This window comes from Cebidichthys violaceus, unplaced genomic scaffold, assembly GCF_023349555.1.
Source record: "Cebidichthys violaceus isolate CVI_PGR_0920_01 unplaced genomic scaffold, fCebVio1.0.p SCAF_29, whole genome shotgun sequence".
NCBI classification, from domain to species: domain Eukaryota; kingdom Metazoa; phylum Chordata; class Actinopteri; order Perciformes; family Stichaeidae; genus Cebidichthys; species Cebidichthys violaceus.
In genome coordinates this window covers 4,868,217-4,938,615 of record NW_027176472.1, presented here as the reverse complement: position 1 = coordinate 4,938,615, position 70,399 = coordinate 4,868,217, and the positions used below count along the sequence as shown (strand labels likewise).

The 70,399-nt window shown below is 42.6% G+C and overlaps 3 protein-coding genes across 17 annotated transcripts in view; all 3 read right to left on the bottom strand.

The window, feature by feature from the left end:
- Positions 1-1,892: 1,892 nt before the first annotated feature.
- LOC137880587 (nuclear factor 7, ovary-like) lies at positions 1,893-3,257 on the bottom strand. Its single transcript, XM_068722004.1, has one exon. The coding sequence runs from the start codon at positions 3,255-3,257 to the stop codon at positions 1,893-1,895; it is 1,365 nt and encodes a 454-aa protein (XP_068578105.1).
- A 6,435-nt stretch (positions 3,258-9,692) lies between these two features.
- Positions 9,693-52,720, bottom strand: LOC137880627 (NLR family CARD domain-containing protein 3-like). 13 transcript variants are annotated; one of them, XM_068722076.1, is made up of 15 exons: positions 52,441-52,719; positions 45,567-45,660; positions 44,672-44,759; positions 44,403-44,551; positions 44,142-44,171; positions 42,259-42,378; positions 41,112-41,225; positions 39,557-39,670; positions 38,814-38,889; positions 36,194-36,422; positions 34,233-36,030; positions 33,648-33,821; positions 33,107-33,280; positions 24,912-24,958; positions 23,835-24,779 (listed from the first exon to the last, which is right to left on the bottom strand). In XM_068722076.1, the coding sequence occupies exons 5-15, from the start codon at positions 44,147-44,149 to the stop codon at positions 24,211-24,213; spliced, it is 3,423 nt and encodes a 1,140-aa protein (XP_068578177.1). In that variant the 5' UTR covers positions 44,150-44,171; positions 44,403-44,551; positions 44,672-44,759; positions 45,567-45,660; positions 52,441-52,719; the 3' UTR covers positions 23,835-24,210. The 13 variants fall into 13 exon arrangements, with proteins under 13 accessions (XP_068578188.1, XP_068578177.1, XP_068578182.1 ...); XM_068722081.1 differs by having other exon boundaries at positions 44,403-44,441; XM_068722086.1 differs by lacking the exon at positions 42,259-42,378.
- A 5,456-nt stretch (positions 52,721-58,176) lies between these two features.
- LOC137880630 (NLR family CARD domain-containing protein 3-like) overlaps positions 58,177-70,399 on the bottom strand; it is a 20,247-nt gene continuing 8,024 nt past the window's right edge. For 2 of the 3 annotated variants that reach the window (XM_068722101.1, XM_068722100.1), the window contains 5 exons: positions 68,726-70,399; positions 68,139-68,312; positions 67,598-67,771; positions 59,559-59,805; positions 58,180-58,803 (listed from right to left, as the gene is read on the bottom strand). The exon at positions 68,726-70,399 is cut by the window's right edge and continues 124 nt beyond it. In XM_068722101.1, the coding sequence (XP_068578202.1) occupies positions 59,715-59,805; positions 67,598-67,771; positions 68,139-68,312; positions 68,726-70,399 (2,113 nt within the window). In that variant the 3' untranslated portion in view covers positions 58,180-58,803; positions 59,559-59,714. Of the gene's footprint in view, positions 58,804-59,558; positions 59,806-67,597; positions 67,772-68,138; positions 68,313-68,725 lie in introns of all 3 variants that reach the window. The other variant, XM_068722102.1, reaches the window with a different exon arrangement.

Sequence of the window (70,399 nt, the reverse complement as noted above, 5' to 3'; positions counted from 1 at the left end):
GTTGTTGTAGTTGTTGCTGTTGTTGTAGTTGTTGTTGTAGTTGTTGTAGTTGTTGTTGTAGTTGTTGTAGTTGTTGCTGTTGTTGTTGTAGTTGTTGTTGTAGTTGTTGTAGTTGTAGTTGTTGTAGTTGTTGCTGTTGTTGTAGTTGTTGTAGTAGTTGTTGTTGTTGTTGTAGTTGTTCAATGTCTACAAATGATTTCTGACACAAAGCGAACACAGTGACAATGTTCTTGGGAGTTCTTCCAAAGGGCTGGTTTCTCGTGATATCCAGACATGCAAAATAACTTTTTAAAAATAGTCCTCTAAGCAGTTTTCATACAGACGGCAAAGAAATAGCACCAATAGAAATATATCTGGACATGTTACAGATGAGTATCTGATACCTTTTAGGGTATCAACTGAAATAACCCAGGAACAAGTAATGTTTCTCCAGGCAAAAGAAAACCTGCATTCGATCCTTTTCGTACCCAGATCTAGAAAAAAATAACTATTTGTACGGTTTTGTTATTAGCCAATCACAGCAAGCGTTATTCTCTTTAATGTGACGTGTGATTGGACCACGACCGCAGCAGCTACAACCCATACAGCCGGGACGACCTGCTGCACACGGCTCTGAGCACGGATGTGCAGCTAACAATGCTAACAATGCTAACAGCGCAAACAGTGCTAACATCAGCATCTGCATCACTTTGTGGGTACTGGTTTTGGTACTGGTTTAGGTACTGGTTTTGGTTCTGGTTTTGGTACTTGTTTTGTTCTGGTTTTGGAACTGGTTTTGGTACTTGTTTTGGAACTGGTTTTGGTACTGGTTTTGGTACTGGTTTTGGTACTGGCATCGTAATCTTACCCAGCCCTACAGATGGGTAAATAAATATGTTTTTGGTATTTCAAATGAACTGAGCCTTTAAGCATGGACTTCATGCGGATGCAGTCTTGCTTCTGGGATTAAACATCACCTTGCAGAGGTAACGTTAACATATCTTTTTCAATAAAAAGATTATTGTTTATTTATAGATATTCTGCCAGTGATCCATACGTCCATGAACAACTTTCATGCTTTAAAAGTCAAATGTTTTTGAAACCCAGAGCCTCCCATGCTCCGGTCCAGGATTTGAAACTTTCCGGGATCAAGCAGGTCTGCATTCTAAAATGATCTCAGCATTGAATCATCACAACCTGCTGCAGATGTCCTGCGTACTGTCTGTGAGGCAGATCAGCTGAAGCTCATCTGTGAAATAACATACACACACACACACACACACACACACACACACACACACACACACACACACACTCAGTCCCTTAAAGTGATTCATCATTCTAAGTGGACATAAATAGCACAGTGACTCTTCCTACCTGTGTTTCTATAAAACCAGCCAGCAGCTACCAATCGGATGACGACCTTTCGGTGACATCACATATGATGTCGTAGATATAACACACACACACACACACATTTTTTAAATCTTGAGAGGAAAGTTCAATGATTTTATTTATATATAACTTATACACAACAACAACAAAAAGGTAAACGTTTCATGTTTCTGATCACTCAAATGCAAAAAAGACAAATGTTGAACTTCTGAGTATCTCTGCTGCTTATGTGTGACACAGTGGAACACCTCATTAAAATAATTAAAACAATACTCAACAACTTACAATGAGAGTAAAAGCAGAAACAACATCAGTTCCTTAATCACCAGAAAAAAACTAAAATATCAACACAACCCCCTCATCAAAACACAAAAGAAATTTTAACAAAATCTATTTCAGTTCTCCTATTTGATTAATCATTTAAAGTCTAAATCAACACAAGTACATTAGATTACATTTCATATCTTTAGATATTGAGTGCTGCTCGTGCCTACCACCAGTCATAACTGTAATCATCTTCAAACTGGTAAAATCTTAATCGGGGATTTATGGCTATTGCCTAAGTATGGAAACAGCTTCTCAGTGAACTTGTGTGTGAAGGTGTATATGTGTGTGTTGGTGTTGGCATCAGAGAACGACAGATGTCCTCTGTTCCAGTCCAAAAAAACTCTGATCCTCTTGAACTTCTTCTTCACTGTCAGAACGACCGGTTGGGCTGATGGGAAGAAGACTTTATAACTCCCATTTGAGAATCCAATTCTCCACATTCCAGACCACGTAATCCCTTTCCTCTTGACGGACTCTTTTGCCACACCCAGAAACCAGCATGTACTGTCTCCAACCTCAACGACCCAGCTGTGAATCCCAGAGTTAAACCCCTCAGAGCCCAGAACAGGGTTGAGGGAATCAAACCTCTCTGGATTATCAGGAAGCTTCTGTCTCTGTCCTCGTCTCACACTGGTCAGGTTTTCAGACAGGCTGAGTTCTGGATGAGCAGTGTTTGGATCCAGAATCACAGGAGTGTAGGAGACCATGTCCTTCATCTTGTTCCAGATGTTGAAGGCCAGGTTGCCCAGGTGTTTGGCCTCGTCTATCAGAGCTCCTGAGAGCAGCTGTGGATCCTTCAGCAGGGGGCGCTGCTGGACTCTTTCCACTGCAGCCTTGTAGTTGTTCAGGAATGAGACGTCTTCAGCTCTCAGCTTGTCCTCTGTAGCTCTGACTATGTCTGAAAGAGCTGCTATCTCTCTGCTCAGAAACTCCATCTTCTCCTTCATCATCTGACTCTTCTGCTCCTCTTCCTCCCTCAGTGCAGCCATCCTGGCCTCCTCTTCCTCCTCTAGAAACTGGTGAAGCTTCTTAAAGTGCTCCTTAATCTGTCCCTCTATGCGTCGGGCCTGGACCTTCATGTGTTCTGCTGTTTGATCACAGTTTCCTTTAACTTGTTCAAAGAGCTTCAGTTTCTCCTTTAAGGGCTTCAGGGATTTCTGGATCTCCTCTTTGAGATCCTCTGCAGCTTCATCAATGGGTCTGAATCTGTGGTCGTTGTGTGTTTTTGAATCTCTGCAGATGAGACACAACGGCTGCTGATGGTCCAGACAGAAGAGTCTGAGTTTCTCAGAGTGCAGACTGCAGAGAGTCTCTGAAGCTCTCTGGTCTCTCTCCAGTATGAAGGACTCACACAGGTTCTTTATCACCAAACTAACAGGTGGGTCAGTCCTTGATGATCTTCTGTTACAAACTGGACATTCAAGTGTTTGTTTCTTTGCCCACCAGTTCTTCAGACAGTCTCTGCAGAAGCTGTGGCTACACGACAGGACAACAGGATCCTTGAAGATGTCCTGGCAGACAGAACAGGAGAGATCCTCCTCTGATCTGGAGGCCATTGTGTTTGTAAAACGCTGAAAACAAAGCAGGCAGACAGCAGAGTGTAAATTAGGCAACATCAACACAACTATGTTTCCATTTTAAAACACATATCTTTTGCTACTGAGCATCCTCACTACTCAGGAGTTTTAAACCCCCCAAAAAAGGGCATTTGAAAACCCTACCAAGACCGTGTTAGTTTGAAAGATTGTGGGTTACCTCGTAGTGTGGACGGGTGGAAAGTTAGACCTTTGAAAACGATGACGTAGACACACTTGATTGGGTCTTAGCAGTAACGACGTGTCCTTCTCTGATTCGTCACGTCAAGAAAACAAACAACATCAGCCTTGATTACTGACCGACTACCAGGTTAATTCAACGTGGATAACACATTACAGACGTTGCTGACCTTGTTGTTTATAATAGCAGCTGTTGTGCAGTTAAATTCTGCATTTTAGAATTCTAGTACTGCCGACATGAGCAGGAAGCGGCTGTTATTCGAGTGATTAGTGAGCAGCGTGTCCTGCTGCGTTAACAGGCCTACAGAGCGGACGTTTGAAGTCCCGGTTTGCGGTTTTGACGCGGACGATGGACACAAAACGGAGGACTTTCCTTTTCTCATTAATGCTTATTTTGTTCTGCACAACTATTGTGAAGTTCACAAAGAAACTGTAAACGAACAAAAGCTTCAATCTTCTGCAGTGTGACAGGGACCTCAGCTATCAGTCATCAGACAACAACGAAACCTATACAAGTGAGAGACGTGTGATGGCCTAATTTATTGATCCATAATCTAGTAAAACTTTTATTTGTAAGTGTTCATTTTAAAGTACATTTAATGTGTGTGTGTGTGTGTGTGTGTGTGTGAGATTGTAACTAAGTACAATAAAACTTGTTTTTAATTGTTTAATTGTGTTGAACTTTGGATGCTGCTGAAGTGAAGTCATGCAGTTGAACCGGTTCTGTTGGAGTGACGTTGTTCCGTCACTAATAGACCCACACCCTTATATATAAATGTGCCTGTAACTGATAAAAGTTAAGTTTCAATTTCTGTGAAGTAGAAGATGAAACACAACCTAGATCTAGCCCGAATCAACTCACGTCTAATTGGCTGGTTGAGGACTTCCTGTCTGTCACTCAAGGACAACATCCGGTGATGGCCGCACCGCTTCAGAAGGAAAGTACATCTCGTCGGTTTTTTCCAACTCACAAGGAAGATTAATGTTTTTGTAGCCAAGGGTTGTGTTGCGCTTATACTTTATAATAGTAATAAAATAATAAACAAGGGGCTCCGTCGTCTGCACCAAGATGGCAGCAACTTTTTTGTCTTTTCAAAATAAAAGCCCCAGACACATACACTGGAACACTGCTTCCTAGAGAGCTGTTAATGTAACTCAACATAATAGCTTACATTTTTATGTATATAAACAGTAATATATAATATTAATTTAAAGTCAATGTGCAGTTCTTCTTGCTAGCTAGCTAGCTTGCTAATTCCACGATAATTTAATGCTACATTGGTTCAGAAATGAAGCAAACAAAGATGTCACTTCAGAAGTTAGACAACTTGATTAACTAAGGAAGTTAAACTGGCGACTTTCAGGAAAAACAATTCACATAGTCGTCTTTAGAGCCTGTTTTGGGGTAAACCTGTGTGATGTAGAAGAAGCACCATAAAAAGTTAAAATATATTTATTTAACGGGATTCAAACTCTTGTGTGGAAAAGTACGATAAGAAGCCATTTGGTGGCATTCACAAGGACAACTACGTGTTTTAGTGATTTATGATCTGAGTTGTTGGAATAAATCCCTCTTTTCCCCTCTGGTCTCTGGTCTCCGGTCTCCGGTCTCCGGTCTCCAGTGTCCGGTCTCTGGTCTCCGGTCTCTGGTCCTCCTGCTCCTGCAGGTCCTCCTCTCTCATCCCAGGACATTCCTTCAGCAACTGTCTTTGTAAGCGTGTTTTAAAAAAAAAATCAATCCATCATTTAGATGGTAACTAATATATATTGTAGTTACACATATTGTAATAAGTGAAACTACTCTGTTAAGAGTTAAGCAGACAGAAAAAAACAAAAACAACTGGACTGATGCCTCTGTGATGTTCTTTCATGCTTCCACACAATGTAGAACTATAAAACTATATTACACTTGAATTTCTTGTCAGCAATTTTATTCTGAAGGCATAAAATAATTCAAACAAATATAGATTTAAAATCTTTCATTTCATGTAGCATTTAAAAAGGAATTGGTTGTCTCTTAAAATCTTTGAAAATAAAAAATTATCCAGAAATACTGTTTTAGGTAAACTCCTCCCTTTTATAAGACACAGTTGTCTTGTTTTAGTTATAATTTTATGGTAATTTGTTTTATTTTTTTAATACCATCTGTAAAAACACAATCACTGCTCACAACCGGTCAAGTTTGATCAAAATATATTTTTGTAACAACACGTATTTTAATATATAAATAGAAACGTTGTTTGGAGCGTTATTTTAAAAACATTTGAGGAAGAAGAAACTTCAACGTCTTCACTGAAAGATTCATCTCCACTGTCGGGAAAATCTGTTAAATCAAAGGAAACGTGAGATTCTTCTTCTGACGCCTTCTGATGTGTTTTTAACTTGTTGTTGTGCAGCTTGTTGGTGATGTCATGATGTCATTGTATGAAAATGAATCTTTGTTAAGCTGTGGCGTCACAGTCAGCAGCAACAGAACAGCTGTTGTTCATCCTACTTGAGTCCAAATCTGAGGTTCTTGAACTTTCTACTTGTACTTCATTAACGTGTATGTTTTACAAACTGTCAAATATATATATATATATATATATATATATATATATATATATATATATATAATATACATATAATTCAGTCAAGGAGACATTTTTCTGCTTCAGAAACAGATTCAAAAACATTTTTATTACATTATTATTATTATGATTAAGTCATTTGGTGATTGGTGCGTGACAATTAAACATTCATACAAGTTAAGAGCACTTTTAAAACAAGTGTGTTCTCAAGTGTAGTAGAGTTGTGTAAAGGTGTGTATCTGTAAGTAATCGTCCTGGAGACGTAAGAGTCAGAGTCACTGGGGTCCTGTATCGATGAACCCAACTGCAGATGGGAAGAGGTCTTGGTCCTGATGGACCTCCTGCCTCCTGGGAAGAGACTCAAACAGTTTGTGTCCAAACTAGGACTAGGACAAACTAGGTCCAAACTAGGTTTGTGTCCAACTAGTCCAAACTAGGACAAAACCAGAGTCCACTTGCTGAGAGCTGGTGTTGCAGCTTCTCAGAGTGGGTTAGCGTCTCTCACCGTCTTACTAGACCTCTTTAAACCTGGTCCCCAGCCTGTCTGAGTTCATCTGTGAACCAGGGTCTAATGATGTCATGATATCACAGCCTCTGTGTGCTCATCCAGACTGTTAGTAGCGGTCCTGAAGACATCCCAGTCTGGACAGTCTACGCACGCCCAAAGGTCCTCCAGAGCTCCTCTGGTCCACTGCACTGATTTCTTCTCAACAGGTTGACAGAGCTTTCATGTCTGCCTGTAAGCAGGACTCAGGTGGAAACGTGTTTGTGTATCATAACTTTGTTTCTTATATATTGGTACACAAGCAAAGAATCTGCAGAGTGAGACATGAAACACAACACTTTCTCTCTCCAGTCCACGTTCAGAGACAACCCCCAAAGAATGTGCTTAGAGTGGTCTGCTGCACCCTCTGGTGGTGCAGAGTGGAAGAGCAGCTGGTGCAACACGAGTGCAACACACCTGACACACACACACACACACACACACACACACACACACACACACACACACACACACACAGATTTGTGCAGAGTCACTGTGATGTGGCCTTTGAATCATTGAACAGCTGCCACACTGAGAGCTTATCTCCTTCAGTATCTGGGTCAATCTGACTCACCACTCTGTGTGTGTGTGTGTGTGTGTGTGTGTGTGTGTGTGTGTGTGTGTGTGTGTGTGTGTGTGTGACGATGACTAAGTGCCTTAGATGTGGACCGACTCTACCGGCCTGTAAACAGTCTGATCTCAACACAATAACATCGGATTTACTCGAGAGAGAGAGAGAGAGAGAGAGAGAGAGAGAGAGAGAGAGAGAGAGAGAGAGAGAGAGAGAGAGAGAGAGAGAGAGAGACAGACAGACAGACAGATGTGTATATATCTCATATGATATATATATCATATGATGGGGGTATGTATGGTCAGTCCTGGGCCCCCTTCTCTTCTCGCTCTACACAACATCTCTGGGTTCTGTTATTCTTTTGCATGACTTCTCCTACCATTGTTATGCCGATGACACCCAGCTGGTCTTGTCATTTCCCGCCGGTGACACCCAAGTGGAGACGACACACCACCTCAAGCTCAACCTAGACAAAACTGAGCTACTGTTCCTCCCGGGGAAGGGTTGCCCGCACCGGGACCTGTCCATCACCATTGATGATACCGTGGTGACGCCGACTCGGACCGCGAGGAACCTGGGTGTGACCCTGGATGACCAACTGTCGTTCTCGGCAAACATTTCATCCGTCACACGCTCCTGCAGATTCCTGCTCTACAACATCAGGAGGATTCGTCCCTTCCTGACTGACGAGACGGCGCAGGTTTTCATCCAGGCTCTTGTCGTCTCCCGCCTGGACTACTGCAACTCTCTACTCGCCGGAGCCCCGGCGTCGGCCATCAGACCTCTGGAGCTTGTCCAGAAAGCCGCAGCTCGCCTGGTGTTCAATCGCCCCAAGTTCTCCCACACAACTTCCTTTCTCCGTTCTCTACACTGGCTCCCTGTAAGAGCTCATCCAGTTTAAGACTCTGGTGCTAGAATACAGGGCAGTGAAAGGAACAGCTCCTTCCTATCTCCAGGCCATGGTCAAGCCTCACACCCCCGCCCGACCACTTCTCTCTGCTGCCCCGTCGCTCAGAGGTCCTGGCGGCCGATCGACCCGATCACGTCTGTTTTCTGTCCTGGCCCCACAGTGGTGGAATGAACTTCCCACTGACGTCAGGACAGCGGAGTCGCTGCCCATCTTTCGGCGCAGGCTGAAAACCCACCTCTTCAGGAAGTGCTACCCTGAGCCTTCCACTTAGCACTTATTGTATTCATACTAGCTTGTTGCACTTATTGTATTTGTATTACTTATAGCACTAACTGTTTCTCTTGTTTCTGTACTTTGGCTCTGAGTTATGCTCTGCTTCAGGCTCTTAGATGCTTGTTTGGAAAAGGAAATGTACTTATGACTTCTGGTGACTAGTAGTTCTTTTGATTACCAATGTTGATGCACTTATTGTAAGTCGCTTTGGATAAAAGCGTCTGCTAAATGACTGTAATGTAATGTAAATGTATAGAATACAATACTTCATCACTTCACCTTCTATCTGTGCTGCTCATCAATTATGACAAAGAGTTGATGACACTATGAGGTATTTGTCCAAAGTCTATGGATTTGGAATTGTCACAAAATGAAGATGTTCAGTTATTGTAGCCGATATCTTCTGTTTTTACATTTAGAACCTTAATGAACGTCGTTAACTGTGTGATACATTCTCTTTAGAGGAAGAGGTGACCAAGGAGGGGAACATGTCTCACAGCACCATGCATGTTCACTATCAGAGGCTGTGAAGGGGACGCTTCCTGTCAGCAAAGAGTGAGCACAATCAAAGGTCTATCTCTCTCTGATGATATCCAGTAGAGTGAATCATGTCAGCTGTTGCAGTATACTGTACATACTTGAGGGTAAGTTGATGTGTTTTCACCAGAATAGAGCGTCTGTGGCGAGATGTTTGGATGGTTGCTTCAAACGTGCACCAAGAGATTCTTCACAGCCTTGAGGATGAAGGTGTTCTAGATCCTTCTGATAGCATCCACCTGTTCTGTGCCCAGCATGCATTTCTTCCACGTCTGCAGAGGGATCTTGATGTCTTCAGGGTGGGTTGGGACAATCATCCTATAAGGACAGAGCAACATCTGTCCCCACAACAACTGTGGACCATCGGACTCCTCCAGAGTCCTGTTACTGCTCCAGACCTGGCAGAGGTTATCTTGAAGCAAACATAGTATTATATATTCATACTTTTGACCCGTGTTTCTACTTCATAGAACAGCAAAGCTCACACCATTTCCTTGATTTGTTTCAGACACAAGCATTGAGCATGAAACAGCTTTTCAACACTGTAAAGGAAGCCCTCACAACTTCTACCATGAAAAACATCGAGGTACAACTGCATGGTCTTCACTTTAGATTACACTACCAATTGTAATGTGGGGTCAGAAAATGTAATGTTTAGTTTGTATTTAATGTCTTAATAACAGATGTGTCAAAGTGTTTTTAATCACCAGCATCAAATGAATGAAAGAGAGAACAGAACACATGTTATTGTAAAGTGTTCAAACGCTGATCAGGGCTTGTGTTTCTGTATTCACATGAACAACATGAAATACCTCCACTGTGTACTTGTTAACACCAACAAGTATACAAAGAAGGTGTTTGAAATGTGTATTTGTTGTGACTGACAACAGTGAAGCCACATGTCAAATGAATGGATGAATAAATCCTATAAAGTCTCGTTGAAAGATTTCATTCCAAAGCGTAACTTTTGATTGTCTTTCATGAACGTTCAACACTGTTTTAGTGTTTATGGAACTCATGTATTCATGTTGAAGTATTACAATGAGATGTGCTTCTTTTTGTCAGAACACAGAGTATTAGAACAGCAGCAGTTTGTGCTCAACGTTGATCAAGTGTACATTGAAGCTTTAAGAACAGAGGCAGTTAACAGCACGGTCTACACATTGTTCAACTCTGGGCCCAGATGAAAAGCCTCCATCAGAACCTTTCTGAAGTGGACCTAGGACCTCGTGTGTCCTACAGGTAGGACAATAGTCTTTGCACATGCTGACGCAACAGGGTGACGCACACCGTGACGATCAAAGTCTGCACTGCAGTCGTGTTGAAGTTGAGCATCACAGCAGAATCCTTCTTCTCCGGTGGAAGAAGTGGGACGTGACCTCGGCCCGCGATCCACTGCACAAACCTTGCGGGTGTGATGGATTGTGGGCCGTCTTGGTCCTCTTCATGCCCCTGATCTTCAGCTATGAAGCAAAGAGAAGAAAACAACTACAGTCATGTGACAGTTTGAAGTGAAGCTCTAGCGTAAGTTCAGACAGGAAGACTCTACTCATGCATGCCTGAGCCCATAGCTGATTTACCACACATCTGCGTCACTCCTCATGCATGCACACATTGTTTCCTTGTTGTTATTGTTTGGGGCTGTCAATCATGATATCAGCTGTCTAAGATCAGCTGGTCTCTAGCCAATAGCACAAGGACACGAGGACATCATTAGCCTATCATCTTGCCGCTGTCTGTCTTTAAATATGACCGTCTCTCTACCTTCAGTAGTTCATGCTGCTGTAGCGCAACCCTCCGTGACGGTCAGGTCGCCGTTACTCGTGCACTCCATCAGCCCAGTGTCCGTGCGTTTTCATCACGATCCGACGGGATCGGAAAACGTCCGCGATTACTTTTCCGGTCTCGCGTTTAGGAGAAAGCCGACGTCCAGTTTGTCAGCAGAGAAAGCATCTTCTCCTCTCGTTTCCCTGCCGGGAACCTCACTGGTTCCTCCGGGTCACTCTGTGCAGGTAGCAACCTGTTCGGCACCACGCATTCTCAGGCTGAATCCAGCAAACGATCGATGCCCGCCACGGGGCCGAAAATCCCTCCGCTCATACCGGCGTCCCTCAGCGCCGGCTCCTCGTGGCTGCAGCTTCATGCGCTCCGCATTCGTTCACTTCAAGTCGCTCAACAATCAAGGTGAAGACATGAATCCACGTGTTGGAACCAGACCGTCTTCTCAATCTGATAAATGCGGTCCGGCTGGTCGTCAGTAGTTTTAGGTCGTGTCAAACCCGTAACGATGCGTGTTTTCTTGGCGTTCCCTGTTCAGTGGAAGTACTATTACCGTATATTCGGTAATAGAGGCGGGCCTCAATTAACCTACCTTTTAATACGGTATCTATATGGCTCATTTTAAGCTGGGATATTGGAGACACTCGCAGTTAGGACGTATTTCACCCTCTGTTCTAAGAGTATTAGATATGCAGCGTCTGCAGTGTTGCAGGCTCACTTAGATGGAACTTGCAAGGTTCTCATCAGTACCTTAGTGTAGCCGTCCCCATTCTGAGGCTCTCATGTTGCGTAACTACAAGTACAGTTGTCGGGGAGATTATTATGGTTGTTTCATGGTTTAATTTTCAATCAAGCAAATGAAATACTTCATGCAAAAGGCACGATCATTCAGGTCATGCTCAGTTTTCCTTAGCAGCGCAATCATGAAGTCCTTAAGAAAGATCAAGCCGGCCTCATTTAAACAAATGCCTGGTTATCGCTGACCTCATCACTATAAGCATGGTCAGCTGGCATAACGGCAACTCTCTTCATGCGTACTGGTGTATTCTCACAACTCGTGTCCATCGGCGGGCTATTTAAGGATTTCTCCGTGAGTAGTTCTCAGATATCTGCATCATGTAAGATGTTTTCACCAGAAAGTCCTGTCAGGACCACGCACCAGGAACACTAATGTCTCACTCATGAGTAAATCAGTCCCTAGACTTTCTTAAGGTGTGCATTCCTCTTCACCATTCTAGCGATAGCATCCCACAGTTAGCGGTCTTCATCAACCTTTCAAATGCTACTGAAAGTGCTCGCTCCGTCAATCTGCTTTGCTTAGATTCTCTTTACTTCACTGGTGGTGGAGTTTATTGCTTCACAGCTTCACCGCTGGTCATTGCCCTCTAGAATAATATGTTCTCCTGGTCATAGCTGACCTTGACGTTACATTCAGGTAGCAGAACGACCACATGTCGTGGAAAAAAAATCTTTTTAACCTCCCTGTGAGAAATAAATCAGGTGACGAACTTCTTAAAGTATTAAATCATATTTAAAGTAGAAAGCTATAACAAACCTGAGGTCTACAGATACATGATGCTACTTAGTTATTCTCTGAATTAAATACCCTGAAGTATAGTATGTCAAAGTTCAACTAGGTCCAATCAAAGGGTTACAATACAACACACAATAATGACTCACGCTATGACAGTTGTACTAACGTCTGTACGTAGCAACTGACTGTCAAATCAAATAAAGAAAGTCAAATTGAATAATATCTCAACAATATTTATTGTCCACTTTTGAATTGAACTGGATGAATTATAAATAATACATACTCTAATAATAAATAAATGTTCTCTCATTTCAAGTAAAATAAGAGTTGGATCAAAAACATTACATGACAGAAAGCTTTAGAAAAATGTGGCCCTTAAAATAAATGACTTCATTTTAGAAAAATGTATTGAACTGAATCGTCCTGCAGCTTTAATTCAGTTCAGATGTGAGATGGTACGTTCATGAAAAAGAGTTGTGCTTTGTCTCGTAGTGGCGCTTCACATTACCGCTTTAATTATAGTCATGGTCTCTGAACATATGAAACCTACTGGTTTTAAACTGTCCGGAGGAAGAATGAACCTATAAGAGTCTGTTCATCGTTGGTTAAAGACTCTGGTCTCTCTGGACTCTGGTCTCTCTGGACTCTGGTCTCTCTGGTCTCTCTGGACTCTCTGGACTCTCTGGTCTCTCTGGACTCTGGTCTCTCTGGACTCTGGACTCTCTGGACTCTGGTCTCTCTGGACTTTCTGGTCTCTCTGGTCTCTCTGGACTCTCTGGTCTCTCTGGACTCTCTGGACTCTGGACTCTCTGGTCTCTCTGGTCTCTCTGGACTCTCTGGACTCTGGTCTCTCTGGACTCTGGTCTCTCTGGTCTCTCTGATCACTTCTCTCTTTTTGAAGAACGTCATGTGAAATAACTTCTGACTCACGTTGTTCTTCTACTCTTCGTTCTCTTTCCTCGTCTCTTGAGTCGTGAACCTTGTCAGAATATTTATGATAGGCTGCATCACATGGTGTGACTTACAACGCATGCAATTGGTCGCTGTGTTTACCGCGCCACTGAACGAGTGCCGTAAAGGCTGGAAAAGCTGTGCCGGTTGAAATAAAAGCGCTCCATCAAAATTGTAATAATTCTCAGTTATCTATCAGTTCCAGGTCCAGGGTCCACCTATTGGTGACCCCTGCTGTACCGTATTAGGCCAACTGTTTCAGAGAAAACACATCGTATTGTAATTTCTAAATAAATAACAGATGAACATTTATTGTTGCAGTTCTTTTACATTCCCTAATGTCAGTTACCAACTCATTTGAACACAGTGATATTGATATTATTTAATATAGAGGGCCAGCTCATCACGTCATCATGTGTTTTCATGAGAAGATATAGTAGAAAAGAGGTCAAATGTTCTTCAACATTTATACTAGCTGGACCTAAGTGGTGTTCTTCTTCACTTTGATGAGACAGTTGAAGAAAAGGATTACACTCTGCATGGGACAGTTTCCAATGTAAAAGTATGTAGATTTAATCTAAATAAATATTAGTAATAAAATATGAATAATAAAATGACATATTCCCCCTTTTTCCAAGTTATCTCTGCTGTGAGCTAAAAGAGATCACTTGGCAATTGTCTGGGTCCATCCATACATCATTGTGTAAACTGGATCAGATGAGGCCCAATACTGTTGCTCTTTAGGGATAGCCAATGTCTGCAATTCTTGAATATCATACATCAAAATGACCTGAAAAATCAGAAGCGTTAGTGTGAGCATCACATTTCATCACATAACACAGACAGTTTTAGGGAGCGGTTTGGCTTCTAGCAGGTCGGCCACCAGACGGCGGTGAGAACTGGGTTTGCCGGATGATGTCAGAAAGCCTCTGTGTTTCCACAGGGCAGTAAAGTCGTGCTCTACACCAAAGGCGTAGCCAGAGTCAGTGTCAATGGTAACTGTTGTGTTGCAGCGAGCTTCCAGACTTCTGTAAGAGCCACAGGTTCTGCAGCTTGAGCAGAGAAGTGTGATGCCAACTTACCGCTGCACAGAGTGTCATGTGATGAGACTACAGCAAACCCAACAACCCGTCTCACGTGTCCGGCTATCAAACCGTCCGCTAACGGTTCTAAATCAGCATTGGGTGGGCGTGTCTGTGAGGTCTCTGTGTGCAGATCTGTTCAGGAGAAATCAACACAGTTATTTGGTTCTCCATCTGCTGCAGTAGGAACAAGAGCAGCAGGATTAAGGATAGTACATTGTTTCACAGTAATGTTAGGCTCATCTAATGTATTCATCTAATCTAGTGTGTGATACAGCATCAGGAACCTTGAGTGTGAGCTCACTATAACCAACAATGTCACGTGTCACAGCAGCAGACACTTTGACAGAGGAAGGTCAGCTGCTGCAGGGTCTAGTCTAGTAGAGACATATGCAGCAGGTCTCTGTCCCCCCATGGTCCTGAGTCTAAAGTGATGTCATGTAACCGTCTCTTTGGTCCACGTACTGTGTGAACGGTGTGTAGTTTAAGTAGTCCAAGTGTCAGAGCTGACAGTAAAGCTCTTCATGTCATTAAAGCAGCAGTCGAGGAGTCAGTCCAGGTCACTTTGTTCTGAGCAGAAAGATGTTCACCATGAATCATGGAAGAGAGGAATGCCTCTCTTTGTGAGGAGTTTAGGATCCACTGATCTAATATGACGTCATTCATATAAAGCTCATCATCTGTTTCTTAGTTGTGTTTTAGGCACATTTTGAATTGCCTGTATTCTCTTGGGAGAGAGGGTTTTGTCCTCTGCTGTGATCACATGTCCCAGATATGAAACTTTATCCAGAGTGAATTTCATTTTGACAGATATCCTTGTGACCATTTGCAGACAAAATCTAAGTAGGATAACTGTAATTGTAAATTACTCAAATTGTCATGCTTCTTCTGTGGGGCTGCAAATCATGATGTCATCAACATGTTGTAACAAGGCAGAACCATTTGGTCACTATGAATGAGCCAGATTGTCTCTCAAGACACTGTGAAATACACCAGGACTTTCTGAATGTCCCTGAGGACACCGGGTCCAGGTAGAGCTTCTTCCTTTAAATGAGAATCAGAATTTACTGTCTTTGTGCACAAGTACAGGAAAAAATAATGCATTGAACAAATCGACGACGGAAAAATGTGTGGTGTCTGGAGGGATGAGTGACACAATGGTGTGTGGACGAGAAGCTTGAGGCGCTCGCGGTGCACCGAAGCTTTAACTGATTGTAAATCTTAAACAAATCGTCACATTGTGAATCATCACACTGGACTATTACACCAGCCTTCAATAAAGACTCAAGAACGGGTGTAATACCATCAATGGCCTCTTGTTTGAGGGGATATTGCTTCATGCATGAACAGAGATCAGATTCTGGGTGAACCACCAGAGGAGTCGCCCCCCCTCACCGGTCCTACGTCAGACCACAGAGAGGAGGACACCTCGGACAGATGGGACATTTGAAACCATGGTGTGTTTTCTTATCAAACATCAGATGAGTGACTCTTTTACTGTTGGTAATGACGTACATCTTGTTTTGTATACGTCGCCCTTTATACTGTACAGTGTATCAGGATCCTCTGTGGGCCTTGAGTCAGTGAGTTCAGTCTGTCCAGCCAGTCAGACATGTCCTCCTCCTCCATTCCTGGACCCCATCAATGATACATGTGGACACACCCTGTAACAACTCAGATTGTGTGGGAGACAGAGAAGCAGAGGCCGCAGTATTTTCTGTCCAATAAATGTCCATCATACATAACTTCTCCATCTCACTCTCTCCTCCAAATGTAACATTTTTACCTTTAACAGTTAACATAGTTGGTGGTAACTTTCTAAAACCTTCATTTTCATTTGAGTACACATGGTATGTGGGTGTGAGTGGTGTTTGTCTGGTTTCTAATGTGTGTATTGATGTACAAGGTTGTCATAGTCAGAATCTAAAGTTGACTCACCCTCTGTGTTGTAGTGTTTGTGCATCGAATGGTCCATCACTGAGGTCCGCCCCTCCGCCTGCTCCTCCCCTCTTGACTGCTGATGTTGAGCCCTCCCACCAGTCCTGTCTCGATGGAGATTGTGGGCCGTCCCTTAGACAATGTCCAAGTGTCCACTTTTATGGCACACAAAGTCTTCAGCCGGTGTTTGTTTTCCAAAGTCAGCTTTGCTCCTCTCCTGTCATGATCTGATTCCATCGTCAGCTGGGCCTCCTCCAGTTTGAGCTGATGAAAGTCTTTGCTTGTTCTCTGTCGTTGATCTGCTCCTCAGCGTGTTCAGCATCTTGTAATATGGTTGCAGTCTTCCATATCACACAACTCTCTTTAGTGTGATGTTTTTCAGATTCATAGATGGCAGGAAAGCCTTCTTACAAAGTTCTGTGGTATATCACATATTCCAGGTTGATTACGGCTGGTGTGAATGCCGCACATCTTTTATGATAACGCACAAAGGAGGTCATAGTTCTCTTGAATTCTGTGAAGTTGCTCTTTGAACTCTCCACATGAGTCATGGCTTCTTCTTCTTCTTCACGTCTTCTGTCTCTGTAGTAATGTCCTCTTTGTCTCGCGTTCAGATGATCAGGTTCATATTGTCACCAGTGTTCATTGACGGGCTTGTAGCTGTGAGCGTTGACATGGTGCCTGTAGGTTTTGATGAGTCTCCTTCTTCTTCTTCATCCTTGGAGTGTTGAGTGGTGGGTTTGACTGTAATGTTGTTTATGTCTGGAGAGCAAACAGCAGCGGCGTTGGAGACCAGATCAGGATCCACTCGACCATGTAAAACAAATACAAAAACAGTATATTTTCCTTTTCTATCAGTTGTATGTGTCTCATTCAAACACATCTGTTTCTTTCTTTACCTCTTGGACATCACTTCATCTGTTTCTGCTTCTCCTTTTCCTCTCTGCTCCAGACACGGGTTGAGTTGATCACATTTTTGTCGTAGGCTAAAGTTGCCTTTTCCAGGGATCCCCAATTTGATCTATTCTTCCAATTGTTCGGCCGTCTGATTATCTTTGTCCCACATGTATTTTATTATTGGAGGTAAGACTTTGGCACCAGGCTGCTCAGGCTCAGACTTACTGTGACTCTTACCCTTTTTCTCTAGTTACTGTTGATTCTCGTATCTTAAACGAAGACCCTTTCTCACTCGTAAGGATACACCAGATCTTCTTTAAATACTACAAGTTCACTAGGACACGTCTGTCCGACACCCTTATGTGTGAGAATACCGGCTTTTAACGGCGCCAACTTCTCTCTAGTCAACTGTCAACAGAATTCCATAAACCCATCTGGTCCAATCAATCAACTTGAAAGGATACACCAAATACTCTATAAAACCTGCAAGTTATACGAGGACATCCAATGTAGTGACGTGTCGGTCGCGAACGAAACGGCTCTGAGAGCTCTTTGACGTGAACGACGGGAGCCGACTCCTGATTGGGAGCCGCTTTGTTTGTTGTTTCTCTCTCTCTCTCTCTCTCTCTCTCTCTCTCTCTCTCTCTCTCTCTCTCTCTCTCTCTCTCTCTGCATTTGATTGGTCAATATGTGTGGCGTCGTCTCTGCGCCTGCGCTGAGCAGAGGGGGGAGGGGCGGGAGTTACACACACAGCACAGCACACAGCAAGCACACGAACAGGAGGGAGGGAGACGAGTCACGAGAGAGAAAGAGAGCAACGGACTGGAAAGGTAAAAAAAAAAAAATTGAAAAAATGAGTGTCAACAGGAAACGCAGCAAAATCTGGACAATCATTGACCAAACTAAGGCAGAATGTAGAGTCTGCAAGACTAACATCTCATATGGAGCTGGCTCCACAAACAACCTGCACAGACACACGACAACTGTTCATCCATCAGTGCGATTGGAAGAAAAAAGACAAGCAAGTGAACCTGATATTAATGAAGGTGCCAGTATGTCTACTGCAACTGTTGCTGCAACTGCAGTGTCGACAGCAGGGGTCATCAACTATATTTGTCAGAGGGCCAGAATTTTACCAGACAGTCTCCTTGGGGGCCGGACCCTTAAATAAAAATGAAATAAAAATCAAATTTTGGTATAACATTATGATTGATGTTTATTGTTTATACTTTTTCCATTTCATTACAAAACTGAAGGCCTTTATGAGTCAGGCTCCTATCACCTATACCACAGACAACCACCAGGGGTGATAGATATTTTGCCTCAACTCAATTAAGTCAACTTTACTTATAGAGCACTTGAAAAACTGAGCAGTCAGAGGCGCGTCAGAGAAAAATCGCCACATTGAATCTGCCTACTCCCGTGCAAGTGGCATTATTACTCGAACTTTAACTGATCAAGAGAGTAACGTGTGCATCCCTGCAGGCTGCTTGGGTGCTTTGCAGACATAACCGGCCTTTCACGGAAAGTGAGGTTTTAAAGGAGAGCATGATCACCGTTCTGGAGGAACTTGCCCCCGACAAATCAATGGACAGAGTTATTGCATCTGTCAAACAAGTACCTCTATCTGCCTCGACTAATGCACGTCGCGTACACGTTTTGGCGGAGCAAGTCCAGCGAGCTGTCATTGACGGGGTCAAGGAAGCCAAATATATTTCGCTGGCTATTGACGAGTCCACTGACAACACGGATATCTCACAGTTGTGCGTTTTCGTCAGATGCTTTGATGGCAAAGATTTCCGAGAAGAGCTGCCGGCATTGCTTCCGCTCGAGGACGACACCGCTGCTGACATCATCTTTGGAAAACTGGAGGATTTTTTTAAAAGCCATGGATTGTCCCTGGATAAAATCAACCTGACAGTGACAGATGGTGCACCTGCCATGATTGGAAAAAATAAGGGTCTGGTGAGCAGAATAAAGACTGTCGCTCCTAAAACTAACGCACTCCATTGTATCATCCATCAAAGCGTGCTGTGCGCAAAGCTAAGTGGGGAGCTCAAAGAGGTGATGGAGAAAACAATGAAAATGATGAACCACATCAGAGGAACTTCAAGCACGCAGCACCGCCTGTTCTGCAAATTGGTGCTGGAATCCCAGGCTTCTCGTGATGACCTGTTACTCCACAATGACGTGCGCTGGCTTAGTAAGGGCAAAGCACTGGAGCGCTTCGTTGAACTCCGTGCCCAAGTAGTGGATTTTTTAAAACAAAGTAAGTCCAAAGCGGCAGCTGACCATCTCCGCATCATGCAAGACATGGGATACGTGTGCAACGTTGCGTTTTGAACAGACATGTTCTCCCATTTGAATACACTTAATCTCCAGCTGCAAGGAAAAGAAAAATCAGTGGTGGATTTGGTGGAAAAACTTGATGCCTTTGGGAACAAACTTGATCTGTTCCACGCAGATTTGTTGTCAGGGAGGCTGCTGCACTTCAACACACTGAAGACGGTGGGAGAAGGCAACGTAACAGACAAGATGAAGACATTTATCACACAATTAAAAGACAACTTCTCTGCTAGATTCCATGACTTTTTTATTTCCAGGGATGTCATTGGATTTGTGCGTGACCCATTCACCATCACCCCAAGCGGAGAATTCTCCACAAACGCGGTGAAAATGCTGCAGTTGGACGAGGCGGCCATTCAGAGCGAGCTGGCTGAAATTCAGGCCGCGGGCGACATGAAGGTTGCTCTCCGTGGTGCTGAAAGCCTGAGCGCATTTTGGGTATCTTGTCCCGAGGTCTACGGCGCATCGAAGACGCCGGCTATGTATGTGCTCACCGTGTTCGGTTCAACCTACGCCTGTGAGGCTGCGTTCTCCAAGATGAACTCGATTAAAACGCACGAGAGGAACCGACTGTCAACCCAGTCTTTGGAGGACTGTTTGCGCATAAGTCTGACGGTGGCCAAGCCTGATGTGAAAAAGTTGGTGTCAGAGGGGAAATGTAACTTCAGCCATTGATTAAGTAGTGTGAGTAGTATTCCATTTCAGCCTTGTGATTTGATTTCGCTATAGCCCACTTAACGTTTTATTTGATGTGTGAACATTATTTGTGACCTGTTTTGTTCTGGTCCCAGCTATTTATTTATCGTGCTATTTTAAGTTGTGCCAGATCGTTTTTCCTCCTTTTTTAGTCCTGAGGAGTCTGCTAGTTCCAAGCATGTTGTTGAGACTTTGAAATAAAAACCAAATGTTAAGTAAGGGCATGAGGAAAAGTTATGTTTTAAAAAAAACTGTGTGAAACAATAAATACTAAACGGTGTAACGAGTCTGTCCTCATTTCGGAGTGTAGCCTAAATAGAGTCATAAATGGTGGTGATTACTGATAAGAGACTCAGTTGTTGCTGTTTTTAGTTGCTTTAATAGTGTGGAATAGGCCGACATATTTTCTCTTTGATCCTCACAATTTTGGAATCCAGTCGCGGGCCGGATCGAACGGCTTGGCGGGCCGCCAGTTGATGATCACTGGTCTACAGCATCGTCCGGTACACCACCACAACCACCTAAAAGTACAACCCAGAGCTCTATGAGCCAATTTTTGCAAAAGTCTACGACCGCAGCAAGACAGAAGACCATTGATGAAGAACTGGCCAAAATGATGGCGTGTGATTTCCAACCATTTTCAGTTGTGGATGACAAAGGATTCAGAAGGTTTATTCATGCACTCAATCCAATGGATGCAACTCCAAGTAGGAAAACACTCTCCCTAGGAATCATCCCAGGCCTGTATGACAGAGAACGTGCTTCACTGCAAGAGAGGGTTAAAAAAGACACAGCAGTTTGTCCAACAACTGACACCTGGACATCCCGTACCACCACATCCTACTCGTCAGTCACATGTCACTTTGTTGAACGTTACAAAATGGTGTCCTGTCTTCTGGATTGTTTTGAGTTCAGTGACAGACACACTTCTGACAACTTAGCAGAGGAGCTGCTCAAAGTGGCTAAAGAGTGGGGCGTGGACAACAAAGTGGTTTTCTGTGTTAGTGACAATGCAGCTAACATCACCAAAGCAATTACAACCCTGAAATGGACCCACCACCCATGTCTTGCACACACAATCAACCTGTTTGTAAGAGATGCTCTGAAGGCGATGAAGCCCACTGTGAACAAAGTGAAGGCGATAGTGGAGTTTTTCCACAGGAGCACAACATCCACACACGAGCTCAAATCTACCCAACTACAGATGGGCACGCCTGAGCTGAAGCTCAAACGAGACTGTGTCACGAGGTGGAGCTCCACCTTTCATATGATAAAACGGATTCTGGAGTCCAAGGATGCAGTCATCTCTACCCTGGCTGTTATGAATGCATCAGTTGATCCTCTGAGCCGAGAGGAATGGGAGGTACTGCAGGAGGCATGCACTGTTCTGGAGCCATTCCAGCAGGTCACTGTGGAGACCAGTGCAGACAGGTGTAGTGTACAAATGTCATCACATTATTATGATTATTATTGTTATTATTAGTCTGCAGAGAGTGACAGCTGAGCACCAGACCAGAGTGACCACAGGGAAAGTGACAGAGTTAGTGGCTGCTCTCTGTGCATCCATGGACAGAAAGTTCCACAGAATTGAATACAACACCGTTCTCTCAGAATCCACCATTCTTGACCCAAGATTCAAGAAGCCGGCCTTTAATGACAACAGAGCGGTTGATGAAGCTCTTCGGAGAGTAACCGCAGCAGCAGCAGCGAGATCCAGCCAGACAACTTCACTGCCAGAGGGCCGAGAGGGAGAAGAGGCAGCAGAGCACCAACAAGAGGAGCCACAAGCATCTGCTGTTTGGAGGTTCTTTGAAGAACGAGCAAGTGGAGACACCACAAGAAGGAATCCTTCAGCAGATTCGATTGTGGAAGTGAGATCCTACCTTGAGGAGCCCCTTTTCCAGAGAAGTGCAGACCCACTGAGCTGGTGGGAGACCAAGGCTTCAGCGTACCCACGCCTTACTCATGTGACGGCACGGAGACTGTGCATTGTAGCAACTTCAGTCCCCTCAGAGACAATCTTCTCCAAAACAGGGCAGATCATTACGGAGAGAAGAAACAGGATCAGCCCCTCAAAGCTGAGGCACTTGGTCTTTCTCAATGTAAATCTTCACTGAAGGACAAAACTCTGGATGCTGATTTTTTTCTTTTTGTTTTACACATTTTAATTTATATTTTGTTGTGTGATTCTGTAAGCTTCTGTATGTTGTTTCACTTTAAATTTGTTAAGTATTAAAAAGCTAAAAGTTTAAAATAGTTCAAAGTTAAAGTTCATTTGTAAATAGTTAAACGTTTGTTTTTGCACTTTAATTTATTTTTTGTATCACTCTGTAGAGTGTATAAATAAAAGTGTATTTATATAATAAACATTTCATATAGTGCATGTTTTTTTACATTAGTAATTCATATTGCGCATAATTTTACATTATTGTTGGTAATAAATTAATTTAAGCACCAAAAAATCTGAAGAGCCATTTGGGAGCCGAAAGAGCCGGTTCTCTAAAAAGAGCCGGAATTCCCATCACTGATCCAATGTCCAGCACCCTGTGGTGTGAGAATCAAGTTTCCCCTCAAAGTGTCTGTTCCATCACAGAATAATCTCTCACTGGTGAGATTCTTTTTCCGGTTCCAGGATCGGAGCGGCAATCTGGAACCCTGCCTGACGACAGCCTCTCACCTTCAGGGAGGAATCAACTATTATTGGCTCTTCTGTCGTCTAACAGAGTCCCGATTACTCGTCCGATCTCATCCTCGTCTCCATTTGTGGTGGAAAAAAATCTTTTTAACCTCAATGTGAGAAATAAATCAGGTGACGAACTTCTTAAAGTATGAAATCATATTTAATGAACAGACAGTTTGTAATAATTCAGCTGAATGGATAGAGCTCTTTCCCCACAGATGGTTCGGAGTTCTAACAACAAGGAACAGTTTAACAAAGTATAATATGCACATTATCTCCCCCCCCCTTCACAGACGTCCTCCTCCTCTGTCTGACGATGCATCCACCAAGACCGAGTTCCCAGCCTTGGTGTTGTTATTGAGGGAAGAGGGTTAGACATGAAAATACATTCGATATGATAACATTTATTATTTGGGTTCAAATGAATATATGCAGGTTTAAGCCATACAAGTTATAACTAAGAGAACGGGATGATACATTTCTAACAACAAAACATGTGAATGAAGTCTGTTATTGATGACTTCCATCACTTCAGATGTTTGAAGTCCATCATCTATTTGTCTGTAATGTGAACACTGATCTTTGATCTTCCTTCTTCTTCTTGTCAACTACTTTTTCTTCTTCTTCTCTTCTTTTAAAAGCGTCACATTTAAAACACGTCACATGTGAAAAGTCACTCATCTCTTCACATGTGAAGTGTAAGACAACACATGTACAACAACATCTACTGAAATACTTTGAATGTAAACTACTTCAAACCACTTTCAAACAAACTCTCTCCAGTGAAGAAGCTCATGAGATGCGGTTGAAAGCTCTGGTAAAGGTCATTTAAAGGACTTTGATTCAAGACGTATTTAGATGTGATGAAGTCAAATATCACATGTATCTATTTGAACATTCTATCTCCTCTCAACACTTAAAGTTCTCTTGAATAAATGTGTTTGGATGAAAATGAAAAAGCTCTTTGAACAACATGAAGACATTAAAGGTGTCATGAAGTTTGTGTTCTTCTTGTTGGTAGAAGAAGAACAGACTCACGGACACTTTGAGTTGAACATGAGGAGACGTGTTTATTCCACTTCAGAGATAGTCTTGATAAGAACACATCTATGTTCATGTTGAGAGAAGAGAGGCTTGTAATGTAGTGAGAGCTGCTCTCTCCGGGGACAAGGAAGACATGATGTTCTGTTTGGACACATAAGATGTAGGACCTTCAAGAATGAGAGGAAGCTTGTTGAAGTCCATCACTCTGTTCAGAGGATTGTTTCATCAACCTCTAGCCAGACTGGACAGAGAACACTACAAACAGAACCCTGAGGAGAAACTCCTCCCACATTCTGCTGACTGACATCAGCTGTGTGTGATCCTGAACACACGGAACTATGTGGTCAGAGAGAACGTTCCTCTAGAGGAGGACACTCTGCTCCTACAGAGAACACAGAGACACTGAGGAACCAGAACCAGACCAGAACCTGAACCCAAACCCAGGATAAAGAGGTTCAGTGAATGTGGTGTTGAAGGTGTGAAGGTGGATCAGTGTGTCAGAGGAGACTCTGTAGAAGGACAGAGAGCCAGCAGGACAGTCCACATACACTGCTACTCTATCAGAGGAGGAGGAGGAGGAGGAGGAGGAGGAGGAGGAGGAGGAGGAGGTGATGAGTGTTCTTGTCTTATTGTGATAGACATAGTAATGACCATCATAGCACTCCAGACTCCAGGACTGATCATTCATTCCAAACAAACAGTCATCACTCTCTCCTTTCCTTCTGATTCCTCTGTAACTCACTGATATATTAACCTCTCCTCTCCACTCGACCTCATAGTAACAGCGACCAGTCAGACCAGTTCTACACAGCAGCTGAGGCCAGAAGTCAAACCTGTCTGGATGATCAGGATATAAATGAACCTTCTCCACACATGTCACCTTCCTGTTGTTGTCAGACAGTTTGAGGTTTCTGTTCACTGTGTTTGTGTCGAGTGTGAGTTCACAGGAGTCTGATGGAGAGAACAAGACACAATACAGCTGCAGTTATTCATCTGTTTGATGATGACATCAGAGATGTGAATGAGTGATGTCACAGTTTGAAGACGCTTTGTTCTCATGAATCAAATTCAAAGCACACTCACACTTCCTCAGACCCGGTCTGAACCATCGGACTCCAGCAGGCTCCGCCCTGAAAGGAGGAGGGGGGTCAGAGCAGCACGGACACATGGACATTACATCCTGTCATCACAGAGCTTTGTTCTTCATGTTCACATGGAGCACTTATGATTCATCAGGATCTCATGTTCTTTGACTTCAGAGGAGCTTCTTGTGATGGGCCCATGACGACGGCTCATCCCGTTCACTTATTCATGATATATTTAGGGCTGCGACAACCAATCGATCAAATCGATTAAAATCCATTATTAAAAGCGTTTGAGACGAATTTCATTATCGATTCGTTGTGTCGCGCGATTATTACGTCACTCAATAAGTCTGAGATGTTTGAGTATAAAACAAAAGTATAGTTGAGCGCGGAGCAGAGCGGAGGTAGAAGAAAGAACATCGGAGACACGTAACGTTGTTCTGAAACACACGGCGGAGGAAGAGAAGTCAGTAGGACCTAAGTCATCAAGGTGTGGAGCATTTCACACTGAAGACATCTAAAAGTGTGTTAACTGCAAGATATGCAAAAGAGACATGACACGGGATCACCACGGTGATGATTCATCACCTAAAACGTGAACATGTTGGAGTCCTTGATGAGGAGGAAGGAGTTCAACAGCAGGTCAGTCACTACAGAATCCTACTGTTGTTCTGTTTGAAGTGAGGAACGTAACGTCCCTCCAGTAGCTCTCCTGCTGTTTACTCCTCATCAGCTCCACGAGTTAGCGTTAGCTCCTTCATAACGGTAGTAAAGCAGGGGTCAGTGACGTGCGGTGAGGTTGGTGTCTGGTGAGGCTCTGACTCTACATCAATCAGATGTACAAACATATGAAGCAATAGAGAAGCTTCAATCACCATTCAACTGGCAGCTTGACCATCGACTACTGGTTGTTCTTCATATCAGCATTATTCACACACACACACACACACACACACACACACACACACACACACACACACACACACACACACACACAATGTTTGATTCCACCGCGAGCGTTTCAGAAGCGGAGCGCTCGCGAGCGGCACCCGCGAAAATCGTGAGATTCCGCGATAATCTGCGTAACAACCCGGATGTATAAAGAGAACAACGAACACATAAGAGTTACTTTACCTGTCCGACGATGAACTGATGCTGATTTGTTCATATTTCACTGTTTGTTGAGACATTTTTAAGATTAGATATAGAATCTTACATTTGAAACGGCTCTGAGAGCTCTTTGACGTGAACGACGAGAGCCGACTCCTGATTGGGAGCCACTTTGCTCGCTCGCTCTCTCTCTCTCTCTCTCTCTCTCTCTCTCTCTCTCTCTCTCTCTCTCTCTCTCTCTCTCTCTCCCCGCATTTGATTGGTCAATATGTGTGGTGTCGTCTCTGCGCCTGCGCTGAGCAGAGGGGGGAGGGGCGGGAGTTACACACACAGCACAGCACACAGCAAGCACACGAACAGGAGGGAGGGAGACGAGTCACGAGAGAGAAAGAGAGCAACGGACTGGAAAGGTAAAAAAAAAAAAAGTTGAAAAAATGAGTGTCAACAGGAAACGCAGCAAAATCTGGACAATCATTGACCAAACTAAGGCAGAATGTAGAGTCTGCAAGACTAACATCTCATATGGAGCTGGCTCCACAAACAACCTGCACAGACACACGACAACTGTTCATCCATCAGTGCGACTGGAAGAAAAAAGACAAGCAAGTGAACCTGATATTAATAGTTCAAAGTTAGTTCAGTTCATTTGTAAATAGTTAAACGTTTGTTTTTACACTTTCTAATTTATTCTTTTATCACTCTGTAGAGTGTATAAATAAAAGTGTATTTATATAATAAACATTTGATATAGTGCATGTTTTTTTTACATTAGTAATTCATATTGCGCATAATTTTACATTATTACATTATTTTTGGTAATAAATTAATTTAAGCACCAAAAAATCTGAAGAGCCATTTGGGAGCCAAAAGAGCCGGTTCTCTAAAAAGAGCCGTAATTCCCATCACTAATAAGAAGATTTTGATTTTTAAAATTATTTTATTTTACTGTTTACCTCTCTGTGCTTCTTCACTGAGGTTTAATGTCAGATCAGAAACACTAAACATGTTCTACACAGACGTGAAATACATTATTCTATGTAAAGAAAGATATATAATAAAAGAGTCTACAGATATTACAGTGGGGACAAACAATGAGACAGAAAAAGACTCAACAGTTAGTGAGGATTCACAGTGAGGTGAGGAACAGCTGGTCTCTGTCTCACCTCACTGTCTCCTCTGTTTGAACAGGACATGACATCATTCAGAGGTTCTGATTATAACAATGATTGAAATGATTGGAATCATACAGTAATCACATTTATAGCACAGATCAGTAGAGAAATATTAATATTTATGTTATCATTATTAGTTTTTTACTTGTCATGATGACAGGTGAGGCTGTCTCCCCTGACCACACCTCCCTGGCAGGGCTGGTATAGTTTGCAAGACTAAAGACACGTTTTTATTCACTCGCCTTTTCCCCGCCGATTCATCGATTAATCGAAGAAATAATCGACAGATTAATCCATTATTAAAATAATCGTTAGTTGCAGCCCTAGATATATTATTATCAGGATTATATTGAGCATCGTCATCATTTCAAACTCAGTCTCCTCCACCAGTCAGTCACTGAATCACATGTTTAAACCTGCATCAGCTGATTTCTTTGTCCACTTGTGGTTCAGTGACAACAAGCTGTGAACACAACATGTGACATCTCATCATCTTAGAAAGGAGTCTAGTGAGTCTCACTGCATGGGCTGAGTCCCTTTGTTAATAGAACCCTCTAAAAGTTCTAACCAACGGATGCACTACCTTTAGACTAGTGAACAAGTAGCCGATTACCTGTGAAGTCTCTGACATCTAAACCCAAAGTATGGCCGACCAACGTCAAGTCTCCCTTCAGTCGCTCATGGACTCAATCAGCCAGTGTAGACCAGACTTAATACCACGGCTTGATGCTTCTACTGGACCATTGATACGGAGCTGATGTTCATCATTATCTATGACACATTATAATATAAGAGGTAAACACCAAACCACTGCAGCACAACAAAGAGTCAGCTGCAACGAAGACGACATGGAGGACTTAAAAAGCTGCATCAGTCACAGTGAAAAAGAAAAGAGCTGAAACAGAAGGCGGACTCAATGGAGGATTACAGCAGACGCTCCAACATTGGTATCGTTAAAGGTCCAGAAGAGGCAGAAGGCCGGGATGTCGTTGGGTTTGTGCAGCAGCTGATCCTACACCTCTTGGGTCAGGAACACTTTCCTAATCCCCCGGTACTGGAGAGAGCTCACTCAGCCCCACAGAGAAACCACAACACAAGCTCAACTGGTCCAAGGCCAGTCCTGGTAAGATTCCTGAGTTTCAGGAGAAAGTTCAAACTCTTCAGCTCTCCAGACAAAAGGGCGAGCTCCTCATCAACAACACCAGGACCCACTTGTACCCCGACTACAGTGCAGAGAGTTTGAACACATCAAAAGGAAACTTGTGGACATGAACGTGGACTACTCGCTTCTCTATCCCTCTGTTCTTCACATCAACTGTGGAGAAGAAAAGGATGCAGAGGACTTCATGAAGGAGGTGGAGAGACGTCGCTCTCAGGTTAACTTCAAGCCATATGTGAACCAACAACCTCATGGTTCAGTAGACCATTCACTTTATACCCTCCCTCTTTACTTTCTGTTTCTGAGGTTTTTAAATGATTAGAGTAGAAGTAGAACAATATAGAGCATCGGATGCTGAGGGAGAAGAGCAGCACACTTGATGTTTAAGTGCAGCAAAGTCAATGAGAACAAATACGCACTAAACATATAAGGTGTGTGTGCATGTGTGGACTTCACTCTGTAAGAAAAGGGCTTGTTGATCAGCCACTGAAGAACAAGAAGAGCAAGACTCCATCCTGACGTCAAACTTCAGGAGGAGGACCCGGTCCTCTCCGCTCTCACTAACATTCAGTCCTCTCTTAGCGAGATGGATGTCCGCTTCCTGGTTCTGGAAACCCGCTCGATTCCGGGACATCTACGGCCGCAGCTGTGGCTCCACGCCGCTAACACGGTGAGCTACTACGGAAGCCGGAGCGCTCTCTATTGACGTCATGCCGCATAGAACGCTGGGTAATGTAGTCCCCGCAGCTCCATCTCGAGTCATTCTTTCCACCTGCAGCTACAATTTCTCCTCAGATCAGGAATCGAATCCTCGCAAGTGATGACGTCAATTTAATTAAATTCTGCTGCGTTCAACTCGTCTCGTGTCAAGAGATGAATAAACATAAACCTGTCAACGGCTCAGAACTTAATAAACAACTAGAAGAACATCCAATCGTTGTTTAGTTCATTATTTAATAACTGCTCTAGTTCAAGGTCTTCTTCCAAAAGTGTCCATGTCTGTAAAAACCTTTATCTGCTCTGAAGAACCAGAAGTAGTGAACAAGTATTGGTCAAAGTGTTGTGAAGGACACATGACTGGGCCTCATGGTAGTCCTCCCTCCTTCATGTTCTGCATAATGCATAGGTACAGCTTTTAGAAAGTACTTTGATATATAAATAAAATAATAAATGACGGGTCTGATAATATACTCTCAGCCCCTCATGATGACAGCGCTCCAAGCATTAATAGCTCATACCTTTATGTCATGCATTCCATCTGTCACAGTGGAACCTTCTCAGCATCAAATGGTGAGATGAACATATCTCAGTGTTTCATATTGCTGCGTTATCGTTTGAACGGCATCTCGTTCTACAACTATACAGAAACGTCAGTCGCTCTCGTAGCTCCTTCTGTTGGTTTTGGGGGAATCTACAACGATCAATGGTTTGCAGACAGCTAGCAAAGAATGGGCTTTTATTGTGCTGTTAAGAATCCTGGAAATCCAACCTTCTCCCATCAAAGCAAGTGTTGCAGGTATTCAGTTCATTTAATGTGCAGATCCCTCAGTGTGTAGCCTGCTCGGGACCTCCTTCATTCACCTCCTGTTCAACGGCTTAAAGAAGAACATCCAGGAAGCAACGATAAGCGTCTCCTCTTTTCAGTACCTTTAGTGCACAAACTGGTGTCTCCATGCAGGCTGGGGTGTTGTGGATCATGCATAGATTCATGACTGGAGACCGTGTTTTTCACTGCTTCATGGGTTCCTCTGTGTGGTGAATTCACAACCAGCTCGGACTCTATCGACCCTTTGCATGATCTTACTATCTCTGACATCATCATAGATGCTCACATGTACTCCATCTACCTCAAACATTTAAAAAGTGACGGGGAAGGTAAAGGTTAGATCGTCGTTATCTCACTAACTAACACTGCATCTTGTCCTCTATCTTCCATAACCCGGTACCTTCAACGGCGCCCCGGTGCGAGGCAAGACGAACCCTCGTTTCTGACCGACAAAGAAAAGCCACGTCAAGGTCTGGCTTTACCACCGACTCCGTCTCCTCTGCAAACGAGGCGGACATCCTCCTCAGCTATACACCTCGCACCCCTTCCTCATCGGAGCAGCTGCCTCTGAGCCTCTCTGGTCCCAGCATCTACACTGGAAGCTCTGGGTCGCTGGTCCTCAGCAGCTTAGGAACTGAGAGTCACAGATGTTGTTCATTCTGTACACGTGACATCTATTGCACTTCTGTCCATCCTGGGAGAGGATCCTCCTCTGTTGCTCTCCCTAAGGTCTCTTCCTCTTTCTCCTGTTAAAGGGTTTTTTGGGGGAGTTCTTCCTGTTCTGATGTGAGGGTCCTGGGACAGAGGATGTTGTATGTGTACAGATTGAAAAGCCCTGTGAGGAGAATTTGTGATTTTGGACTGACCAAAAATGAATTGAATTGAATATAATTGCAGTTCAAAAAGATATGAGCGCTACTTTGGAGACTACCATTAGTACCCCAATGCACGATAATAAATGAAAATAATAAGTTCATAAAATGCTGCTATTGGAAGTGGTTGGCTGGGTTTCACTGCAAGATGTATGTAGTATGACCTCTTTGGGATGCATGCTTGCTCCTTTTATTCTGAACATGATGTCTGCAGAGGTCTGCAGCATGCTTGCTGCTACACATAGATTTCCATAGTCCGGCTGATGCTTCACACGGGCGTCTTCCAGACTTGCCGTTGGGTTCCATTGTTGCTCGGTGCTCTCCGTCTTAGCTTGGTAGCTGCTGGCTAATCCGGGGAGCATTCAAAGAGCGGAGCCATCATCGCCAAGTTTAACTGCATTTACATTTGTTGCAATAAATGGTTCAAATCTATGATGAGAGTGTTCCTGACTGAAGTAACAGAAAGAAGAAGAAAATAATATCTGAACAGAAAAACCTAGAGGCAGAATTACTAACTTGTGAACAGATGCACAAACATCATCAACTAAAGAAAACTATTAACAAATGAGTGTTGTAAGGGCTGCTCTTAATACTTTAATCTCCCAACAAACTGAGAAAGTATCATTTTCTAAACAACAAAGGTTGTATGAATATGAGAACAAACCAGGAAATTTACTCTCTAAACTTTTAAGGAACCATAACAGCCATAACTCTGTCTCATGTCTGAAAACCTTGAGTGGAAAATGTTTTAAATGTGAGGAGATTATTTACTAATTATTACAAATCACTTTATACATCACAAATACATTAAAGTGACTCAAATAAACAGCTTTTAGAACATTTAAACCTACCACAAATGAATGAACAACAACAACAACAATAGGCTTTGAATAAGTCAATTACATTTACAGAGAGAGAGGAAGCTGTAGACGACATCCCCTCTGGGAAAGATGGCTTTCCCCCAGAAATACATAAAGTATTCAAAGACAGTTTTATTCCACTCTTTAGTCAAATGTATGAATATTCCTTCATGGATCAAAAACTACCTGAATCAACACAGTCTTAACACCAAAGCCAGGTAAAAACCCAGAGGAACCTTCCCCATACAGACCAACTAGTTTGCAATGTGTGGAAAACTAAATATTGTTCAAACTTTTAGCTAAAAGACTGGACCCCATCCTACCCACCATCATCGGCCTGATCAAACAGAATTTGTGCAAGGTCGTCATTCCTACACTAATGTGAGGCATTTATTGGGGGTCATTCAATACGCCAAAAACAAACCTCTAGACTCTACGGTGGTCTCCTTAGACGCTGAGAAAGCGTTCGATCCAATGGAAATATATGTTCAACGTTTTGTAAAGTTTCTCTCCGAGTAACACATTTATAAGTTGGGTTAAATGACTGTACACCTCTCCACAAGCAATGGTTATCACTCCACCCCGGTTCACTCTCGGGCGTGGCACTCGTCAAGGTGGTCCACTGTCCCCATTTCTGTTTTCCACTGCCATTGAACCTCTGGCCGAGGCTATTAGAACACACCCACATATTAATGGTATTAACAGTGGGAAAATGAAGCATACTATGTCGTTGTATGCGGATGATATACTGCCATTTCTCTGCAACCCTAAACAATCAATTCCCTCTGTACTAGAAACAATCAATGAATGTAGTAGTCTCTCTGGCTGTGAGAGCCACATTTTCTGTTTCAATTACAAATAATATTTTCTAAATTTGCTAATAGATTTGTGTGATCTAAATACATTCCGTTGACTTATGAATGGATGTTAAATTCATATTCTGAATAATTATTTTTTCTTTGGGAACTATTGCTATTAATCAGATGAGGATCAGCTGTGATAAGAGGAAAGGGTGGGACTGAGTCTTGGGTTGTTTCCTTTGTGTAGAATTGGGCATCGGGACAGTCTTTGAACTCACGCTAGACTTATCACAGTTATCTTTTGGACTGTTAGACATGTGAGTTGATAAACGTCTGCAGCCACAGACCACTGCCTGTGTCCCCCAAGAACTTTGGTCCAGTCCTAAATAAACCTCTTTGGGCTCTCACACACCATGTCCACAATCAGCTGTTGGTTCTTCACTGAGCGTCTGTGGCCGACTGTCACCTGTAGTTTCAACAAGTCGACTCTTATCAGCCAGGGAACTGGCTCTCAGTGCAAAACAAACCACAACCAGGTAAAGCTGAACTCCTTTAAAACAGCAAAACATTCCTATTGTGATGATTTATCAAAACGTTTAAAACAGAGAAGAAGTCTCCAGCTCTACCTTCTCTATCAGACTGATTTTCTGTGGCTGCAACAGGCCTCTTCATACCTGAGAGTTTCCAGTCTCCAGTGTGGATCATCCAGTCCAGCAGACAGCAGCTTCACTCCTGAGTCTCCTGGATGATTGTAGCTCAGGTCCAGCTCTCTTAGATGGGAAGGGTTGGAGCTCAGAGCTGAGACCAGAGAAGCACAGCCTTCCTCTGTGATCAGACAGCCTGACAGGCTGCAAACACACAAAACAACACACGTGTCACATAATCTGAGGGAACTGTGAGGGCTGGAAGGTTACTGCAGTACTGAGATACTGTGGGCTACTGTGGGGTTACATTAACATTGTAACTGATTGTTTTCTAGTCATAGCCAAACACTGATAACATTACTGATAACTGATATAACAGCAGAGTGAGAAAAAAAGAAAAGACTATTAAACATGTTTAAATTATATATTTTTTTAAATAATGGAAACAAAATAAACAATTGATTTAAAACCATGCAAGCAAAGACACAATCGTATGCAGGTTAAGAGTTTATCCATTAATGTAAATCAGGATTAAGGTGGTCATCAGTGGAACATATTGATGAATCCTGACCTGAGAGTTTCCAGTTCACAGTGTGGACTCGCCAGTCCAGAAGACAGCAGCTTCACTCCTGAATCATGCAGGTTGTTTTTACTCAGGTCCATCTCTCTAAGACTAGAGGACTGGGAGCTGAGAACTGAGGACAGAGCTTCACAGCTTCTCTCTGAGAGGTTACAGTCACTCAGTCTGAAGAGACAACAATCAACAAGAAGAAAAATTACATTATCAGGATGATGGGTGGATATTTAATGTTGTTGTTTGGTGTTAAATACTAAATTTGGCTTTTCTGTTGTCTTCCTGACTCGTTAAAGAGAGAGAGCGAGAGAGAGAGAGAGAGAGAGAGAGAGAGAGCGAGAGGACAAAGTGAGTGATAAAGAGAAATTAAACTTCATATTCTCATTTCATGTCGGTTACGATCTAAAGCAGAAATAAACAACCATCAGCTGAGAACTAAGGACAGAGCTTCACAGCTTCTCTCTGAGAGGTTACAGTCACTCAATCTGAACACACAATGATGAAGAAAAAATAAGCAATAAGTAGAAAAGACAGTAGCGTATTTAAGTTATGATATATGAATCTAACTCTCTCTGTACTTACAGAGCTTTGCTGGAGGCTTTGACCACTGGCAGCAGCCTCAGAAGAGCCTCCTCTGAAGCAGAGTATTTCTTCAGGTCAAACACGTCCAGATCTTTTTCTGATGTCAGTAAGATGAAGACCAGAGCTGACCACTGAGCAGGAGACAGTTTATCTGTTGAGAGATGTCCTGAACTCAGGGACTGTTGGATCTCCTCCACTAGAGAACGATCATTCAGTTCATTCAGACAGTGGAACAGATTGATGCTTTTCTCTGGATACACATTCTCACTGATCTTCTCCTTGATGTACTGGACTGTTTCCTGATTGGTCTGTGAGCTACTTCCTGTCTGTGTCAGCAGACCTCGTAGGAGAGTCTGATTGGTCTCCAGTGAAAGACCCAGGAGGAAGCGGAGGAACAAATCCAGATGTCCATTTGGACTCTGTAAGGCCTTGTACACAGCACTCTGGTAGAGAGGTTTGAGTTCAGCTTTGTTTCTAACGACTTTAAACCACCGGGAGGTTGTTTGTTCTTCTGACAGCAGATTGACACCAGAGTTGATGAAGGTCAGATGGACATGAAGAGCAGCCAGAAACTCCTGAACACTCAGATGGACGAAGCAGAACACCTTGTCCTGGTACAGTCCTCTCTCCTCTCTAAAGATCTGTGTGAACACTCCTGAGTACACTGAGGCTGCTCTGATATCGATGCCACACTCTGTCAGGTCGGATTCATAGAAGATCAGGTTGCCTTTCTGCAGCTGATCGAAAGCCAGTTTTCCCAGAGACTCAGTCATCTTCCTGCTCTCTGGACTCCAGTGTGGATCTGTCTCAGCTCCTCCATCATACTTGACCTTCTTCAGTTTGGACTGAACCACCAGGAAGTGGATGTACATCTCAGTCAGGGTCTTGGGCAGCTCTCCTCCCTCTCTGGTCTTCAACATCTCCAGAACTGTAGCAGTGATCCAGCAGAAGACTGGGATGTGGCACATGATGTGGAGGCTTCGTGAGGTCTTGATGTGGGAGATGATCCTGCTGGCCTGCTCCTCATCTCTGAATCTCTTCCTGAAGTACTCCTCCTTCTGTGGGTCAGTGAACCCTCTGACCTCTGTCACCATGCCAACACACTCAGGAGGGATCTGATTGGCTGCTGCAGGTCGTGTGGTGATCCAGAGGCGAGCAGAGGGAAGCAGTTTCCCCCTGAAGAGGTTTGTCAGCAGCACATCCACTGAGGTGGACTCTGTAACATCAGTCAGGACCTCATTGTTGTGGAAGTCCAGAGGAAGTCGACACTCATCCAGACCGTCAAAGATGAACAGAACCAGGAACTCTTCAAACCTGCAGATTCCTGCTTCTTTGGTTTCACTGAAGAAGTGATGAACAAGTTCCACCAAGCTGTACTTCTCTTTCAGCACATTCAGCTCTCTGAAAGTGAATGGAAATGTGAACTGTATGTCCTGGTGGTCTTTGTCTTCAGCCCAGTCCAGAGTGAACTTCTGTGTTAAGACTGTTTTCCCAATGCCAGCCACTCCCTTTGTCATCACTGTTCTGATTGGTTCCTCTCTTCCAGGTGAGGCTTTAAAGAGGTCTTCTTGTCTGATGGTTGTTTCTGGTCTGTGTGGTTTCCTGGATGCTGCTTCAATCTGTCTGACCTCATGTTCATCATTGACCTCTGCAGTCCCTCCCTCTGTGATGTAGAGCTCTGTGTAGATCTGATTCAGAAGGGTTGGGTTTCCTGCTTTAGCGATCCCCTCAAACACACACTGGAACTTCTTCTTCAGGTTAGATTTGAGTTCACGCTGACAAACTGCAGCAAGAAGTCCTGAATGAACACACAACAAAGAAGATCAATGAGTCAAAGAATAGATTTCAACATGTCATTTCCTCAAAGAATGAGTCTATGAATATATGTTGGTCCATCTCTTGAGCCATTAGTAAACGTCACATTTATCCAGCATGTTACATCTTTAGAGAAATCCTCTTACTGCTCTGCAGACAGTCAGCCAGCTCCTCCTGCTTCATTCTCCTCAGGAAGTGCAGTGTGATCTTCACAAATGCCTCTCTGCTGCTCCTCCTCTGCTCTTCATCCTCACCGTCCAGTACCTCCTCACCCTCCCTCTGACTCTCTAAGCATTCTGGGTAATCTGAACTCACAACCTTCTGGATCTTCTTCAGCTCGTTCTTCACAAAAGTGACGATGTTCTCCTCCAGCAGCTGGAACAGAACATTCTATGAATGACACAAACTAAAACCATGGAACCAAACATCTATGTGGTCAGATCAGTCTCAATAATTGCAAATGCACGCAGAACGATTCACAAATACATTCCAATGCACACATAAATAAATTACGATTTATATAAATGTAAAAAAACTCAAAAAAACCCCACAAATATATTTCTGCATTTGTATGTATTTGTTTGTAGATTGTTCCACATTTGTTTGTGGGTTTTTTGAGACTCCCCTGACGTCTCAGGATTCCCAAATGCGTTTTTTTCAACACGGAGCTATCTGTAGCCAATCAGATGTCAGTCTCATTTTCAACCAATCACATGAGCACAGCTCCCCCCTCGAGGCTGCCAGCTGTGTTCACACCAAACGCAGAGCGAATTATTTGTGCGCCAAGATTACATACAAAGTCTATTCACAGATGCGATGAGACTGGAGTGACGCGAATTCGCTTCAATTGCCAAAACTTACATTTAGGTTTACTTGAGGCAAATGAAAGGAAATATAGTAGTGGGCTATGTTAACACTATGCTAGCTAGCTAGCTAGCTAGCTATTTTGTTAGAAACTGTCTTCAGTGAGTAAGAGTGTGAACGAGTGAATTCAAAATACGAGAAATAACTATCGACATCTCTCTATTCTTTGCATTAATATATCTCTCTAGTATTTCAAAACAATATTATCAGTCCCTATAGAATGTTGTTTATAATCAGTTAATGGTATATTTGACACTGAACTAGTTCATCTTTATCTCAGTGATAGTGTCCAAATGAGCATAAAATATCACTGGTATGTAAAAACTACACGGACCACAAAACAGATGTAAAAGTTGACTCTGTCAGGTCCATTCTCCATCCATTGTGTGCGGTCCCTTTAACAATTAGGATTTGGGAGTGACGCGGATATGAAAGCTAGTTTATTCATCTTTCCTTTACAAGCAGGAAAACGATTTCTCTCTCTTTATTTGAGAAAAGTTCATATTTGTGTTGTCAAATTTCACTATGACCCTGAAATTCTGTCTCTTGTGTTATCATATACTGAATGCAAGCAAAACTACAGAGCAAAATCACACTCTTTCTGATTGAACCAATCTATGAACTGTCTGAAACAATGGATATCCGGTAATTTTTCGAAATAAAATACAATGTCCAGCCGGATCGCGCCGCACACGCTCCCGGTGGAATCAAATATGTACTTTACCTATGTGTGTGTAAAGAATGCTGATATGAAATATGAAGAACAACCAGTAGTCAATGTGCAAGCTGCAAATTAAATAGTGATTTAAGCTTCTCTATTGGGTTCATATATTTGTAAATGTGACTCTGAAAGAGTCAGTGCCTCACCAGACACCAACCTCACCACACGTCACTGCTCTAGATACCTCATATTCATAGAGACCGGACCAAACTATGTGTATAAATGTGTGTAAACCATATGGTACAAACAATGAAGAGACGCTGCCGTATTTACGCCAAGATGACGTTATTTTGAGTGTTGATGGAGCTGCTACAATGTTAGCATAGCCTAGCACTGATCGATCCGAGCTCCATTGAGAAAACAAGTATTTTAAAAGTTATTTTAAACAAAACATGAATTCAGACTTTTTACAAATCATGACGTAGTTATTTCGTCATCCCTCTTTGTCCGTTTATTGTGGTTAAATCACAGCCACATCTGTTTATTTGGGGTTCATACAGCTGTAGTAAACCAGCTGATGTGTGGCTTGATAGACATAGAGAATACAGCAGATAGAATCCACGGAGCTCCTCCGGACTGTGTTATGAACCAGACATGACGGCGTTCAGTTTCCCGGGATTTCTGGGACTTCCTCAACACGTACTAAGCAGAAATAGAGGTTATTTTGTCCGTGTTTGATGGCGGACAGTTGAACGGCTTCCAGGACGATAAGCCACGCCCCCTCTCCGGCGCGTCTGGCGCGATTCACGCGAATGAACACAAATGGTCCCCGGAGAGACCGGCGGCGCGAATGACTTGATTAATTGGTGTGAACACAGCTGGCAGCCACGTGGGGAGGGGAGGGGGAGCTGAGGTCATGTGATTGGTTGAAAATGAGGCTGACATCTGATTGGCTACAGATAGGTCCGTGCTGAAAAAAACGCATTTGCAAATCCTGCGACATCAGAGGAGTCTCAAAAAACCCACAAACAAATGCAGAAATATATTTGTGTAATTTATTTATGAGTGCATTGGAATGTATTTGTGAATCTTTCCGCGTGCATTTGCAATTATTGAAACTGATCTGACCACATACACACCAGATCCATGTTGGACAGACTGACGATCCACTGGTCTACAAAGTGCAGCATGGAGATGATTGTGAACAGAATAGATGTAACAGTAGTTGTACATGTACAGACCATGAATATGGAGTCCAGTGTTTGATGCTGCTGGGCAGACTGACCTCTGGGAACCTCTGAGCTCTCCTGGTCCTCTCTGTGGAGGAATCATGAAGAATCAGCTCACATTGTGTTTGTACCATTAACACAAATACAACAATTAGTTAAAGATGTTGTGTTCTGTCATGATTGATCACAATGAAAACCAGATGCTAAACAGATTCTCATCTCTGCTTTTATTGGACAGTAGAAGTTGTTTGATTGGCAGCATGGTAAAGTCAAAGATTATATCCTAGGTCAAATTCATACCGGTTTACTTTATATACCTTCTATACCTTCCACCTCTAGATACAACTACAACTAGAAACAACTAGAATCACTTCTGATGTGATACTTGTTCATATTTGGTGTAGTTTCTATTCTACCATTGTGTTGTTAGTCAGATGTACAAAGACTTCATACTGTTGATCTGTCACATCACTGAAACAAAGGGTCTGTATTTGGTTTTGTCCACAGCACCATTGGGGAGACTTCTTCCTCCGAGTCTTTCTAGTCTCCAGACCTCTGCAACTAGAGTTAGGATTATATCCAGAACGCTACTTCCTGTCTGATGTAAAACCTACAACAAGTAGTTCAAGATATTGTGTCATGATCATAATGAGAAATGAGGTCATAATGACAGATCAAAGACTATAAATGATAGACGACCAAAGTTGTATCTGTGTATCAGCTCGTCATCTGTTTCATCTGTTTTAAGAACTTACTCTGGGTCATAAGAACGGCGTCCATCTTTGAAGTCAATCACAGCACCTTTAGAGCGATCACTCTTCATGGACACACAGCTGGGTTCAGGAGACTTTTCTCTCTGCTGCTGTGAACTGATAGAAACACTGACATTTACTGAACATACAATCTTCATATCTCTGCTTTCACTGGTTTTATTAATCAGTAAAAGTTATTTTATTGACAATAAAATGTGTCTTTAATGGCGAAGACGACAGATTTTTTTTATGGTGACTTGTTTGCTTAATCAACCAAAGAGGCATCACAATGAGACACAATGACTGTTTACATGCACACTCATATTCCACTATTATTCAGAATATGACAATATTTCAAAATTTATGTGGTTTATGTAAACATCATTATCCGTTTGGATATTCTGAATAAGTCCTTATTCCGTATGGAGCATGTGGGATATGTTGATATTATTCAGGGTTTTATGAGCATTCTTTGGACATGTAGACAGCTCATTATGAATATGGTCATCAATATGGTTTTTACGTCACTTTGCAACACATGGTCTCTTTCCTGTTCATGACCAGCTCTGTGTGTTGAACACAAACCAACTAGTACAGATGCATGCCCCCAAAAAAGCTCTCATTTGTGTTCAGAAGGAGAAACACGCCTACTTTGAAGCATTATGAAGGACTTTGACATCAACAGGCTTTTGGATATGAACAAATATCTCAACGTGGACCTTTTCAAGAAGGTGTTTGAAGGAATAAAAGAGGGAGGCTGAGTTCACACGGTCCAACAAGTCTGCCACCAGTGGAACACTTTGAAAAAAACATATTTTAACGAAAAGAAGCCAAAAGGCACAAGAGTCTTCTGCCGTTGCACTTTTCCATATTGTGATGTGATAAACTACGTGTGTGAGCATCGACCCGTCAAACACAGCCGACGTGTGATTCACTGGCCTCAGTGATGAGGATGAGGTTTACATCTATCAAATGCACGGCTGCATGTAAATGAGAATATTAGTGGAATATTAATGTTCATTAGCCATGTAAGAAACTCATGAGGAATATATTTACTTTATCTCAGTTCAACACAGCAAGAGTCTCAACAAACCTCGTCACCATCAAAGACTAGGATGTATAAGGACGGCCTTCCAACAGGCAACTCTTTGAACAACTGACTTCATCAAAGTGCTTTCTGCCACCAGACCTCTGCTGGTAGTCACTGAACTTCTGTATTTAGTGCACAGACCTCTGTAGCTAGGCCCCAAACATCTGTCACTAATCAGCATACATTTACAACTTGTTCCCAGAGCTCTGAAGCCTGGACGCAGACCTCTGAATGTTGACCCAGAACCCCTGAAACTACTCCCCATATCACCGCTGGTAGTCCCCAATATTCTGCAGCTAGTCCCCAGACCTCTGCACATCGTCCACAGACCAGCTAGTTAAAGACATTGTGTTTTGTCGTGATTGATTATAATGAAAACAACACTGTACTTGATGCACAAACAATTCTGTATCATAACTGAGGATCAGAACAGCTAGCTTATTGTTTAATAAGGTTTTAATTACTTACTCTGGGTCATAAGAACGGCGTCCATCTTTGAAGTTAATCACAGCACCTTTAGAGCGATCACTCTTCATGGACACACAGCTGGGTTCAGGAGACTTTTCTCTCTGCTGCTGTGAACTGATAGAAACACTGACATTTACTGAACATACAATCTTCATATCTCTGCTTTCACTGGTTTTATTGGACGGTAAAAGTTATTTCATTTCAATTAAAGTATGTCTTTGGAACACGTCTTGCTTATGTTCATTCAACATGGGATACTTGTTGTATTTCCTGCAGCTTTTTTTGAACCAGTGTGTTGTTGGTCAGATGTCTGAAGACTTAAGACTGTTGACCTGTCACATCACTCATGTATGTGGTTTGGTCCTCTCCTGTCTGATAAACTAACATCCATGTTCTCCTACACGGCTTCTCTAAACCGGCTCCCAGCCTCAGCTCACATCAGCTCCAGACTCTGGTGCTGGTCTACAGGGAAGTGAAGGGAACTGGTCCTTCCTACTGAGGAGCCATGGTCAAACCCTACACTCCTCCTCTACCTCTGGACGTTTGTCCGTCCTGTCCCTCAGAGGACCCAGTGGTCTCTGATCTCCATCCTCACTCTGTTCTGTTCTGGTCCCACAGTGATGGAATGAAGTACTGAAGTCAGGACAGCAGAGTCACTGAACATCTTCCACCACCATCTGAGAGCCATCTGTCACACGACACCTCCACACAGCTGACGTACATCTCATGTCTTTAACACATTAAAACGTAGCTCTCTAACACACTTTCACTTGTTTACTTGAGAAGGATGTACTTTCATGTTCTCATGACATGTACCTGAAGTTCTGGTTCAGTTTGACTGCTCTGATTGTGAATCACTGGACTGTAATGAACTCTGTCCCTCATTGGTTGTCTGAACTCAAACACACCGTCCTGGTTGTAGTCTGGACACACATTAGGTAATAAACCACTTCCTGTTTCATCCAGGAAGTGACCGATCACTGACGTAGTTCTGGTTTTACTACTTCTCGTTACTTTTCAGAAAGCAGGACAAATAGCAGTATCATCACCGGTCCACTCTTCTTCACAGAGTACTTTAATATCAGCAGTAGAAGACCAGTTCTACTGGGAAGCTGTCAGCTACATGTTAAATGTAATGTATACTTACTCTGCAGAAGAGACTTCTCCTCCTTTAAAATCGACGCCATGTTGGTGTGACTGGTTAGTCTCAGGGGACACACAGCTGGGTTCAGGTTCAGGTCCAGGGGACTCTGGTCTCTGATGGATCCTGGCACACAGAGGAAGACCAGCAGGGAAGCTAATTCACTTTTTAGTCTTCAGTCTCAGCAGCTGTTGTAAAAACTATCAGCTCTCAACAAGAGAAGGATCAATACATCAACGCTTTATGATAAATATATGTCCTCATAAGAACGTGTGTGAGTGCTGTGAATGTGAAGGTTATGAATAAAGAAGCTGTCATTATGTGACACGGAGCATCTTCTAGCACCGCTGGGATTTGAACCGATGACGTTTAATCAACAAGGTTCACACTGCACCAAGAAGCTGATGCCAGACACAGAGATGCACATCTACAACCAACTATGATATTACTGTAGATCAACACTTTAATGTACAAGTACAACAAGAACTACAATGATCCATGATGATTCCTCAGAGCTCAAGATGTCGTCTTGAAACGGTTCAAAACCCAAAAATATTCAGTTTGCAGTGATTCAAAGAAGAGAAACAGCTGATTGTAGAAATATGAAGTCATCACATTGAAGAGATGAATGAATGAATGTTTGCTTGAACAACGTCTGAAGTGTGAGTGAATGATTGAAGCCGTTCATCTGTAAAACAAGGTGAACAAAGTAATGAGTGTGAATGAATCCAGCTGAACATAAAGTCTGTTGACTGAGTGTAAACCTCACTGACCACCAGGGGGAGCTCAGCAGCTGAGGTAGAAACATAAAGCTCCACTCTCTGGACCTGAACCCTGAGCCCTCCTCCTGTCACTCTGTGGTGTGTTCAAGTGCTCTCTGTTAATAACACCGTCACACCACTGGCTCCACAGGGTGAACGCGAGGACTTCAGTCGTTGTCGTGGATACAGCGTGACGTGTGTCGTGTTGAACCTGAGATCATCTCACAGTTTGTCTAAAGAGCTCCAGTCAGCATTTGAATCAACAACTTTATTTAAAATGTTCAGTCTGCCGCTTCAGACAGTGAAACAGACACATGATGTCATTCACAGTAAATATAGAATATCAATGAATAACCTCTTCACACAGCTCATATTATCGTGACATGAAGCCCTCAGCTGATCCTCTTCACACTCACAGATGCTCCCATTTGTTTCTGTTCAATGTGAAGAAAAACTGTGACTGCAGATAACAAAGAAATCTACATGATGAAGCTCAACGTATCAACACAGCAACATCACAAGCAATCACTTTAATAACTCATAATTATTAGTTCTTGGTTCTAACATCAGTGAAGTATCGAAGTCTGAACTGAAGTTCAGTCTCAGGATTTAATCTGACAACTGAAACTGATTTATGGATTTATGGGATTATTATGAGTCAATGTTCAAGTGAAGGATCTCTGCAACTCGTCTCCAGACCTCAGCAACTAGTCTCCAGACCTCTGCAACTAGTCTCCAGATCTCTGCAACTAGTCTCCAGACCTCTGCAACTAGTCTCCAGATCTCTGCAACTAGTCTCCAGACCTCTGCAACTAGTCTCCAGATCTCTGCAACTAGTCTCCAGACCTCTGCAACTAGTCTCCAGACCTCTGCAACTAGCCTCCAGACCTCTGCAACTAGTCCCTAGACCTCAGCAACTAGTCCACAGACTTCTCTGCATACATTGGTTCTTCCTTCATAGACTGATCAGTTCAACATAATAACACATTGTCATTGAGTTCATGAAGTTATTAATTCAGTCAATGTTGAAGAGAAAGAGCAGAGAAACAGTAAACATCACGTTAGTAAGAATGAAGATGTTGAAGGTGAAACAGGATCAAATGTCATGAGAAGTGTTGAGTGTGATACCTTTTCATGTTGCTGATCAGCTGCAGCCACCTGATGAAGACAGACAGACGGGTTCATCATTAGTCTTCAGTCTCGTTTGATTTGTGTCTCATCAGGAAATCAGATGTGTTTCTGCATGTAGACTTTAAAGACAGCCAGCTGTAGTTTCAAGGATCTGTTGTCAGATCAACGCTGTGCTGTGGACTCATGATCAAAGACAGGAGGTCAACACACGAACCAACAAAGAGCAGCTCGCTTGTCATCAATTCAAGTTCCACTTACTCAGTTTCTCCTCATGGACTTCAACACTCTGGACCGGGTCTGTGTGGAAAAAGAGTTTTGTGTTGATGCGAGTGTGACGATGATGAAATCCTCTTCTTCTTCTTCTTCATCAGTCCTCAGTGTCTTCAGGCTGCTGTCACACTCCAACACTTTAATAAACCAGTGTGAAGCTGCAGCACTCAGTTCAAAGATCAGCTGCATCATGTTTATAGGACTTTATATGATACGTGTTAAAGTTTAACCCACAGCATCTTCACACTGGAACAAACCTGAGAACATGAAGCTCCTCCTCACTGACAACATCAACACTCAACACTGTTACTGGCTATAGAAGAGGACATGGATTCACCTCCAGAGCTGTGAATGAAGCAGCAGGAAGGGTTCATGTTGTAGACCTGGTAGAGATCAAGTCCATCAGAGGTTCTGCTCCATTTAAAGCACAGAGATATGGACCGTTGCTGTCTTCATGTGTTTGTTAAAGTGATGACATGTAGTCATTCAGACAGAGGAGACTTTTACATGGACCTCACAGCTTCATTCACACATGAACCTTGATGGAAAGAGACTCGGTGGTGTTGGGCCGTGTGTTTGATACCTGGGCCTTCAGTGCTGTCCTCCTACAGCTGAACCTCCTCCTAATGACCTCATCATGACGCCACAGCTACGGTAGCATTTGTTTGCTGTACAAATGAAGCTCAACACGTACAAATACACTAAGTGCAGAGTGCAGATCCATGAATACGTGACGGGATGCTGCGTCATTAACGGACGATGAACAGAGTCACAACCAATCCGGCAACACTGAGACGCTAATACAGGAATTCATCCTCACACTGAAGATCAGCATTCAGATATGATTCACATCAGAGGAACAACATGAAGCACATCATGAAGACAACTCCACAGAAACACAGAGTTCAACTGAACTTAACACTTCAACACTGAAAGCTAAAGAGTGTTTAGACTTCTGCCGCTTCACGCGTCTTCTTGTTGCTGTGCCACGACTAAATGTGTCCCAGCGCAACATAGGACGCAACAATAGTTCCTATCGCATGAATCCATATTCATAAAAACAAGATGTACAAATAATAATAAAGAAACAAGCATATTAAATAATGACATACATAATATGTATGGCAGGTAAAGCTACTGCAGTTCACTCACCAAAGCTGCTGTTCACCATTTAGAGACAAAGTCCATCCTCCTGTCTTTGTTCAACTGTAGAGTGTTTCCTGAAGGCCTCGGGCCTCTCTTCTACCTAGAGACAGAGAGCAGGAATCTGATTGGATAAAAGCTCTCCTTAAAACGAGCTGGGCTGGGGGATCGTTTCACTTCCTGTTTATATCCTGCTGGGTAGCGTCATGAATATTCACACGTCATAATATTAGTGTTTCATATTACTGATCTTCAAACTCTATAGTAACTGAAGTGATCAAAGAGTCAAACATGTTGAGTTCAACAATGTGGTGGAGTAGATCATCTCCTCCACATCTTTTTATAAAAGTAGCAGAAAATGTAGATTATAAGATAAAATACAAAAAACACAAAAATGTACTTTGGTACAGAAGTTGAGTAAATGTACTTAGTTACATTCCATCAGTGGGTTTGTGGCAGTAAGAGAAGGAGGAAGGAAACAAAAACAGTGTCATGTGACTCCTTCCTGTTCTCTGGAAGGAACTTTGATGTTAGATCACACAAGAAGTACACACTAAAAGTACTTCATAATAGTGGTGCATGTAGTCTATAAAGTCCTTTATCCAAAAATAAAAAGTTCATCAAATACTTTATGAACTACTACGTTTTTTAACTCTCATCAAAGTTAAGACAAAATGGCTGAAACTTGTTCTCTGGAAGGAACTTTGACGTTAGATCACACAAGAAGTACACAGTAAAAGTACTTCTTATTATACTTGATTGTAGTTTAAATACTACCAGTAGAGTTCAAATAATAGGCTCTTAAATTACTGTTCATGGGTCTCATTTATAAAACGGAGCATAAAATACACACTACATGTTTCAATACGTTCATATGAGGAAATACACAAAACTCAAATAATATTCAGATTCATAAAACATTGTGTTCGCTGCAGAACAAAGAGTCCTGAAAGAGTCCCTCAGTGGAAAGAGTCGCTCACTCACCTGAAGAAGAAGAAGACGAAGAAGAAGACGAAGAAGAAGAAGCTGCGACATCACGAGCTCCAGAAGAAAAATTAAAGAGGAACAGGAAGGGAGGGGCCGTCACGAGGACACCGGGAACAATATATATATATATATGATATAAATATATATATATATAATATATGTATATGTATTATGTACGTATGAGGAGGAGTTTTCTTGTGAACAAACAAAAGTCATAAATACATTCAATGTTTCTCCAAAAGTTCATCAAGTTAAAACACTTAAAAGTACATCTTAGAACTCGTTATATTTAATTTATATATATTATATTCATTCAAATATATATATATCCTCCTCATGGCTCTCATGTGGTCTTTTAAAATAAGTCTGACTTTAGGATTTGCAGACATCGGGTCTTGGCTGTGGGAATACTTTGCAAGAATACCGACCGACGGCCTGTATAGGTCCGGAATGGTATTCTTAAACGTATTTCATGCCGATCAGGATGGCAGAGAAAGAAGGGTACAGTGATAGCATGGAGTTAAGTGAGGAAGATACAAGAAGTGGGAAGGAGAGTGAGTGGAAATTAGCAGGGAAGAAGTCGGCGAATCGCAAGACAAAGAAAAAGAATGAAATAAGTTTGGGTGAAACTGAGAGTGAAGAAAAGGAAGAGGAAGTTGGAGAGCCAAAGGCGAAAATGTTAATGTAGTGATACGATTTGAAGGAGAAGGAGGAGTAAAGAAAATAGACCCATTAAAGCTGACCAAAATAATTAGAGCACAAATCGGAGAAGTGAAGTATGCAAGGATCTTGGGAGATGGAAATCTTTTAATTGGATGCAACAGTGATGCACAAGTGGAGAAGGCAAAGACACTTGCCAAAGTGGGAGAGCAGAGGCCCAATGGCAGCAGGGGAGTGATATCTGGAGTGCCTCTGAGTGTTAATATGAGGGATCTGGCTGAGAATTTGAGACTACGTAACGCAGCAGTTAAGAGTACTAAAAGAATGACAAGAGGAGTAGAGAAAAAGGAAACTGAAACGATTCTGGTAGAGTTTGATGTAAAAGACGTTCCAATGGATCTATTTTTTGGATTTGTTAAATACAAAGTAAGGGAATATACAGCCAAACCTATGAGATGTTTCAACTGCCAAGAATTTGGGCATGTGGCAAAAGTGTGCAAAGGAAAGAGAAGATGTGCTAGGCGTGGAGGAGAACATGAGTATGGAAAGTGTGGAGAAGGAGTCCAGCCAAAGTGCTGCAACTGTGGGGGGAAACATAGCGTTGCATATTGGGGATGTGAAGCAATGAGGCGAGAGGTGGAAGTCCAACAAACAAGAAGGAAAGGAAATGTACCTTATGCAGAAGCAGTTAAGCTGGTGAGGCAGGAGAAGCAGTCAGAGGAGCTTATTCACAAAGAGCAAATGACAGTGGAGGCAGAAAGAAATGATAAAATCAGGGTATGGGCAGAAAAGGAGAAGCTGGTGACTTTCATAGCAGGGGTGATAAACGCAACTTCTGAGGTCAAGTCTAAAACTGAAAGGATTCAAATAATCGTTAAAGCAGCAATACATCATCTTGATATGGTAGGTTTAAAATGGGAGGAAGTAAGAGACAATCTTAGTTTACAGGCAAGCCAAGAAACATGTATTGGTTAATAATAATGTTAATACTTCAATGGAATGCTAGAAGTTTGATTGCCAATGGACAGGAGTTTAAGAAATGTATAGATAGCAGAAGGGAGAAACCAGATGTTTTGTGCATACAAGAATCATTGTTAAAGCCAAAATTGGACTTTGTAATGTATGGATATGTAGCAATTAGACGAGATAGGAAAGAAGGACAGGGGGGGGTTGTGTTACCTTTATAAAACAAGGGATTCCCCATAGAGTACTGGGTATAGGGCAAGAAATGGAGTACGTGGTAGTGGAAGTGTGGGTTTAAAGGAAGGAGTTTGTGGTAGTGAATTATTATAATCCATGTCTGAAAATAGAACTAAGAAAATTGGAAGAAATAGAAGGGCAAGATAGGGCAAGCATAGTATGGTGTGGAGACTTCAACGCACATAACACATAATGGGGGAGTGAGATAACTGATGGCAACGGTCAAACCATAGAAGAACTACTAGATGAAAGGAATTTAGTCTGCCTAAATGATGGAAGTAAAACAAGGATTAATATCAATACAGGAAAGGAGTCTGTACTAGACCTAACACTAGCTTCTAATAACATTGCTGCAGTGTGTGATTGGAAAGCGTATCATGAAGGAACCATAGGCAGTGATCACTACCCGATATTCTGTAAAATAAATATTCATACATCAGTAACGGAAGAAGACAGGGGTGGAAAATGGGTTTTTGGGAAAGCCAACTGGAAGAGATTTAAGGAAGAGAGTGATGGTCATCTGAGTAAGATTAATGATGATATGCTTATAGAAACTCTAAATGATATGATAACAGAAGGCATTATGACAGCTGCTTTAGAATCTAACCCAAAAAGTAGAGGAAAAACAAGCAGAAAAGCAGTTCCATGGTGGAACAATACCTGTAAAGAGGCAATTAGAAATAGAAACAGGGCATTTAAATTAATGAAAAGAACTCATAACTTTCAGTATATGATACAGTTCAAAAAGGCCCAGGCATTAGTGAGAAAGACAATAAGGCAGGCAAAAAGGACATATTGGAGGAAGTTTTGTGACACAGTTGGAAATACAACCCCAGTAGGAGAAGTGTGGGGGATGATTAGAGAGATGGGAGGGGACAGAAGAGAGTGGCGTTATCCTGTGCTAACAACTGGGAAAGAAGTAGCGGTGACTAATAAAGAGAACGCGGAGACATTGGTTCATACTTCTGTAAAGATACACAGCACTGACAACGTATCTGACGAAGGAAAACTAATTAGAGAGCAAACAAGATTTGAAAATAGGGAGGCCTTGAGGAAGAAGGAGAACACTGAAGACGAATTGAGTGCTTCACTTACAATGGGGGAGTTAAAAAGAGCAGTTGCTAAAGCTGGAATGACTGCCCCAGGAAATGATGAAATATGTTATATTATGGTAAAGCAATTAAGTGGAGATGGGCTGAATAAGTTAGTAACCTTGTATAATAAAGTGTGGGAGGAAGGTAACATACCAGCAAGATGGAAGGAGGCCGTTATTGTCCCCATAAGGAAGCCAGGGAAAGATGCAAGTAACCCATCAAATTATAGACCAATTGCCCTAACATCACACATATGTAAACTCATGGAACGCATGGTAAACAAAAGATTAATGTATTATTTAGAGAAAGATATTAGTAGGCTGTCAGAGTGGATTTAGGAAAGGTAGGGGAACCTTGGATTCAATTTTATGTTTAGAAGATGAGGTAAGAAAGGCACAGGTTAATAAAGAAACTGTGGCAGCAGTGTTTTCTGATGTAGAGGAGGCTTATGATATGCTATGGAGGGAAGGTTTATTGATAAAATGCATTTAATGGGAATCAGGGGAAAACTGTTTAATTGGATAATGGACTTTTTAAATAAGAGAACTATCCAGGTAAAAGTAGGAGTTGAAAGGTCGAGGAAATATGAGGTAGAAAATGGGACTCCACAAGGGAGTGTGGTAAGTCCTAATAATAATAAATGACATCTTTGGAACGGTCTCATCAGATATGGGAAGGTCATTATTTGCAGATGATGGGGCTTTATGGAAAAAAGGAAGAAACTTGGAACATATTGTTCAAAAACTGCAAGAAGGAATAAAACAAGTTGAAATATGGGGGAAGAAATGGGGATTTAAATTCTCATCGGAAAAAACGAAAGTAATGTTCTTTACGAGACGGAGAACTAGGAGAAACCTACAGCTGAGTCTGTATGAAAACAAGTTAGAAATAGTAGAGTCATTTTGGTTTTTAGAAGTACACTTTGACAGCAGATTAACATGGAAAGACCACATAAAAAACGTTAGTGATGAATGTAAAAAAGTTATAAATGTAATGAGATGTCTGGTAGGGTTGGACTGGGCAGCAGAGGTTGCATCCCTGATACACATTTACAAAGCTCTAAATAAATCCAGATTAGATTATAGTAGTATAGCACATGGTTCAGCATCAGAAACCACAGTTAAACAGCTAGATGTTATCCAGACCAGGGCCCTCAGAATCTGAATATAAGAATACATCTGTATGTAAGAACATCACCTGTGTGCGCCATCCAAGTAGAGACAGGAGAAATGCCATCGTGTCTTCACAGAAAACAACTGTTGGTTCATTATTGGATAAATCTGAGAGGTCATGAAGATACTCATCCAACTAAAAAAGTAGTACAGGCGTGTTGGGAAAGACATAAAGTACCAAAGACAAGTTTTGGCTGGGTTGGAAAAGCAACAGCAAGAAGCCTGTAGTCTCTGATATAGAGCGTTGCCCTGCTGTCATGTGGCCAGTAACTCCTGTGTGGCTGCTTGAAGAACCAGAGGTGGACATGGAGTTGATGCAAATTAAGGTAAGAAATAAAAATACTAATTTAATGAATGAGTTCTATGAATACACAGATAAAAAATACTCAGAGCATGTGCATGTTTTTACTGATGGATCAAAAGATCCAGCTACAGACAGTACAGGATCTGCTGTTGCAATTCCTAGTCACAAAGTTGAAATATTTAAGCGTACTTCGAATTTTTTAGCTGTGTATGCAGTTGAGTTGTATGCTATTTGTTTGGCCCTAGAGTGGGTTGAACAACACAGACCAGGCAAAGTCCTTATTTGCAGTGACTCCATGTCTGCACTCGTTAGTCTGAAGTCAGGTATGTCCAATACTGGACAAGATCTGCTATTAGAAATAATGTCAATTCACTCTAGAGCAGTAGAACGAGGCGCTGAAGTTGTATTTATATGGATACCGGCCCATGAAGGTATCAGAGGAAATGAAAAAGTGGAGAAATTAGCTAAACAAGCTCTGAAGGAAAACAAAGTAGACATCTGTATCAAGCTATCCAAAGCAGAGGGAAAGAGCATCATCAGGAAAAATATCAACAAAGTATGGCAACAACACTGGGACCAGGAGACGAGGGGGAGACACCTACATTCAATTCAGAGTAAAGTGAGCGGTGTAGGATATAGGGGAGGAAACAGGAGAGAAGAAGTTACAACATCAAGATGAAGAACAGGACACAGCAATCTACGCAGCACACGACACATGATAGGGAAACATCCAACCGGCCTCTGTGAGCACTGCCAGGCACCAGAACCTGTGCAACATGTCATCACCTCCTGCAGTAGACACAGCTCACAAAGGAGGGGCATGCTGGGAGAAATGCAAAGACTAGGGCTGAGAGGAAGAGAGCTGAATGAGATCCTGGAGTGGGGATCCAGTAATCAGGGAAGAAGGTGCTTTACTCACTTTATGTGAGCAACGGGACTGATGGGGAAAGTTTAGTAGTTGTGAACATAGGAAGTGATTGAAACCGGAAGATGGCAGTAATGCAACAAAACGGATGCAAGCTGCCGTTAAACACCACAGAAGAAGAAGTGTCCCCAGCTCACAGCAGGACCACAGCCGGCAGAGTGGGAGAGTCACTTTACTCACTGTCGTTTTACTTTAACTTAAACTCTCTCAGCGTCATTACTCCGCTGAAATCTGACAACGAGATCCCTGTTCACTCACCTGTTACCTGTTAGCTCACCTGTTACCTGTTAGCTCACCTGTTACCTGTTAGCTCACCTGTTACCTGTTAACTCACCTGTTACCTGTTAGCTCACCTGTTACCTGTTAGCTCACCTGTTACCTGTTCGCTCACCTGTTACCTGTTAACTCACCTGTTACCTGTTAGCTCACCTGTTACCTGTTAACTCACCTGTTACCTGTTAGCTCACCTGTTACCTGTTAGCTCACCTGTTACCTGTTAGCTCACGTGTTAGCTCACGTGTTAGCTAGCTTGTTAACTCACCTGTTAACGGTTTTTCCTGATAACATGCCGGGCTTTAAACTTCCCTCCACTCCTCTGGAGCTTCTGTCTTTGTTCTTCTGTCTGCTGACTTTGTCTGGAACAACACTTGGACATAAACACGGTAAGAAAGTGAATGTATCAGTAGAAGTTATATAAATAAATCAAGTCACACCCTCAATAGTGAAGCTAACGTTAGCTGACTAGCTTCATGTTTAGCTAAAGACCATCAGTTTATCAGCGTCATTTGATGCTCATCAGACTGTTTTAAAGTCAATATAATAAAGATTTATAACAATATAATGAAGATATATAACAATATAATGAAGATATATATAACAATATAATGAAGATATATAACAATATAATGAAGATATATAACAATATAATGAAGATATATAACAATATAATGAAGATATATTACAATATAATGAAGATATATAACAATATAATGAAGATTTATAACAATATAATGAAGATATATTACAATATAATGAAGATATATAACAATATAATGAAGATAATATCAATATAATGAAGATATATAACAATATAATGAAGATTTATAACAATATAATGAAGATATATAACAATATAATGAAGATATATTACAATATAATGAAGATATATAACAATATAATGAAGATTTATAACAATATAATGAAGATATATAACAATATAATGAAGATAATAACAATATAATGAAGATAATAACAATATAATGAAGATATATAACAATATAATGAAGATAATAACAATATAATGAAGATATATAACAATATAATGAAGATAATATCAATATAATGAAGATATATAACAATATAATGAAGATATATAACAATATAATGAAGATAATATCAATATAATGAAGATATATAACAATATAATGAAGATTTATAACAATATAATGACAATAACTGAATGTCTTTAAATCTCCTTTAAGACCCGCAGAGCAGCAGATACCATTATTATTATTATCACTTTGAAATAGTTAAATCAGACGAATGTATAAAATAAACAATATTATTAGCAGCAAAAGGGCTAAATAAAGTTCAACCACACAGCTGCTCCCCTAACAATAGAAGCATAGGGGACATTTTTCATCACAACTTCCCCGTTTCGATCATCATTGATCAATCATAAGTATACAACACTGAGCGTTTGAAGAGCATCTTAGCTGTTTTGGTGAAGCATTACTGAGATGAGTACAAGCTCTGGCGGGAAATGGATCGTTCTTTACACGTCATGGTGATGTGTAAACAGAACAGTAGGCAACACGTTGTGCTTCTGAGGCCCAATGCCAGTGCTCCTGGAATGAAGTCTCCTGGTTGGAGGCAGGAGGAGCCTGAGGCAGCTGCTACCTGTTATTGTCACTGAAGTATTAACACATTCCAGTGAGTGCTAAACCAGTTCTGATGCTGATGGTGCAATGTAAGTGTTCTGGAGACATGAGGTTTGCATGCGTAGACACAAGGTCATGGGCCATGGTCATCAGGTGTGGCCTTTTAAACCTTTTCTCTTGTTTCTGTTCTTTGGCTCTGAGTTATGCTCTGCTTCAGGCTCTTAGATGCTTGTTTAAAGGAAATCTACTTATGACTTCTGGTGACTAGTAGTTCTTTTGATTACCAATGTTGATGCACTTATTGTAAGTCGCTTTGGATAAAAGCGTCTGCTAAATGACTGTTGTGTGTGTGTGTGTGTGTGTGTGTGTGTGTGTGTGTGTGTCCCTTCCCTTCTCTGGTGCTGCAGTAGGACACTAAGACATCTGTCTTTTGTGACCCTTGTTTATAAACTGGGAGGTACTAGCACAGGGATCCATCACAGGAACATACATCTTCTTCTCCCATGCCTAGAGCTCTTATGTACATTAATATGTATAATATATAATATAATATACTAATATTAATATCATGACATTACAGGCCCTGCTCTCCACTGCATGTATAACAGTGATACGCACACAGTCTTTATGCATGTGGTGATGTGATATCTATTGGTGACATTTATTTTACCTGTACTCACCTGTAGCGTCTCCACTTCACCTGACTTTCTCTATTTAAACGTAATGATTAAAATGTGCTTTGTCTTTCAGGGACGGGTGTGAAAGTGTTGGTCAAAGAAGGGAGTGATGCCATCTGACCTTGTTCTCTCACCACCAAGCAGGACATCACAGCAGCTGTCTTTGACTGGAAGAAAGAAGCTCAGAAAGATGAACGTCAGAAGGAGGTTTTCTTTTATGATGCAGGTGATCGTTACAACGGCAAAGATGGTCAGAGTGAGCAGTTCAGAGGACGAGTCTCACATTTTCAAGATCGACTGAAACGCGGCGACGCCTCCATAATCATCACAAATACCAAGAAGACTGACGGAGGAAACTACACCTGTGCCTTTCCACTTCTTCAGACACCTCAAACTTTCTACATTGAGCTTGTTGTTGGTGAGTACTTTAATTAAACCGTTAACAAATTGGTTGTCATTTAAAAAGATAAATAATAAGAATATTTGATGGTTGAATAGTCTGGAGTCTTGTAGACCAGCTTCTATAAAAAAGCAAAGCTAAAAAAAAACGATACGTATCAGTCAACGATCACGAATATCCTATTTGTCTTTCAGAGCTCTCCTTTAAGGACCGGTCAGGAGAAAGCTCAGGTGAGCGATGATGTCACTGATGATCATGTGTGAGCTGTAGACCTCAGTCTCATTCAGAGCTTCTCATACAGTACCTCCACGTGCTCTATTGTTTGATTGGTCACATTTCAAGCGTCTATTCTTCCAAAGATCTGGTCATTAATCACCACTGACACCATTTATGAATCATAATTACAGAGGAGCATGCACAGAATACCCAGAACCCCTGGAGAGTGATATAAATACATAACTGTTAAACAGTGATCCATCTTAAAAGACAGACGGGGTGAGATTTTGATGTCACTGATTTCTACGTCTACAATGTTTAGAGGACGTAGTGTTCAAGGGAAGGTGTTGTGTCTAAATAATATTAATAGTAATGGAGTCACACACACTGCTCAGTGACGTCATCGATCGCAATGATTTTCTCCTGATCTGTCTTTTAAGGTCGGACTCTGGCTGGAACCGTCCAAAAGAATGTTTGTTTGTGAAGATGTGAAGGAGATTTAAAAACCTCTTAATCTGTGTTCCCACCAAGACAGTTTGTGTTTATTCACGTCATGGTGGAGATCCACTGTGTTGGGATCACCGGGCCCAGGTGTCTCCAGTTAACGATCAGCATGTCTGGTCCTGCTGGCTTAAAAGAACAACAAATGACCCAGACAGGGAACACCCCCCCCCCCCCGATAAGAACTGGGTCCTGTAGGGAACACCAGTACCAAAAACATAACTTTCATTACATTTTTTTGCAAAAAAACCCCTCAAAAATACCAACAATTGGCTGAAAACCCAAAACACAATATACTTCACCACCTGTCTTTCTTTAAACAGTCCAGCCTCTTTTGCCCCAGGTTCCCACTGCAGCAACCGGTGCACCTTGGAAGCATTTTGAATGGTTAGGAAGGGACAAGAGGAGAACCAAGGAAAGGGACATAGAGTAAAAACAAAACAACAACAACAACTTATTGCAGAGGAGCCCTGGACAACGCGTCTGCCACCACGTTGTCAGTCCCCTTTACATAGCGGATGTCTAGGCACCTAATACCGGATCAGCTACACAAGCTGCATGGACCTCACCAAGGGAAGGTGGCTCAGAGGTGCGCGCATAATACGGCTTCAGCAAATTAACATGACAAAGCTGGGTCGGTTTTCTACGCCGAGGTGTTGAAATTACATAATTTTGCGCAGAGGTTTGCTTCAACACCATATGCGGGCCAGTGAACTTTGCTTGGAAAGGCGAATTAACTATAGGAAGCAAGGCCAGTATTTGGTCTCCAGGGTTAAAAATGCGACGCTCAGCACGACGGTCATACAAGCGTTTAATTTTTACCTGAGCTAAACCCAGATTCTCCCGAGCTAGTTCTCCTGCTCTATAAAGCCTGTGCCTAAAACCGTTTACATACTCAATTAGGTCTTTAGGAGGTTCTGCCTCCTTCCAGTTATCAGACAAGGATGCCAACGGACCTCTTACGGTGTGTGCAAACACCAATTCATTTGGGCTAAACCCAGTGCTCTCTTGTGTCACCTCCCTAGCTGCCAGCATTAACCAGGGCAAACCCTCTTCCCAGTCTCTACCCAGCTCCATGCAGTAAGCGCGCAACAGGGACTTCAGCGTCTGATGGAAGCGTTCCAACGCACCCTGACTCTGAGCATGGTAAGCAGAGGCTTGGTTGTGCTGGACACGAAGCTGCTTTAACACCTGGGAAAACATGCGAGAAGAGAAGTTTGAGCCTTGGTCGGACTGAATGACCTTGGGTATGCCAAACACCGAAATTAACTGGGACAGTGCTCTCACCACTGACCTAGTAGTTATGGTGCGCAAGGGGTACGCTGCCGGATAGCGAGTACTCTGGCACATAACAGTCAGTAGGTAAGTAGCACCTGTCTTTGAACGAGGCAAAGGACCCACACAGTCTCTTATCAAATGCTCAAATGGTTGGCTGATTGCTGCAATAGGGTACAGAGGCACAGGTTTCAGGGTCTGGTTAGGTTTGTCAGTCAGCTGACATATGTGACACGTTTTAATGAAGTGACCTACATCTTGTTTCATAAAGAGGCCAAAAGAAGTGTCTTAAAATCCGGTCATACGTTTTCTTCACCCCAGAGTGTCCTGACTCATCATGAGCCACCTTTAACACTGACTCACGCAGCGTAACCGGCAAAATGATTTGAAACACTGGTTCCCCGACAAAACTCCCACTGTGGTGCACCCACTTTCTTACCAACATCAGATCATGAAGGAAATAATCACCAGCACTGTCCAGTACCTCAGTCTCAGGGCAAACCTGTTGAAACAGCTCCTTCAGAGAGGGGTCAGCCTGCTGTCCTGCAACCAGATCACTGCGAGATATCGACAAAGGAAAATTAGACAGAGGTAGTGAGAACTTCGCTGCAACATTCCCTTTCTCTGAGTGAGACACAGGTTTCGAAGCTGCCATAGCACGCGTTACTGCGCAGGCCGTGAACGCCTCAGGGACATCACGTTGGTTTTTGCCTGGGTCTACACTCAGCAGTGGCACAGGTTGCACCACTGCCCAGACACGTGCACCAACCAAATCGTTTCCCAGGACGACAGAAATCCCCTGGATTGGAAATGCTGGGCGCACCGCTAGCTTAGCCTCACCCTGGAACAAATCACAATGGAGCATTATTTTGTGCACTGGAACCAACATAACATTTAAATTCATACCACGAACAGGAACCAAGTCTCCTGTATCAGACTCGCTGGACAAGGGAAGTACTCCTGCTTGAATGAACGAGACAAAAGCCCCTGTGTCCCTCAAGATGGTCACTGACACCTTAGTCTCACTCCCTACCATGGACACCAAACCCTTATGGATAAACGGTCGGTAGGCCTCCAAACTCCGAGGACCAGAGTCTTGTACCCACAAGTCAAGACAGTTAGGGCTCACTTCAGAAACGGGTGCGGCTAAACCAACACCTTTAGCATGAGACCCATATGCAGCATTTTTAGGCTGAAGTTTCAACAAATGACAGTCGACCTTCCAGTGTCCCCGTTTGTGACAATAATTACAGATTCGTTCTGCATTACGCAGATTACTACTGTCTCTAACTGGGAAAGTTTTACCAGTCCTGTGATCAGCAAAACCGCCTCTGTGCGTAAGCACGTCATCGTCAGCGAGTGCCGCTGCTGCAGCTGCGTTTGTGGCCTTCTGCTCACTGATGTACGCAGCAACGCGCACAGGAACTGAATCTATGAACTGCTCTAGTACCACCAGTTCACACAATTGGTCAAAGTCCTCAACACCTGAAGCAGAGCACCAACGAGTGAAATGAATCGTCAGATCACGCGTGAATTCCAGATGACTCTGATTCTCTCCTTTCTTTAACTTCCTAAATCGTTGTCGGTAGGCCTCGGGAACCAACTCGTAAGCCTTTAACACCGCTGCCTTCACAGACGAATATTCTCTACAATCAGCATCAGTTAACGAGGAGTACGCCTCCTGCGCCCTTCCAGTCAGCATGCACTGCAGCATCAGTGTGCGCGATGAATCTGGCCATTTACGCGCATCAGCCACACGCTCAAACAATGAAAAAAACAACTCCGGATCTTTTTCAGAAAATCTTGGCAAGAGCCTTAAGTTACCCAAGACATCAAAGGCATCCGCAGGTTGCTCTAAAGACTTCTCACCAAGCTCACAGTGATCCACTGCACAAACCTTGCGGGTGTGATGGATTGTGGGCCGTCTTGGTCCTCTTCATGCCCCTGATCTTCAGCTATGAAGCAAAGAGAAGAAAACAACTACAGTCATGTGACAGTTTGAAATGTAGTTCTCCTTTTCTACTGCAGTGCAGGTCTTTACTTTAAAGAGGTGAAGTAAACAGAGGTACTCTGGGCCACAGAAGAACAGCTGATCCAGAACTAATGGAATCAAATGTGTGTGATTTCCTGACGTTTGGACACATTCCACTCTTTGGGCCAAGCACAATGGTTGTAACTGTCATTCTGTGTCATTGTGTTCTTCACATGAAGTCTTTCTGCACAGAATGGAGATGTAGATTGGCCTTTGTAAAAGTTCTCATTCAGAACTACGGCTTGAGGTTCCGGTGACGTCATCGCCCTGAATGGCAGCCTACAGCGATAATAACTACTACGCCCCGATAAACAACCACATGTTACGTTTTTATAGATAATATAAGAAAGCGTGGAGGAAGCAGCCTCCACACGTGATGAACCCAGTGGGTCTAACAGCCAGGTGTCCTGTGGAGAGGACATGGAGGATGACTCTGAGTCAGACATGGAGTCTGTTAGTGGAACCTCCAGCAAACACACAGACCTGTCCTCACTGGAAGAACTGAACTCTAATCTGGATCAAACATAAAAACAATCTATCAGAATGAGCGATCACTTCAGTGACATCACTACATTTCTGCAAATTTCAGGCAACGTAAACAACAGACGAGCAACTAAACAACAGACGAGCAACTAAACAACAGACGAGCAACTAACCCGCAGACAGGTGAGTGTGTACCTGTGTGATATGAGGTCAGCTCCTTCCCGCTCAGACTGTTGCCGATGTCGCCCACGACGGCGGCGTGGTACGCCATCTTGGGCTTGTTGACGTCGGCTCATTCGTCGACAGCGAAGACGTTGGAGAAACCCGGAACCTGCAGGTGATCGTTCACCTTCAGAGCTCCGTTATCGGCCAGACGGCCGGCCGTCGACGGGAACAGACCGCCGATCGATACGGCGATGGATTACCCGATTGTGATCGGAGGCTGAAATGAGACGTTCGTCGATGAGGAACCCGCTCTGTAGACGCGATGTCTCGTGCGTCCTGAAGGTGGCGCTGCAGGAAGCGGCTTTACATCAACGTCCTCAGAGCATTTCATGCCGAGACGTCTCACTCTGATCCGTGTTGATGGACACATGAACACACACTGCCCTCTAGTGGTCTCCACTTCAAACCACTCCACAGACAAGCACCAGAGTACAACACTCAAGTACCCCACTTAAGTACACATTCAAGGTACTTGTACTTCACTCTCGTCTTTTCTTTTCATGCTAATTACTTCTGCTCCACATTTATATTAGAGGAATGTTATTGTTATTAGAAGTATGATGTTTAGTTATGAATGAAACGTCCCAACAGTTTGAAGAACAGCTGGAACATGAGTCCTTTAATACAATAATAAAACATTTCTGAATGAAACTAAACAAATACAGGAAGTGTTTAAATGAATGAATATTAATGAGCAAAATGAACTAAATGTAGAACTAATTATAAAATAAATAAAACATGAAACCACTCAAAGATTAAATAGAATTATAAAATAAAAAGTAAAACACAAAATAAAGTGTTAAATGATAATAATATATACAACTATATATATATATATATATATATATATATATATATATATATATATATTATCATAGAAATCAAAGTAAAAGTTTAATAAATTAAATAAATGAAAAATTAACTAAATTGATCAGTACATACAGGAAATGTCTTATATGAACGTTTTTATTTGACAAGTTTACAAATCAAAGTCACATTACATCCTGTCATCACAGAGCTTTGTTCTTCATGTTCACATGGAGCACTTATGATTCATCAGGATCTCATGTTCTTTGACTTCAGAGGAGCTTCTTGTGATGGGCCCATGACGACGGCTCATCCCGTTCACTTATTCATGATATATTTAGGGCTGCGACAACCAATCGATCAAATCGATTAAAATCGATGATTAAAAGCGTTTGCGACGAATTTCATTATCGATTCGTTGTGTCGCGCGATTATTACGTCACTCAATAAGTCTGAGATGTTTGAGTATAAAACAAAAGTATAGTTGAGCGCGGAGCAGAGCGGAGGTAGAAGAAAGAACATCGGAGACACGTAACGTTGTTCTGAAACACACGGCGGAGGAAGAGAAGTCAGTAGGACCTAAGTCATCAAGGTGTGGAGCATTTCACACTGAAGACATCTAAAAGTGTGTTAACTGCAAGATATGCAAAAGAGACATGACACGGGATCACCACGGTGATGATTCATCACCTAAAACGTGAACATGTTGGAGTCCTTGATGAGGAGGAAGGAGTTCAACAGCAGGTCAGTCACTACAGAATCCTACTGTTGTTCTGTTTGAAGTGAGGAACGTAACGTCCCTCCAGTAGCTCTCCTGCTGTTTACTCCTCATCAGCTCCACGAGTTAGCGTTAGCTCCTTCATAACGGTAGTAAAGCAGGGGTCAGTGACGTGCGGTGAGGTTGGTGTCTGGTGAGGCTCTGACTCTACATCAATCAGATGTACAAACATATGAAGCAATAGAGAAGCTTCAATCACCATTCAACTGGCAGCTTGACCATCGACTACTGGTTGTTCTTCATATCAGCATTATTCACACACACACACACACACACACACACACACACACACACACACACACACACACACACACACGTTTGATTCCACCGCGAGCGTTTCAGAAGCGGAGCGCTCGCGAGCGGCACCCGCGAAAATCGTGAGATTCCGCGATAATCTGCGTAACAACCCGGATGTATAAAGAGAACAACGAACACATAAGAGTTACTTTACCTGTCCGACGATGAACTGATGCTGATTTGTTCATATTTCACTGTTTTTTGAGACATTTTTAAGCTTAGATATAGAATCTTACATTTTTGTGGTCAAAGCAAAATATAAGTAGAAGAAAAGTGAAGAAGAAGAAGAGAAGTGTCGAAGAAGAGCAACGACAGAACAACATGAACCGACCCGTGGGCTCTCTCTCGCCCCCTTCAGTGAGTCAGAGGTACTGTTTGTCTCTCTGTGCTTCTTCACTGAGGTTTAATGTCAGATCAACACTAAACATGTTCTACACAGACGTGAAATACATTATTCTATGTAAAGAAAGGACATCTAATAAAAGAGTCTACAGATATTACAGTGGGGACAAACAATGAGACAGAAAAAGACTCAACAGTTAGTGAGGATTCACAGTGAGGTGAGGAACAGCTGGTCTCTGTCTCACCTCACTGTCTCCTCTGTTTGAACAGGACATGACATCATTCAGAGGTTCTGATTATAAAAAGGCTTGAAATGATTGGAATCATACAGTAATCACATTTATAGCACAGATCAGTAGAGAAATATTAATATTTATGTTATCATTATTAGTTTTTTACTTGTCATGATGACAGGTGAGGCTGTCTCCCCTGACCACACCTCCCTGGCAGGGCTGGTATAGTTTGCAAGACTAAAGACACGTTTTTATTCACTCGCCTTTTCCCCGCCGATTCATCGATTCATCAAAGAAATAATCGACAGATTAATCCATTATTAAAATAATCGTTAGTTGCAGCCCTAGATATATTATTATCAGGATTATATTGAGCATCGTCATCATTTCACACTCAGTCTCCTCCACCAGTCAGTCACTGAATCACATGTTTAAACCTGCATCAGCTGATTTCTTTGTCCACTTGTGGTTCAGTGACAACAAGCTGTGAACACAACATGTGACATCTCATCATCTTAGAAAGGAGTCTAGTGAGTCTCACTGCATGGGCTGAGTCCCTTTGTTAATAGAACCCTCTAAAGGTTCTAACCAACGGATGCACTACCTTTAGACTAGTGAACAAGTAGCCGATTACCTGTGAAGTCTCTGACATCTAAACCCAAAGTATGGCCGACCAACGTCAAGTCTCCCTTCAGTCGCTCATGGACGCAATCAGCCAGTGTAGACCAGACTTAATACCACGGCTTGATGCTTCTACTGGACCATTGATACGGAGCTGATGTTCATCATTATCTATGACACATTATAATATAAGAGGTAAACACCAAACCACTGCAGCACAACAAAGAGTCAGCTGCAACAAAGACGACATGGAGGACTTAAAAAGCTGCATCAGTCACAGTGAAAAAGAAAAGAGCTGAAACAGAAGGCGGACTCAATGGAGGATTACAGCAGACGCTCCAACATTGGTATCGTTAAAGGTCCAGAAGAGGCAGAAGGCCGGGATGTCGTTGGGTTTGTGCAGCAGCTGATCCTACACCTCTTGGGTCAGGAACACTTTCCTAATCCCCCGGTACTGGAGAGAGCTCACTCAGCCCCACAGAGAAACCACAACACAAGCTCAACTGGTCCAAGGCCAGTCCTGGTAAGATTCCTGAGTTTCAGGAGAAAGTTCAAACTCTTCAGCTCTCCAGACAAAAGGGCGAGCTCCTCATCAACAACACCAGGACCCACTTGTACCCCGACTACAGTGCAGAGAGTTTGAACACATCAAAAGGAAACTTGTGGACATGAACGTGGACTACTCGCTTCTCTATCCCTCTGTTCTTCACATCAACTGTGGAGAAGAAAAGGATGCAGAGGACTTCATGAAGGAGGTGGAGAGACGTCGCTCTCAGGTTAACTTCAAGCCATATGTGAACCAACAACCTCATGGTTCAGTAGACCATTCACTTTATACCCTCCCTCTTTACTTTCTGTTTCTGAGGTTTTTAAATGATTAGAGTAGAAGTAGAACAATATAGAGCATCGGATGCTGAGGGAGAAGAGCAGCACACTTGATGTTTAAGTGCAGCAAAGTCAATGAGAACATATACGCACTAAACATATAAGGTGTGTGTGCATGTGTGGACTTCACTCTGTAAGAAAAGGGCTTGTTGATCAGCCACTGAAGAACAAGAAGAGCAAGACTCCATCCTGACGTCAAACTTCAGGAGAAGGACCCGGTCCTCTCCGCTCTCACTAACATTCAGTCCTCTCTTAGCGAGACGGATGTCCGCTTCCTGGTTCTGGAAACCCGCTCGATTCCGGGACATCTACGGCCGCAGCTGCGGCTCCACTACGGAAGCCGGAGCGCTCTCTATTGACGTCATGCCGCATAGAACGCTGGGTAATGTAGTCCCCGCAGCGCCATCTCGAGTCATTCTTTCCACCTGCAGCTACAATTTCTCCTCAGCTCAGGAATCAAATCCTCGCAGGTGATGACGTCAATTTAATTAAATTCTGCTGCGTTCAACTCGTCTCAAGAGAGGTTTATGTTTATTCGTCAAGAGACGAATAAACATAAACCTGTCAACGGCTCAGAACTTAATAAACAACTAGAAGAACATCCAATCGTTGTTTAGTTCATTATTTAATAACTGGTCTAGTTCAAGGTCTTCTTCCAAAAGTGTCCACGTCTGTAAAAATCTTTATCTGCTCTGAAGAACCAGAAGTAGTGAACAAGTAGTGGTCAAAGTGTTGTGAAGGACACATGACTGGGCCTCATGGTAGTCCTCCCTCCTTCATGTTCTGCATAATGCATAGGTACAGCTTTTAGAAAGTACTCTGATATATAAATAAAATAATAAATGACGGGTCTGATAATATACTCTCAGCCCCTCATGATGACAGCGCTCCAAGCATTAATAGCTCATACCTTTATGTCATGCATTCCATCTGTCACAGTGGAACCTTCTCAGTGCAGGCTGGGGTGTTGTGGATCATGCATAGATTCATGACTGGAGACCGTGTTTTTCACTGCTTCATGGGTTCCTCTGTGTGGTGAATTCACAACCAGCTCGGACTCTATCGACCCTTTGCATGATCTTACTATCTCTGACATCATCATAGATGCTCACATGTACTCCATCTACCTCAAACATTTAAAAACTGACGGGGAAGGTAAAGGTTAGATCGTCGTTACCTCACTAACTAACACTGCATCTTGTCCTCTATCTTCCATAACCCGGTACCTTCAACGGCGCCCCGGTGCGAGGCAAGACGAACCCTCGTTTCTGACCGACAAAGAAAAGCCACGTCAAGGTCTTGCTTTACCACCGACTCCGTCTGCTCTGCAAACGAGGTGAACATCCTCCTCAGCTATACACCTCGCACCCCTTCCTCATCGGAGCAGCTGCCTCTGAGCCGCTCTGGTCCCAGCATCTACACTGGAAGCTCTGGGTCGCTGGTCCTCAGCAGCTTAGGAACTGAGAGTCACAGATGTTGTTCATTCTGTACACGTGACATCTATTGCACTTCTGTCCATCCTGGGAGAGGATCCTCCACTGTTGCTCTCCCTAAGGTCTCTTCCTCTTTCTCCTGTTAAAGGGTTTTTTGGGGGAGTTCTTCCTGTTCTGATGTGAGGGTCCTGGGACAGAGGATGTTGTATGTGTACAGATTGAAAAGCCCTCTGAGGAGAATTTGTGATTTTGGACTGACCAAAAATGAATTGAATTGAATATAATTGCAGTTCAAAAAGATATGAGCGCTACCTTGGAGACTACCATTAGTACCCCAATGCACGATAATAAATGAAAATAATAAGTTCATAAAATGCTGCTATTGGAAGTGGTTGGCTGGGTTTCACTGCAAGATGTATGTAGTATGACCTCTTTGGGATGCATGCTTGCTCCTTTTATTCTGAACATGATGTCTGCAGAGGTCTGCAGCATGCTTGCTGCTACACATAGATTTCCATAGTCCGGCTGATGCTTCACACGGGCGTCTTCCAGACTTGCCGTTGGGTTCCGTTGTTGCTCGGTGCTCCCCGTCTTAGCTTGGTAGCTGCTGGCTAATCCGGGGAGCATTCAAAGAGCGGAGCCATCATCGCCAAGTTTAACTGCATTTACATTTGTTGCAATAAATGGTTCAAATCTATGACGAGAGTGTTCCTGACTGAAGTAACAGAAAGAAGAAGAAAATAATATCTGAACAGAAAAACCTAGAGGCAGAATTACTAACTTGTGAACAGATGCACAAACATCATCAACTAAAGAAAACTATGAACAAATGAGTGTTGTAAGGGCTGCTCTTAATACTTTAATCTCCCAACAAACTGAGAAAGTATCATTTTCTAAACAACAAAGGTTGTATGAATATGGGAACAAACCAGGAAATTTACTCTCTAAACTTTTAAATAACTATAACAGCCATAACTCTGTCTCATGTCTGAAAACCTCGAGTGGAAAACGTTTTAAATCTGAGGAGATTATTTACTAATTATTACAAATCACTTTATACATCACAAATACATTAAAGTGACTCTCAAATATACAGCTTTTAGAACATTTAAACCTACCACAAATTAATGAACAACAACAACAACAATAGGCTTTGAATAAGTCAATTACATTTACAGAGAGAGAGGAAGCTATAGACGACATCCCCTCTGGGAAAGATGGCTTTCCCCCAGAAATACATAAAGTATTCAAAGACAGTTTTATTCCACTCTTTAGTCAAATGTATGAATATTCCTTCATGGATCAAAAACTACCTGAATCAACACAGTCTTAACACCAAAGCCAGGTAAAAACCCAGAGGAACCTTCCCCATACAGACCAACTAGTTTGCAAAGTGTGGAAAACTAAATATTGTTCAAACTTTTAGCTAAAAGACTGGACCCCATCCTACCCACCATCATCGGCCTGATCCAACAGGATTTGTGCAAGGTCGTCATTCCTACACTAATGTGAGGCGTTTATTGGGGGTCATTCAATACGCCAAAAACAAACCTCTAGACTCTACGGTGGTCTCCTTAGACGCTGAGAAAGCGTTCGATCCAATGGAAATATATGTTCAACGTTTTGTAAAGTTTCTCTCCGAGTAACACATTTATAAGTTGGGTTAAATGACTGTACACCTCTCCACAAGCAATGGTTATGGATAACAGTCTCACTCCACCCCGGTTCACTCTCGGGCGTGGTACTCGTCAAGGTGGTCCACTGTCCCCACTTCTGTTTTCCACTGCCATTGAACCTCTGGCCGAGGCTATTAGAACACACCCACATATTAATGGTATTAACAGTGGGAAAATGAAGCATACTATGTCGTTGTATGCGGATGATATACTGCCATTTCTCTGCAACCCTAAACAATCAATTCCCTCTGTGCTAGAAACAATCAATGAATGTCGTAGTCTCTCTGGCTGTGAGAGCCACATTTTCTGTTTCGATAACAAATACTATTTTCTAAATTTGCTAATAGATTTGTGTGATCTAAATACATTCCGTTGACTTATGAATGGATGTTAAATTCATATTCTGAATAATTATTTTTTCTTTGGGAACTATTGTTATTAATCAGATGAGGATCAGCTGTGATAAGAGGAAAGGGTGGGACTGAGTCTTGGGTTGTTTCCTTTGTGTAGAATTGGGCATCGGGACAGTCTTTGAACTCACGCTAGACTTATCAGAGTTATCTTTTGGACTGTTATACATGTGAGTTGATAAACGTCTGCAGCCACAGACCACTGCCTGTGTCCCCCAAGAACTTTGGTCCAGTCCTAAATAAACCTCTTTGGGCTCTCACACACCATGTCCACAATCAGCTGTTGGTTCTTCACTGAGCGTCTGTGGCCGACTGTCACCTGTAGTTTCAACAAGTCGACTCTTATCAGCCAGGGAACTGTCTCTCAATGCAAAACAAACCACAACCAGGTAAAGCTGAACTCCTTTAAAACAGCAAAACATTCCTATTGTGATGATTTATCAAAACGTTTAAAACAGAGAAGAAGTCTCCAGCTCTACCTCCTCTATCAGACTGATTTTCTGTGGCTGCAACAGGCCTCTTCATACCTGAGAGTTTCCAGTCTCCAGTGTGGATCATCCAGTCCAGCAGACAGCAGCTTCACTCCTGAGTCTCCTGGATGATTGTAGCTCAGGTCCAGCTCTCTTAGATGGGAGGGGTTGGAGCTCAGAGCTGAGAACAGAGAAGCACAGCCTTCCTCTGTGATCAGACAGCCTGACAGGCTGCAAACACACAAAACAACACACGTGTCACATAATCTCAGGGAACTGTGAGGGCTGGAAAGTTACTGCAGTACTGAGATACTGTGGGCTACTGTGGGGTTACATTAACATTGTAACTGATTGTTTTCTAGTCATAGCCAAACACTGATAACATTACTGATAACTGATATAACAGCAGAGTGAGAAAAAAAGAAAAGACTATTAAACATGTTTAAATTATATATTTTTTTAAATAATGGAAACAAAATAAACAATTGATTTAAAACCATGCAAGCAAAGACACAATCGTATGCAGGTTAAGAGTTTATCCATTAATGTAAATCAGGATTAAGGTGGTCATCAGTGGAACATATTGATGAATCCTGACCTGAGAGTTTCCAGTTCACAGTGTGGACTCGCCAGTCCAGAAGACAGCAGCTTCACTCCTGAATCATGCAGGTTGTTTTTACTCAGGTCCATTTCTCTCAGACTAGAGGACTGGGAGCTGAGAACTGAGGACAGAGCTTCACAGCTTCTCTCTGAGAGGTTACAGTCACTCAGTCTGAAGAGACAACAATCAACAAGAAGAAAAATTACATTATCAGGATGAGGGGTGGATATTTAATGTTGTTGTTTGGTGTTAAATACTAAATTTGGCTTTTCTGTTGTCTTCCTGACTCGTTAAAGAGAGAGAGAGAGAGAGAGAGAGAGAGAGAGAGAGAGAGAGAGAAAGAGAACAAAGTGAGTGATAAAGAGAAATTAAACTTCATATTCTCATTTCATGTCGGTTACGATCTAAAGCAGAAATAAACAACCATCAGCTGAGAACTGAGGACAGAGCTTCACAGCTTCTCTCTGAGAGGTTACAGTCACTCAATCTGAACACACAATGATGAAGAAAAAATAAGCAATAAGTAGAAAAGACAGCAGCGTATTTAAGTTATGATATATGAATCTAACTCTCTCTGTACTTACAGAGCTTTGTTGGAGGCTTTGACCACTGGCAGCAGCCTCAGAAGAGCCTCCTCTGAAGCAGAGTATTTCTTCAGGTCAAACACATCCAGATCTTTTTCTGATGTCAGTAAGATGAAGCCCAGAGCTGACCACTGAGCAGGAGACAGTTTATCTGTTGAGAGATGTCCTGAACTCAGGGACTGTTGGATCTCCTCCACTAGAGAACGATCATTCAGTTCATTCAGACAGTGGAACAGATTGATGCTTTTCTCTGGAGACACATTCTCACTGATCTTCTCCTTGATGTACTGGACTGTTCTCTGATTGGTCTGTGAGCTACTTCCTGTCTGTGTCAGCAGACCTCGTAGGAGAGTCTGATTGGTCTCCAGTGAAAGACCCAGGAGGAAGCGGAGGAACAAGTCCAGGTGTCCATTTGGACTCTGTAAGGCCTTGTACACAGCACTCTGGTAGAGACGTTTGAGTTCAGCTTTGTTTCTAACGACTTTAAACCACCAGGAGGTTGTTTGTTCTTCTGACAGCAGATTGACACCAGAGTTGATGAAGGTCAGATGGACATGAAGAGCAGCCAGAAACTCCTGAACACTCAGATGGACGAAGCAGAACACCTTGTCCTGGTACAGTCCTCTCTCCTCTCTAAAGATCTGTGTGAACACTCCTGAGTACACTGAGGCTGCTCTGATATCGATGCCACACTCTGTCAGGTCGGATTCATAGAAGATCAGGTTGCCTTTCTGCAGCTGATCGAAAGCCAGTTTTCCCAGAGACTCAGTCATCTTCCTGCTCTCTGGACTCCAGTGTGGATCTGTCTCAGCTCCTCCATCATACTTGACCTTCTTCAGTTTGGACTGAACCACCAGGAAGTGGATGTACATCTCAGTCAGGGTCTTGGGCAGCTCTCCTCCCTCTCTGGTCTTCAACATCTCCAGAACTGTAGCAGTGATCCAGCAGAAGACTGGGATGTGGCACATGATGTGGAGGCTTCGTGAGGTCTTGATGTGGGAGATGATCCTGCTGGCCTGCTCCTCATCTCTGAATCTCTTCCTGAAGTACTCCTCCTTCTGTGGGTCAGTGAACCCTCTGACCTCTGTCACCATGCCAACACACTCAGGAGGGATCTGATTGGCTGCTGCAGGTCGTGTGGTGATCCAGAGGCGAGCAGAGGGAAGCAGTTTCCCCCTGAAGAGGTTTGTCAGCAGCACATCCACTGAGGTGGACTCTGTAACATCAGTCAGGACCTCATTGTTGTGGAAGTCCAGAGGAAGTCGACACTCATCCAGACCGTCAAAGATGAACAGAACCAGGAACTCTTCAAACCTGCAGATTCCTGCTTCTTTGGTTTCACTGAAGAAGTGATGAACAAGTTCCACCAAGCTGTACTTCTCTTTCAGCACATTCAGCTCTCTGAAAGTGAATGGAAATGTGAACTGTATGTCCTGGTGGTCTTTGTCTTCAGCCCAGTCCAGAGTGAACTTCTGTGTTAAGACTGTTTTCCCAATGCCAGCCACTCCCTTTGTCATCACTGTTCTGATTGGTTCCTCTCTTCCAGGTGAGGCTTTAAAGATGTCTTCTTGTCTGATGGTTGTTTCTGGTCTGTGTGGTTTCCTGGATGCTGCTTCAATCTGTCTGACCTCATGTTCATCATTGACCTGTGCAGTCCCTCCCTCTGTGATGTAG

What these genes read in the sequence shown, in the direction of transcription:
- LOC137880587 (XM_068722004.1), bottom strand. Translation starts at nt 3,257, where the DNA reads ATGGCCTCCAGATCAGAGGAGGATCTCTCCTGTTCTGTCTGCCAGGAC.
- LOC137880627 (XM_068722076.1), bottom strand. An exon ending in CGCCGTTCTTATGACCCAGA is followed by an intron (nt 39,671 to 41,111) that starts GTAAGTAATTAA and finishes TGTTTCTATCAG; the next exon opens with TTCACAGCAGCAGAGAGAAA. An exon ending in CGCCGTTCTTATGACCCAGA is followed by an intron (nt 38,890 to 39,556) that starts GTAAGTTCTTAA and finishes ATTCCTCCACAG; the next exon opens with AGAGGACCAGGAGAGCTCAG.